General features: G+C 42.6%; 3 protein-coding genes and 1 pseudogene across 3 annotated transcripts; 1 reads left to right on the top strand and 3 right to left on the bottom strand.

The window, feature by feature from the left end:
• Positions 1 to 8,960: 8,960 nt before the first annotated feature.
• Positions 8,961 to 15,526, bottom strand: LOC120018133 (2-hydroxyacyl-CoA lyase 2-like). The gene is made up of 14 exons (XM_038961139.1): positions 15,063 to 15,526; positions 14,345 to 14,546; positions 14,054 to 14,181; positions 13,595 to 13,845; positions 13,403 to 13,502; positions 13,142 to 13,239; positions 12,922 to 13,058; positions 11,362 to 11,496; positions 11,135 to 11,249; positions 10,784 to 10,953; positions 10,516 to 10,586; positions 10,330 to 10,401; positions 10,129 to 10,234; positions 8,961 to 9,992 (listed from the first exon to the last, which is right to left on the bottom strand). The coding sequence occupies exons 1-14, from the start codon at positions 15,168 to 15,170 to the stop codon at positions 9,814 to 9,816; spliced, it is 1,872 nt and encodes a 623-aa protein (XP_038817067.1). The 5' UTR covers positions 15,171 to 15,526; the 3' UTR covers positions 8,961 to 9,813.
• A 5,749-nt stretch (positions 15,527 to 21,275) lies between these two features.
• On the bottom strand, positions 21,276 to 26,821 carry LOC120018509 (annotated as a pseudogene).
• Positions 26,822 to 26,900: 79 nt separating this feature from the next.
• Positions 26,901 to 47,067, top strand: LOC120018508 (beta-galactosidase-1-like protein 2). The gene is made up of 18 exons (XM_038961736.1): positions 26,901 to 27,077; positions 27,173 to 27,241; positions 27,339 to 27,434; positions 27,965 to 28,073; positions 28,322 to 28,414; positions 28,577 to 28,658; positions 29,144 to 29,226; positions 31,015 to 31,090; positions 34,561 to 34,704; positions 35,325 to 35,405; positions 39,660 to 39,766; positions 44,095 to 44,241; positions 44,376 to 44,447; positions 45,071 to 45,149; positions 45,321 to 45,408; positions 45,824 to 45,938; positions 46,120 to 46,236; positions 46,502 to 47,067. The coding sequence occupies exons 1-18, from the start codon at positions 26,914 to 26,916 to the stop codon at positions 46,586 to 46,588; spliced, it is 1,809 nt and encodes a 602-aa protein (XP_038817664.1). The 5' UTR covers positions 26,901 to 26,913; the 3' UTR covers positions 46,589 to 47,067.
• A 4,012-nt stretch (positions 47,068 to 51,079) lies between these two features.
• On the bottom strand, positions 51,080 to 59,346 carry LOC120018877 (galactosylgalactosylxylosylprotein 3-beta-glucuronosyltransferase 1-like). The gene is made up of 4 exons (XM_038962098.1): positions 59,223 to 59,346; positions 56,995 to 57,506; positions 52,355 to 52,651; positions 51,080 to 51,166 (listed from the first exon to the last, which is right to left on the bottom strand). The coding sequence occupies exons 1-4, from the start codon at positions 59,332 to 59,334 to the stop codon at positions 51,080 to 51,082; spliced, it is 1,008 nt and encodes a 335-aa protein (XP_038818026.1). The 5' UTR covers positions 59,335 to 59,346.
• Positions 59,347 to 63,030: the final 3,684 nt, after the last annotated feature.

The raw sequence follows: 63,030 nt of genomic DNA, 5'->3' as shown, positions 1-63,030 counted from the left end.
TTTACATTCTTCAAAGTAGCCATCCTTTGCCTTGATGACAGCTTTGCACACATGGCATTCTCTCAACCAGCTTCATGAGGTAGTCACCTTGACTGCATCCACTTTTCCCAGCACCTTCTTCACCATCCTCGTGACTTCAAAAGAGTTTCCCAAATGAACATCCTTATCCAAAAAACGTACTCCAACAAGCAATGATTCATCAGACTCATTTTCCACAACAATTTGAGCCCTTTTTGTTCCATTCTTGGACTTCACTGTTGTCCACTCATCTTTCTCACTAACTGTACTTGATGGGCTTTCAGCCTCAAACAACACTTCTGCTTCCGCAATCTCCAAACACCCTCCCCACTGGCTCTTTTCTTCTTCTTCTTCTTAGATGGGCTTAAAACGGAGGTTGGCATCCAATGTTAATGGTGCATTACCACCACCAGCTGGATGGGTATTGAATAAGAAACAAAAAAAACATTGCGGCAAAGGAGGAAAACATCATACAAAATACAAATTTAAACACGTCAACTAACAAAACCCATCCCACTTCTTCAATCACAGTCCACTCCAAAATACATCCCTACACAGGCTCAGGGGTCAGTGATGGTGAAACATTCATCGACAGGATTTCTTGCATGGCCTCGGCTGTGAAATCACGAAGGGCCCAAAAAACGTTCAGCTGCATTCACAATGATTCCAATTTTCTTAGACTTCTTCTCCGTAGCATTTCACTATCCCTCGGTTGATCAGAAACATTCACTGGTTGTCGTGGTGGTTCTACTACCATTGTTCCTTCCAATCTTCACACCGCCTCCAGATAGAAGACACGCTGGACGCTCCTTACCCTTGCCACCTCATTCTCCTTCACCCTAACAGGGCACTCCAGGAATTCAGGCGCATTTTCACCTCTGTAAATGCAACATTTCACTTCATTCGGCATACTATACTCTTCCCTTCTGCACACACTTGACACATGACCAAATCTTTTACTTTTATGACACTGAAGGGGCTGGTGCGAGGGCTGGTGTGCACAAAAGCTCTTACAGGGTATCTCATGAATCCTAACTTTATATGAGAAGGGATAGACTCTTCATCAAATAACACTAGCATGGATGAAGTTAATTTATTTTCTCCATCTTCCATTCCTCTTGAGGTGAAAGACCTTAATGATAATCTATGACCTCATGCTGTTGCATTGATTGCTGAGCGCTTATGACATTTTAGATATGTTACTCTGTGTCACTGGTAGTCAATTAGAGAGGGAGACCATGCTAATTACTCACACTACTGATAAGACGTTTTGTTGCCCACCATAAACTTTTCCCGGACCTGCAATTGTGTGCATCTGTTATATTAAGCAAACCTAAGTTTACTACCACCACCCTGGAGACAGAGGCATGCAGGTTGCTGAGATTTTGTACTAGCACCATTCTGAAACTAGGAGACTGACCTATTTTGCACAGTATTCTTGGAGTAATTCATTGGGACAGGATCCATAAGAGAGCAAAAAGCATTTTCCTCTAATGGAAGAGGTTTCAGCTCTCTCATAGGCTCATAGCCACAGCCTGAGAAAGGGCACAGAAAATGTATGATGTAAATATAGGACGTTCAGTATTACTGTGTATGAGGATGACAAGAGGGGCTTCAACTGTTCCCAATGAGGAGACGTGTGTGTTAGTGAATGTGTTATCCAACAGCATGGTAGTCTCGGCTCCAGGTTTCTCTCACGTTGTTGGTGAAATCCTGTGGCAGAGCGTAAAAACATGGTTATCTGGTGCCTGTCTATCCTATCAGTCATCCTGAGAGAGCACACCTGGCTGGGGCTGTAACCAGCATGATAAACACCAACAGAACGACTATCAACTGGGTTTCAGGGAGGAGTCAAAATCATCAACCCTCTTGTGCTGTGAAAATGGATGGGAATCATTTTATGTTTTGACTTCAATAGCCTTTTAGCCTTTACCTTAGTGTCTCCAGCTCTATGCCCTACACTCATATGTATGACTGAGACAGACCTAAAAGGACACTTGAAAAGTACATGCTTGAAATCCTGATTCACAAGAGTATTATTGAAGCAGTTGCACAAAAACAACAATCTGTGTACATTGATGATTGCTCTTTGTGATGATGATTAGGCATACCATTTATGTAATGCATAAAAACAGGGATACTCAGGGTCACTGCCTGTTTTTCTCATGGTGTTCCTGCAAGTATGAACATGCAGCTGCAAGTCAAAAGTGCTGCAGGACCAGGTGGGTGTCAGAGGGAATCCTTGGAACGTTTACCCCAATAAAGTTGATGTTTAAAACGGTTAAGATAAGGGTTAATGGTGCTTTCAAGATAACTGGGAACTCGGGGGAAAAAACGAGATTGAATCATGACGTCAGTGATCTTCAGGTCGGAAAGTCGGAGCTCTAGAAAGATTTTCCGACTTGGAATTCTGAGTTTTATGATCGTTTTCCCAGTCAGAACTCGTTTTTTTTCTTCAGATTTCTCAGTTGTTTTGAACTCACTGAAGTCGGAAATTTCCCAAATACCAGATCCCAGTTGTTTTGAACACGGCATAAGGTTGGGTTAGATAAGGGTTATGATCGAAGCAAATTTTTTCCTGAGTTCGCAGTGGTTTTGAAAGCAGTGAAGTCGGAAGTCGGAGATTTCGGATTTCCCAGTTGTTCTGAACGCGGCATTAGGGTACGGAGAGACATACCAAGGATTCCGGATAGCACTAACCCTGTCAGAGGCAATACGTTTTCCTTTTGTCACAAAAAAAGTGGTTTGACAGCTTATTTTCCAGGAACTGTATTCTCTGAAAAAAGTAACATCTGAATGAGATTAACTTTGTAATAAGGTGATATTTTTGTATCAATGTGTGTGCAATCGAGTGTCTGTTCTTACAGTGCATCTATTGCAGATTGAGGGGGTGGATTCCTGCAATTTATTCTTCAAGTGCTCCTCGGACACAGCTATCCACCTTTCTTCAGGTCCTCGAAGGACTTCTGCAGACTGATGTCCCTACGACTGATGTTTCTCAACCATATCTTCGTACTGAATAATTGAAAACGTGTGTAAGGTTTAATCTTACATTTATTGAATTCACAGCAGAGGTGTGTTTGAACACACACTGACTGAGAACCTTATTTTAATATATTAATGAAGTGATTTGTATCTGTAGAAGCACATCTCTATGTGAAGCTTGTCTTACTTCATTTGTATGTTCTAATTTCTATTAGTATTCATTACAGTTTAATATCTGAGAAGCAGATTGTAGATGCTGCTTAGATGTTGCTTATGGGTTGTGTTTAGTAGGACTGGTTGACGTAATTTCTCTCTTTGTGTAATTACGGTCTTTATGTTTTCCATTTTATGGAAATATGACTGTTAATGTGCTCTCTCTCTCTTAACATTGAGCTCTGTAAGAACAGCTTCTGTCCTTTCCAGGAGCAGAAGAGGCCTCAGCAGTTTCTGGGAATCTACAACACCAGTTGTTTTTAAACCTCTTCTCTGGGACCCCCAGCCATTGTGTATATAGGACAGAGTTTAGTTTAAAGTTTATAGTGTTCTCAATCCTTGTTCTCTTAATCCTTTATACACTACACTGAAGTTTTAAGAAGTACTTTAGATGCTTGTGAGCCTGAGGACACCTACTTCTGCTTCCTGAACATCTTGCAGACCGCCTGAACTACATTTAGCATCATCTGCTGGATGCTGGTCAACTATACTGAACAAAAATGTAAACGCAACATTCAACAATTGTGTGGAAGACACATTTCAGTTGAAGGCATTCAGTCTACAACTGACTAGGTATCCCCCTTTCCCTAACACAACTAGCATGATGAGGCAGCATGGCTAGCTAATGAGCTACAGTATATTACATACAGTATATTACATCCCAGGGTATGCTACACAATCAATAGAAGCCATCATTTGTGATACTGGGTCCTTGCAAAGCAATTTATCGAGATGTAGAACACCATTAAGTTCCTCTTAAGTTATGATTGTTATAGATTCTAGTTTTGGAAACAGAAAACTGTATGGAGATCAAATGTTTCATAGATGAGAAAATTTGCAGAATGTCGGCCAAAATCTATCTCGCTCCATCTTCTCCCACTGCCGGCCACTGGGCTCATCAACCGGATGCTTCATATTCATGACGTCAGTGATCTTCAGGTCGGAAAAAGATCCGGTGAAATATCTGTCTCATTGTTCTAGCTGTGGTAATAGTGTACTTGTGGCCAACACACAATGGTGAGAGTCCACCATCTACTGGTAATTATGAGAATTGCATCCACAAGGAGTAGGCCAAAGGTTACCAAGACACAGGTCCTACTACTGTAAAAACATAACAGCATTCTGGACAAAAATACTAAAGAAATCTGCATTGAATCAGTCAATTCCATTAGTACTGCTTGAGGAAATATGAAAGCAGATCCAACCCAGAACACATAAAAAGCTGTTGCAAGCCCTGCTGTTAGCTCTAGCTCTGCAGGTGCTCCATAGAATTGGGAGGGGCACTGCTCACCATGGAAGTGTTCACAGGAGGCAACTCTCCCAGGAAAAGTAGAGAATAAGAAGGAGGTCTACAGGTGCAGTTTTGTGAGATATGGATTAACACTTCAAAGAGGAGAACATACAGCTGGAAAATAAAAGCAAAATAAGTTCAGAGCAATGAGAAGACCACTGTTGGCCAAATAATCATTCATCATACATCAGGCAGACCTATAACTGCTCTTCAATTTGTTTCGACCAATAGGACCAAAGTAAACAGTTAGGGTGTGATGATCCGAATTATATTATTAATATGTACTTGTAGACTATGAAAACTGAATCTAAAAGCAAACCATATCGTATTATCCAAAACAGTCAGAAAATTAACACAGTAGAACAATCCTTTAATGAGACTAGGTAGTATGGTAACGCAAGACTAGCATGTTTGTGACTATATAGCCAGAGACATATAGAGATCTGTATATACAGTAGCTCTGCCTACAGCCAACACAATCTTGACCTCAGAGTTGATAAAAGTTCAAGGTAAATGATAGAGGATAAGGAGGGCAGTGGAGTGGATAGTCACACACTTGTCACACACTTGTTGTAACGATGGTCAGTATCTCAGAATTAGACAATCAATATATCTGGTGTCAAAGGCACCACTGAATAGAGCCGGGGAAAAATCACTTTACATTTACATTCTTCTCTTTATTGCAATGCTAAAAATAACAACTGTCCCTATAATCCCACAGCGTTCTGATTCCAGAACTGATGACTAAGTGCATTGGGTCATCATTGAAAGAGAAAAGAGACATACAAGTATCACTGTGCTTACGTATAAGATCAAATATTATATAATCAAACGTAATCAAATACAAAATGCCAGTGCGACAGATTCTCAGACCCAGATTCAGGGCCGGTGTCTTCCAATCCCTTTACTTACAACGACCAAAACATTATGAATAGTACATAGTGATTCAATCCAAAGCAAAACAGAAAATATTCTAATATTCAAATTTTTCTCAAAACATTCAATTTAAAAAAAAATGTATTTCACCTTTATTTAACCAGGTAAGCCAGTTGAGAACAAGTTCTCATTTACAACTGCGACCTGGCCAAGATAAAGCAAAGTAGTGCGACAAAAAACAATCACACAGAGTTACACATGGAATAAACAAACATACAGTCAATAACACAATAGAAAGTCTATATACAGTGTGTACAAATGAAGTAAGATTAGGGAGGTAAGGCAATAAATACACCGTAGTGGCGAAATAATTACAATTTCGCAAATAAACACTGGAGTAATAGATGTGCAGAAAAGGAATGAGCAAGTAGAGATACTGAGGTGCAAAGGAGAAAAAAAAATATTTATAAATAAAATAAATAACAATACAGGGATGAGGTAGTTGGATCGGCTATTTACAGATGGGCTATGTACAGGTGCAACAATCTGTAAGCTGCTCTGATAGCTGATGCTTAAAGTTAGTGAGGGAGATATGAGTCTCCAGCTTCAGTGATTTTTGCAATTCGTTCCAGTCATTGGCAGCAGAGAACTGGAAGGAAAGGCGGCCAAACGAGGAATTGGCTTTGGAGGTGACCAGTGAAATATACCTGCTGGAGCATGTGCTATGGGTGGGTGCTGCTATGGTGACCAGTGAGCTGAGATAAGGCGGGGCTTTACCTAGCAAAGACTTGTAGATGACATGGAGCCAGTGAGTTTGGCGACGAATATGAACCGAAGACCAGCCAACGAGAGCATACAGGTCACAGTGGTGGGTAGTATATGGGGCTTGGTGACAAAACAGATGTCACGGTGATAGCCTACATCAAATTTGCTGTGTAGAGTGTTGGAGGCTATTTTGTAAATGACATGGCCGAAGTCAAGGAACGGTAGGATATACAGTTTTACGAGGGTATGTTTGGCAGCATGAGTGAAGGATGCTTTGTTGTGAAATAGGAAGCCGATTCTAGATTTAATTTTGGATTGGATTTGCTTAATATGAGTCTGGAAGGAGAGTTTACAGTCTAACCAGACACCTAGGTATTTGTAGTTGTCCACATATTCTAAGTCAGAACCGTCCAGAGTAGTGATGCCAGGTGGGCGGGCAGGTGCGGGCAGCGATCAGCTGAAAAGCATGCATTTAGTTTTACTAGCGTTTAAGAGCAGTTGGAGGCCACGGAAGGAGAGTTGTATGGCATTAGAGCTCATCTGGAGGTTAGTTAACACAGTGTCCAAAGGGCCAGAAGTATACAGAATGGTGTCGTCTGCGTAGAGGTGGATCAGAGAATCACCAGCCGCAAGAACGACATCATTGATGTATACAGAGAAAATAGTCGGCCTGAGAATTGAACCCTGTGGCACTGCCAGAGGTCCGGACAACAGACCCTCCGATTTGACACACTGAACTCTATCTGAGAAGTAGTTGGTGAACCAGGCGAGGCAGTCATTTCAGAATCCAAGACTGTTGAGTCTGCCGATAAGAATGTGGTGATTGACAGAGTCGAAAGCCTTGGCCAGGTTGATGAATACGGCCGCACAGTTTTGTCTTTTGAGGATGGCGATTATGATATCGTTTAGGACCTTGAGCGTGGCTGAGGTGCACCCATGACCAGCTCGGAAACCAGATTGCATAGCAGAGAAGGTACGGTGGGATTCGAAATGGTCGGTGATATGTTTGTTAACTTGGCTTTCGGAGACCTTAGAAAGGCAGGGTAGGATAGATATAGGTCTGTAACAGTTTGGGTCTAGAGTGTCTCTCCCTTTGAAGAGGGGGATGACTGCGGCAGCTTTCCAATCTTTGGGGATCTCAGACGATACGAAAAAGAGGTTGAACAGGCTAGTAATAGGGGTTGCAACAATTGCAGCAGATCATTTTAGAAAGAGAGGGTCCAGATTGTCTAGCCCAGCTGATTTGTAGGGGTCCAGATTTTGCAGCTCTTTCAGAACATTTACATTTAAGTCATTTAGCAGACGCTCTTATCCAGAGGGACTTACAAATTGGAAAGTTCATACATATTCATCCTGGTCCCCCCGTGGGAATTGAACCCTGGTCCCCCCGTGGGAATTGAACCCACAACCCTGGCGTTGCAAGCGCCATGCTCTACCAACTGAGCCACACGGGACCCTCAGAACATCAGCTATCTGGATTTGGGTGAAGGAGAAATGGGGGAGGCTTGGGCAAGTTGCTGTGGGGGGTGCAGAGCTGTTGACCGGGGTAGGGGTAGCCAGGTGGAAAGCAAGGCCAGCCATAGAAAAATGCTTATTGAAATTCTCGATAATCGTGGACTCATCAGTGGTGACAGTGTTTCCTAGCCTCAGTGCAGTGGGCAGCTGAGAGGAGGTGCTCTTATTCTCAATGGACTTTAGTGTCCCAGAACTTTTTGGAGTTTGTGCTACAGGATGCACATTTCTGTTTGAAAAAGCTAGCCTTTGCTTTCCTAACTGCCTGTGTATATTGGTTCCTAACTTCCCGTAAAAGTTGCATATCGCGGGGGCTATTCGATGCTAATGCCGTACGCCACAGGATGTTTTTGTGCTGGTCAAGGGCAGTCAGGTCTGGAGTGAACCAAGGGCTATATCTGTTCCTGGTTCAAATGTTTTGAAAGGGGCATGCTTATGTAAGATGGTGAGGAAAGCACTTTAAAGAATAACCAGGCATCCTCTACTGACGGAATATGGTCAATATCTTTCCAGGATACCCGGGCCAGGTCGATTAGAAAGGCCTGCTCGCTGAAGTGTTTTAGAGAGCGTTTGACTGTGATGAGGGGTGGTCGTTTGACCGCGGACCCATTACAGATGCAGGCAATGAGGCAGTGGTCACTGAGATCCTGGTTGAAGACAGCAGAGGTGTATTTAGAGGGCAGGTTGGTCAGGATGATATCTATGAGGGTGCCTGAGTTATACCTGGTAGGTTCCAATAATTTGGGTGAGATTGAGGGCATCTAGCGTAGATTGTAGGATGGCCGGGGTGTTAAGCATATCCCAGTTTAGGTCACCTAACAGTACAAACTCTGAAGATAAATGGGGGACAATTAATTCACATGATGTCCAGGGCACAGCTGGGGGCTGAGGGGAGGGGTCTGTAACAAGCAGCAACAGTGAGAGACTTTTTTCTGGAAAGATGGATTTTTGAAAGTAGAAGCTCGAACTGTTTGGGCAGACCTGGATAGCATGACAGAACTCTGCAGGCTGTCTGTGCAGTAGATTGCAACTCCACCCCCTTTGGCAGTTCTATCTCGGTGGAAAATGTTATAGTTGGGGATGGAAATTTCAGAATTTTTGGTGGCCTTCCTAAGCCAGGATTCAGACACGGCTAGGACATCAGGGTTGGCGGAGTGTGTTAAAGCAGTGATTTTTCTTTTTTAGGGAGGAGGCTTCTGATGTTAACATGCATGAAATCAAGGCAAATGTAAGGTGGACTTCAATTTGCATGATAATGCAGAATTCCTTAAAATATAAATAGAATATATGAAATAGTATGAGCAGTGTAATAAAATGTTATAATTTATTCAAGATAATGACCACTACCCAAATGGTAAAATATGATAACATCTTCCAGTTTAAATTCCTTCCTTCCTTTAAAAAAAAAAAAAAAGGGCACTCCTACTGCATATAATTAACTTTTGAATCAACATCTTGTATTTGTGTATCCATTCTGTTGATTGATGTATTTGTGGAGTCTTACAGTATATTCAAGAATTAAAGGCATACAATCATCAATTCTATACCATTTAAATTAAAAACAACTACAGTATTACAATTGTATTTATTACCTTGATGTTAACCCTACAAATCCTCCTGCGGCTTGTAGCTTAGTGTATGATGCATTTTCATAAATATTTTTAAAATTGAACTAGGCAAGTCAGTTAAGAACAAATTCTTATTTACAATTACAGCCTAGGAACAGTGGGTTAACTGCCTTACTCAGGGGAAGAACAGATTTTTACCTTGTCAGCTCGGGGATTCGATCTAGCAACCTTTCGGTTACTGGCCCAACACTCTAACCACTAGGCTACCTGCCACCAAATATCCCTTTTTTAAATATCACTTTTTCAAAATAAATGACAAGTTTCAAGGTAGAGTTCAGTAAATCAATAGGCTATCCGAAGTCAATATACATTCATTGGTTAAAAGTGTATATAGCAAGGATCAAAAGGCTGATAAAAGATTGAGAAGAATGAGTTCCTGAATTGTTGAGGTTCCCAGAAGTCACACTTTTCTTCACCAGCAAAATGCAACAGTTGTACTGTTCAACAGCATGTGAACAGATTTGGGTTTCTAGGCAAGGTGGGAAGGTTTTACCCAGAGGTTGTGGTCTGTCTGTCTGAGCTACTCTACACAGAGATGGAACCCTCTCTGAAGTTGGTCTTCCCTATGAGAACATTGAGTAGTGTGGCTCTCCCCTCTCGGGTCTCCTTCTGTGCCTCTTTTATGATGTCATCCAGCTTGTCCTCGTCCTCACGACCAATGAGGGTGCCCTTGCCTCCGTAACCATCTGCAACTATGTGGTAATCTAGGGAAGGGGAGAACAGAGACAGCATGACATGACATCCAAAGACATGACATGGGCTAACAGAGACCTTGCATATGTGAGTATAGGCACTAGAGATCCCCAGTATGGTGGCACAGTAGGCCAACATATAAAAGACCTGTGAAGGCCAGGCCACAGGCCACGTTGCTGCCCAGGATGGGAACCTGCTCCCTGGAGATCTGGTTCCAACAGGCATCGTTCCCCACCAGAGCAATTACTGGCGTCTGGGAGAGAGAGGGACAAAGCAGATAAACTGGTCTGAATGCATGATTAGTTAGTTGATAAGTTGGTCTGAATGGTGAATTGGTTATTACTGTACCTTGTGTCTGGTAAAAGTGTCAAATTCTGCAACACTGTATCCCAGGGAACCATCGCCATAGATAATCCACACCTCAATGAGAAACTTAAGTCAGCTAAAAATGGTGTTTCACAACATGAACAAACCGAAAAACCTAAACCCCTATAAAACAGTGACGGATAAGGCCTGCTTGGTATTCTACTGTACCTCTGACTCAGGCCGACACAGCTTGGCTCCCAGAGCAAACCCTCCTCCAACACCAAGGGTTCCAAATGCTCCTGTTAGAATGACCAACAACATCAGGTAATCATCCATTAAGATATCAAGAATGTCCCGTTTTCAAATTAAATAAACAAGTCCTATTTGTTTTATTGTACATGTTAATACCCCTCTTACTCAAGTGACCACAATCCTATAACACATTTCCAAAAATATTGTCTATTTGTATTTAACACTGTCCACTGAGGATCTTGACCTGGATCCAGCCAGCGGAGTGGGCCCCTTGGTCTCATGATGTAGGCAGCACTGCCCACAAAGTCGCCCCCATCCGCCACTATGATGCTGTCGTCAGCCATCAACTCATCCACATGGTGTAGGACACTCAGGGGGTTCAGGTGGCGGTCCGTCTTCTCATCAGCCTTCCCCCTGCACAGAAAACACACAGAGCAAAACACACTTTCACAGGGAACTAACACAACCTGTACTGTCTGTGTTTGGTGCACTAGATGTACTGATTAATTTGCATGAAGGTTATTGGTTATGTATAAAAAGAAAAAACACAAAAAACAGTTGGCTTTCTGCCCAACTGGCTGAATAAATTGTGTACCGATTAGCCTTCTCTTTGGTGACGTCTCCTGCTTTGAGCCTCTGTGGCCAGTCCTCGGGACATTTGTGGCCCATGAGGCCTTTGGAGAGACGGAGTAGGAAGGAGCCTACATCTCCTAAAAGACACAGACATTTTAGTCTCCACAAGATCAAATAGCCAAACAGGAAGTGGCAGCGTTTTGTGAAAGCAAATAAGATTGATTGGACAATTCAGACAACAGTACCAACCCTGAACGGCCACATTGGGCTTCCAGAACATGTCAGAGTTCTTCAGAAGTTGAGTCTTATCTCTGTTGACGGCAATGATCTTGCTGCGCCTGTTCAGCACTCTGCCGTAGCTTAATCGGAAGTCACATACAGTTCCTGCAACACATACCACCATTGTGAGACAGCCTCAAAAACAACAGAAATTGATGAAGTGATTGTGGGGGCTGTCTTGTTAAACTTCAGTGCAGCTATTGACATTATTGATCATAGTCTGCTGCTGGAAAAACATATGTGTTATGGCTTTACACCCCCAGCTATAATGTGGCTAAAGAGTTACTTGTCTAACAGAACACAGAGGGTGTTCTTTAATGGAAGCCTCTCAAATATAATTGTTAGAATCAGGAATAGGGTAGCTGTTTAGGCCCCTTGCTTTTTTACATTTTTACTAACGACATGCCACTGACTGAGTAAAGCCAGATTGTCTATGTATGCGGATGACTCAACACGTCAGCTACTAAAGCGACTGAAACACTCAACAAAGAGCTGCAGTTAGTTTCAGAGTGGGTGGCAAGGAATAAGTTAGCCCTAAATATTTCTAAAACTAAAATCATTGTATTTGGAACAAAACACTCACTAAAACCTAAACCTCAACAAAATGTTGTAATAAACAAATGTGGAAATTGAACAAGTTGAGATGACTAAACTGCTTGGAGTAACCCTGGATTGCAAACTGTCATGGTCAAAACATATTGATGCAGTAGTAGTGAAGATTGGGAGAAGTCTGTTTATAATAAAGCGATGCTCTGCCTTCTTAACAACACTATCAACAAGGCAGGTCCTACAGGCCCTAGTTTTGTCGCACCTTGACTGCTGTTCAGTCGTGTGGTCAGGTGCCACAAAAAAGGACTTAGGAAAATTGCAATTGGCTCAGAACAGGGCAGCACTGCTGGCCCTTGGATGTACACAGAGAGCTAATATTAATAATATGCATGTCAATCTCTCCTGGCAGAAAGTGGAGGAGAGATTGACTTCATCACTACTTTTATTTATGAGAGGTATTGACATGTTGAATGCACCGAGCTGTCTGTCTAAACTACTGGCACACAGCTCGGACACCCATGCATACCCCACCAGAGGTCTATTCACAGTCCCCAAGTCCAGAACAGACTATGGGAGGCACACAGTACTACATAGAGCCATGACTACATGGAACTCTATTCCACATCAAGTAACTGACACAAGTAGTAAAATTTTATTTAAAAAACAGATAAAAAAATATAAAAAAACACTTTATGGAACAGCGGGGACTGTGAAGCAACACAAACATTGGCACAGACACATGCATACACACAATAACATACGCACTATAAATACACATGGATTTAGTTCTGTAGATATGTGGTAGTGGTGGAGTAGGGGCCTGAGGGCACACAGTGTGTTGTGAAATCTGTTAATGTATTGTTTTAAAAATTGTATAAACTGCCTTAATTTTGCTGAACACCAGGAAGAGTAATGGGGATCCATAATAAATACAAACAACTGTATGGAGACAAGATTTACAGATGGCAGTTTGTGTCTCACCTGCTAGCAGCACAAGGTCTGCGTCCTTTAGGGCATATTTCCTGTTCTGTCTGATGTGCAAGGGACTGTTCCTACCCAGCATGCCACGGGACATTCCCCCCAGGAAGCAAGGGATGCCCAGGGACTCCAGGGCTACCCTGTAACAGGACAACTATATGAATTGGCATTGAATGGACCAAAAGTCTGATGATGTGTAATATAAATGTGGTTGTTGAAATACCTGATGTCATCTGCAGGTGTTGGAGGTAGTGTTGCCTGGCTCCCCAGTAGGATAACAGGCTTCTTGGCTCTGCTCACCAGCTCTATACACTTTTGTACCTGATGTCAAATCACTAGAGATTGAGCCACAAGGGTTACATAAAAACATGCCTTCATGTCTATTTGGAAATCTGTAACTGCCTAGTACGAACTGACTGGTTCTACCAAATGAAGCCTTTCTCACTGTTGTTAGAGAATGACTGAGGGTTAGAGTTAGTCTTGCCTGATCATCTGTGGCCTGAGGGATGTGCACAGGGAGAGGTGAAACATCTCTGGTTTCCCAGGCCCCAGCAAACAAGTTCTTTAGGTGATTGTGGAGGTACCTTATGGAAGAACATATACAGTATCTGTTACTTTCACAAATCACTAGGGATGTGTGAAAGCATGGTCAAGCACAATCCTGCTGATTACTTACCAAGTGACAACTTTCCCCATTATTCCCTTGGGAGAGTTTTTCACTCCGAACTCTTTGGACACCAGGTGGAAGGGGTAGAGTGTGTCAATGGGGAACTCTATGAACACAGGTCCTGGAGTTCCAGACTGGGCAATGGCCAGGGCCTTCCTCATCGTGGGGACGATCTCCCTCACACTCCTCACCGAGGCGCAGAACTTACACAGCGGCTTGAACAGGGACATCTGGTCAATGTCCTGCAGCGCTCCTCTACCCTGCACAACAGTTCACCAAGAGGTCAAACCTCCACAATGGATAGGGAGAATCAATATATATTGTGCTCACCCACAGTCACACAACTGTACAGTGCAAGATTATGGTCATTGTTGAGTCTAACTTGCTATTGCAGCGTAGCCTTAGTGTTAACTTTAGAACTAGGGTACCCCCATGCTGCTACACCAGTAAAAGGCCTCAGACTCTCACCTGAAGTAGTGTTCCAGCAGCGCCCCCTATGAGAAGCAGTGGAGACTCGGCCATCTGAGCGTTCTTCACTGCTGTGACTGTGTTAGTCAGGCCTGGGCCAGCAGTCACTGCAGCTACACCTACAGTGCCTGTTGGAGGGAGAATCACTGACAGTGTCAATGCTACAGTATGAACACATGAGTAGACTACAGTGTCCTAAGCAAGTTAAACAAGGTCCGAACGGTTCAGATGGACAACTGTAATGCAAGGTATTTAGGATATTATAGTAGGTAATGTACGGTACTAGTTTACCTGAGAGCCTAGCTACAGCATCAGCTGCAAAGACGGCAGTAGCCTCATGCCTGGTGTCCACGATGCGGATGCCCAGCTTCTCGCAGGCCACCAAGATGGGCGAGATGTGCCCCCCCACCAGGGTGAAGACAAACTTAACCCCATGGGCACGCAGAACCTCTGCCACACTCTCCCCACCATGGCGAGGGCTCTGAGTCTCAGTCTGGGGGAAGAATTAGAGGACTCAGGTAAAGGACTGAACAGGCAGATCTCAAATCAGGGTCAAGGACAGTGTATAATTTAATTTAAATAACTGCAAAGTTCTGTTGTAAACTAGAAAATGCTTATTGGTTATCTATATATCACTATCTTGTATTTAGCAATGAACTGCATATTGTCCTTGTAGACCTAATGCTCCTTATGTAGCCTATTGTACAACTTCTGAAGAACCTGCACTGTGTCGTCATGGCCTTTGTGTTAGATAGCCACAAGGCAGTTCAAAGTTCTCTCACATACAGTAGGGTTACCTTTCACCTACTAGATGAGTATCTGAGTCTTATGTAGGTTCACTTAGGCTAGGTGAAGAAGCAAGTGAGTAAAATAACACTGTAGTAAGGTATGAACAAGTTGTTTTGCTTCTGAGAATACCAGGCTGCATGTGAGTTTCACAGTTGAGACAGCAAGTGAGCAGGCTGACACCAAATTAGAATGAAACATTGTTTACACAGAAGTGACTTACCTTATGAAACAACTGATACAGTAAACCAAGTTTATACGCTACAAATACTAGTCCTCCGAAGGTAAAACCAACAGAGCACCCCAGCGCGGTGGCAATCTCCATTTCCATGCGAAATGTGTCAAAATACTGAAGCGAGTCCTAAAATAAAGCAGTATCCGTTTTGTGGATCGAATAGCTCTCCAGTTTAGGCTGCTGTTCATTCAATGCACAACCTAGTAGCAGTACAATTTATAAACAGGCATTTCAAATGCACAATTTACTAGGCTACTGTGCAAGAAACGCGTGGAAAACCAGACTCCACCCGTTCGTGCAATGAAACTAACCATCGAATTTCAAATTGAAATGACCGATGATCGCTATTGCTCAACGTTGTAACAAAGTTCCGCAAATGTCGCAAAATGACAATTCACGGGCAATAACGCAGTGGTCCGCAACTACCGGAATCGTGAATAAGAACAGCGCGGAAGACCCGAAGCGAGAGGGATAACTGGGCCCGGAATCTGACCTCTCCAGCAGGTGGCGTTTTATATATTTTTTCGCTCACCAAGCGAGTTTTTGTATGTAGGTCAATGAGTGTCGAATTTCGTTGTCAAAAAATTGCATGGCTTATTTGATCGAATATACATTCCGTAGTAATATGGTTGTTAATAGTGTACTAATATAAGTAGGACACGTGACATCCCGGCAACTTTGAGAAAAAACACTTTATATCGGAGTTGTGCCAGGTCATAGCTAGTTACCACAGCCGCAAAGTCATGAAGCACGCCCATTTCAACAATGTATCTTCTAAAAATGTGATTTTAAACTTATCCCTAATCTTACATTAAACCCAAACACCCCCCCCCCCCCAAAAGAAAATCATGCATTTTTTACGATATAACCATTTTGACAACAATGTAGATTAAACAAGTAAGAAAAATGAAATGGTAACACAATAAAATAACAAGACTATATAGGAGTACCATACTGAGTCAATGTGCAGGGGCATGAGGTAGTTGAGGTAATTGAGATAATATGTGCATGTAAACTCAAAAAAGAAAGAAACGTCCTCTCACTGTCAACTGTGTTTATTTTCAGCAAACTTAACATGTGTACATTTTTGTATGAACAAGACAAGATTCAACTACTGAGACATAAACTGAACAAGTTCCACAGACATGTGACTAACATAAATTGAATAATGTGTCCCTGAACAAAGGAGGGTCAAAATCAAAAGTAACAGTCAGTATCTGGTGTGGCCACCAGCTGCATTAAGTACTGAAGTGCATCTCCTCCTCATGGACTGCACCAGATTTGCCAATTCTTGCTGTGAGATGTTACCCCACTCTTCCACCAAGGCACCTGCAAATTCCCAGACATTTCTAGGGGGAATGGCCCTAGCCACCACCCTCCAATCCAACAGGTCCCAGGCGTGCTCAATGGGATTGAGATCCGGGCTCTTCGCTGGCCATGGCAGAACACTGCCATTCCTGTCTTGCAGGAAATCACGCACAGAATGAGCAGTATGGCTGGTGGCATTGTCATGCTGGAGGGTCATGTCAGGATGAGGCTGCAGGAAGGGTACCACATGAGGGAGGAAGATGTCTTCCCTGTAACGCACAGCGTTGAGATTGCCTGCAATGACAACAAGCTCAGTCCGGTGATGCTGTGACACACCACCCCAGACCATGACGGACCCTCCACCTCCAAATCGATCCCGCTCCAGGGTACAGGCCTCGGTGTAATGCTCATTCCATTCAACGATAAACGCGAATCCGACCATCACCGCTGGTGAGACAAAACCGCTACTCGTCAGTAAAGAGCACTTTTCCAGGTCCTGTCTGGTCCAGTGACGGTGGGTTTGTGCCCATAGGCGACGTTGTTGCCGGTGATGTCTGGTGAGGACCTGCCTTACAACCGGCCTACAAGCCCTCAGTCCAGCCTCTCTCAGCCTATATCCCGGACAGCCTGAGCGTTCCTGGTGTAACTCAGGCAGTTGTTGTTACCATCCTGTACCTGTCCCGCAGGTGTGATGTTCAGATGTACTGATCCTGTGCAGGTGTTGTTACACGTGGTCTGCCACTGCGAGGACGATCAGCTGTCTGTCCTGTCTCCCTGTAGCGCTGTCTTAGGCGTCTCACAGTACGGACATTGCAATTTATTTCCCTGGCCTCATCTGCAGTCCTCATGCCTCCTTGCAGCATGCCTAAGGCACGTTCACGCAGATGAGCAGGGACCCCGGGCATCCTTCTTTTGGTGTTTTCAGAGTCAGTAGAAAGGCCTCTTTTGTGTCCTATGTTTTTATAACTGTGACCTTAATTGCCTACCATCTGTAAGCTGTTAGTGTCTTAATGACCGTTCCACAGGTGCATGTTAATTAATTGTTTATGGTTCATTGAACAAGCATGGGAAACAGTGTTTAAACTCTTTACAATCTGTGAAGTTATTTGGATTTTTACGAATTATCTTTGAAAGACAGGGTCCTGAAAAAGGGCTGTTTCTTTTTTTTTGCTGATTTTAGGTAGGGGTAACAGTGACTAGGCAATCAGGATAGATAATCAACAGAGGTCAATATAATATAATCTGTGATAAGAAATATTTAATTCAATGATATCCCCCCCCCAAAAAACCCACAGGAAGGGGCGTGCCAGGTTGTTCTTCTCCTTCTGTAAACTACATTCTTATCTGTAATAATCTTATAATAAATAGCATGATTAATAACATGCATTAATAACTAGTGCTTTACCATTCAAGATGAGCATAAGATGCGCTACAAACGATATTGTGTTCATGTAAATATAATAAATACCTTTTTAGTCAACCTAACAGCTAAATGATGTGTAACAGTACCCAAGACACAAATATTTGTGAATTCAAGTGGTTTGTTTATTTATCTATATTTCAATTTAGATGGACAATAACACTGCCTATCCGGACAACTAGTGAGGCACTGAAACTGGAATGTTTCACACACCTGCATTTGACCTTGAGGACCTTTGAACTTTGTTGTCCTTTATCTCTTCCATCTCACCTTTCTTTGTTGTAATAGTCTGCCACTAAATGTCTTGTTTTTCAACGTATGTATCTTTCCTTATGACTGTGTTCTGGGCTACATATAAATACATGTCTATTATCACATTCAGTGGTAGACCCATCCCATAACACAAAAACAACATTACATACATACAGTGTGTTAGGGTAATCATAGCTTTGTATTTTACCATGTTATTACTATATTATAAAAACTTGCTGTGTCATTGTTTTATTTAAAATATTGATAATTTCAAAGCAGAACACAAAATGGATGTTTGTATACATCAATTGTTTTTCCATGATCAGAATTTTCAACAAAAACAAATTTATAATCATCTTTATGTTTCTCGAACACGATGATCTAAAAGAATGAAAACAAAGAAAACACAGATCCATTAAACAAACTATTCTAGCCTGTATATGTATCAGTGTCTTGATTTGAGGATAAACTGTACAAATAAAGGCTGATAAACAATTTAGAAGAATACATGGCACTGTAAACATGAGAACAACTTCTGAAAACACCTCAGAAGACTAGAACGCTATATCTCTTGGAATTTATAGGAGATTTTTTCAGTTGTACCTGATTATTTCCACTTTTAAGCCAAGGTCCAGGGAGGTAAAGGGTTTGCTGGGGAACGACGGACCTGTGGCGTCCAAGATTCTGCCCGTTGATAAAGACCACTCCTTTACTCCAACCCTGTGGCTGGAAACACTGTAATCAGTGACTTGACACTGAGAGTTAAGAGTTTCTCTAAGAACGTATTTTATCACTACTGTATGTGTGTCTGATGAGTGATGGGCCTACTACAATATACAGTACACCAATAAACCAGAGATAGGTCTACTATACGAATAAACCAGCAGGGATACAATATGGACAGGTGGTGCTCTCTCTCATAACCACAAAGCCTGTTGAGCTACTTTACACAGAGGCAGTCTGATAAAATCAAATCAAATCACATTTTATTGGTCACATACACATGGTTAGCAGATGTTAATGTGAGTGTAGCGAAATGCTTGTGTCTCTGGGATGAAGGTGTCTCTGGGATGACCGTCCACATACAGCCTGCCCTGGAAGAAACCTGGGAAGGAAGGCTTTTGGGGGACAGAGTTCCACTGGCTTGTTGCACTCAATCTGAAACATGGGAGGAGATTCCCCATTTAAATAAGATGGGGCAGAGCTACAATATGAGTCATCTAAACTTTAAAGGTCCAATGCAGCCCTTTTCATCTCAATATCAAATAATTTCTGGGTAACAATTAAGTACCTTACTGTGATTACTTTCAATAAAAAAAGTAACAAAAATGGTTTCTTAGCAAAGGGCTATTTCTCAAACAACAATTTTGCTAGGACTGTCTGGGAGTGGTCTGAGTGAGGAGGGGAAAACTGAAAATTAGCTGTTATTGGCAGAGGTTTGGAACTCTTTCTTATTGGTCTATTAACTCATTTACCATATGGTGATATCACCATGTAAGGCCAAAACTCCATTCCACCAAAACAGGCTGAAATTTCAGGAGGTATTTTCAAACAGCTCTTACACTAAAAGGGTATTATGTTAATTTTCACAATTTCGCAGTAGTATTCCGACCTCATAGTGTGGAAATATATATAAAACACAGGAATATCACGTTTATGAATGCATTGGGCCTTTAAGACAACCTGATATGCCAGTTAAACATGCATTGACAACAGATGACAAACTGTAAGAGCCAGAATGGAAGTTATTGTTGTATAAACTAAATGATCAGGACAAACCTCTTTAGGAAGTTTGGCTTCATATCCAAACAGTAGATTGTAAAGCCCTTTAGAGGCACGTGGTTCAATACAATGTCTCCCACCAGACCAAGATGTCACGATCGTCAAAGGGAGAGAGAGAGGACCAAGGCGCAGCGCGTGAAAAATACATCTTCTCTTTATTATCAGAAGGAACACGAAACAAAACAACAAACAGACGACCGTGAAGCTATAAATCTAGATAGTGCTGACACAAACACTACACATAGACACAGACAATTACCCACAAAAACCTAGTGCCTATGGCTGTCTTAAATATGGCTCCCAATCAGAGACAATTAATGACATCTGTCTCTGATTGAGAACCCTTCAGGCAACCATAGACACAGCTAGACTTCTATACTAAACATAAACCCAACTACTCTAATAAACCCCCTAACCTTACAACCACCCTAGACACTACAAAAACACATACATTCACCATGTCACACCCTGACCTAACTAAAATAATAAATGAAAACAAAGATAACTAAGGCCAGGGTGTGACACAAGAACAGGGTGATATGTGACTAAAGATTAAGAGCTGAATGAGCGAGTATCAATACAATACAATTATTCCAAGACCTCATGGATACTGTCGCTATTTGTTGAGCATTCAGGTCTATCCACTTTAACGACTATAAACTGATGTCACAGCAATAAAGGATTACAAACAAAGGTCTACAGTGCCTTCAATGTATGCTTTCTGCCATGGAATTCGGATTGTTAAAGTGGTAGCAACTAAGAATATAATACCTTTTCACTGATCATCCAGGGCTTTACCATAATTCACTCTTCCACAGTTCTCCATAAGTAAACTAAATGTTCTCTCCCCCTTCAATTGAAAATACATAAAACATGTGGAAACCACTAATTGAAGCACTGCAGTCAACAATGCATAGGACACAGAGACAATAGAGGAAACATGGCTTTCAGTTGGACTGCAGAGAGTAATTGATCATGTCCAATCTTCCGCTGTGCTATAGGTTAAGCAGCATGGACTTGTTTTCCAATAACAGGCAGGTGCAAAGTTAGTGATTGTGATTCCTCTTTGTCAGAACAACATTTGTCTGAAAACTTTCTGTTGGAATAATCCTAGCACCTTAGTGACAAACGCATTTATCAGCATCACCAGAAGCTTTCACCTCTAACATGGTGTTGAATATGAACTAGCCAGTTTTGAAAGCAGCTCAGCAGCACCCCTATAGCCTGAATCTAAACACAAAGTATCACTATACCTTTCCCCATCAGGCAGTGTAATCTCCACGATTTTATAGTCCAAAACTCCAACAAAGTGTCTGTCTACAAACACCTAGAAGACAGGCCAACTTTATTAGTACAAATTATGTATTGTCATACAGTGTGCACCATTTACTGTAGTAAAGTCATGCCATGTCGCTGTGTCTGTCTGTACTCACCAGGGCTCAGTCTCTAAAATTTGTCTTGGAGTTCAGAAGGCCTCTGCTGCTGATGGTGGTCTCATATTGAGTGTAGCCATAGAACTGACCATTGTTATTGTTCTCAATGTTGACAGGCCCCTCTGACTTCAAGGGCTTGATGATGAAACAATGTCAATGTGGTGCATTCAATTAAATAATGACCATTATGGAATCAACATCAACCCTTGAGTATTGCCAACTTGCCAAGCAGGCCAGGTCACAACAGACAGTATGCTACTTGACCCCTAACTCACCTTGTCAGTAAACTGCAGGCTCTCCCACAGTGACAGATGCTTCTGAATGATGACAGGCTCATACTCTCTCGGCCTGGAGAGAGGGAGCCTCAGGAAGCTTCTCATCTGAGACACACAGATACACTCCAAGCTAGACAATTTAACAAATTAAATATGGGGCCTGTTATTTTCCAAAACGCAAATAGTATTGTATGTGGATGTTTGAAAGAGAAAGCTTACTGTGAAACTGGCTGAATAAATTCCTCAAGAGCTGATACTTGGTGGTGTAATCTCCAGCCTCGGATAACAAAGCATTATAATCTAAAAAAAAAAAAGATTCAGATTCAGATGACAACATTTTTCTGGTCAAGAAAATGTACATTTGGGAAATGTCAGTTCAAGGGATACATAAAACTGGCTGAATAGCTTCCGACTTGAGGTTTGTAGGTGCCAAGGTTCACCACAGCTCCATTCATGAAGCCAAAGCTGGTTCCACCATGGAACATATAGAGGTTGATGGATACACCTGGCTCCAGTATCTGTGACACCACAGCCAACATGTCTACCAGAGGAGACAGACTGAATCAATACTAGACGGTCGCCACATACAGTCCTTTGCATGATGGATGGATGGTCCACTGTGGGCTCAGTTGGTGGAGCATGGCACTTGCAATACTAGGATTGTGGGTTCAATTCCCACGGGGCAACAGTACAAATGAAAATGTGTGCACTCACTACTATTTTATTTAACTAGGCAAGTAAGTTAATAACAAATTCTTATTTACAACGACAGCCCAGGAACAGTGAGTTAACTGCCTTGTTCAGGGGCAGAACAACAGATTTTTACCTTGTCAGCTCAGGGATTTGATCTAGCAACCTTTCAGTTACTGGCCCAATGCTCTAACCACTAGGCTACCTGCCACCCCAGTCACTCTGGACGAGAGTGTCTGCTAAATGACTAAAATGTAAATAATAGATTAACTTTAAGCGTTGATATAACTAGGGGTTATATGACATGATTTTCATCTCGTTTGTAATGTATTGATTTGGAGGGAAACATACCCTCTGCTGGAAACACATGGTGAGATTCACTCCAGACATCGAACCACCCAAACCAGTACTCCATTAGAAGCAGAGGTTTCTGGGGCTACAGTAAGGGCAAAGTCACACTTAGTCTTTGGACCACTATGTTTTCACAGATGCAAGACAAAATAGAAGAAAATACACTCATTGGCACTATACCTGCATGTACGCTAAATATTGTATGGTTCCGTTTGCCAGTCTTTGAAGGTTTACCGTCTTGGGAACTTAAGAGAGGAGGGGCTAAGAAAAAAAACGTAGCCCCTCCCGGTTGTCTAATGTCAGCAGGAGTTCATTGATCCCTCTGGATAGAGGAATAGAGCTGGCCAAAGGAGATAAAGTTTCACTATACATTTAGAGGTCACTGCAAAAGTCTATACTGGGCATATAATATTATGCAGATAGTGAGAAACAGTACAGTATCACATTACCTCCTTCATAAAAGGCATGTATCGTTCATCCTTTGCATATGAGCCGTACTCATTCTCCACTTGAACTGCAATGATGGGGCCTCCCTCTTCAAACTACGAACCTCTCTGCGAACAGATATCAGGACTTGATAGCTTGGATAATAAGGTCACTTATTTACGTACTTGTAGAGGCTTAATTATTGGGATGAGTTTGTTAAGGAAAGGTTTCTCTGCTTCTATGAAGACAGAGTAGATTGTTCTCAACTTCATGTTTTTGTCACAGAACAGCCAGCCGAAAGGAAAAAAACGTTATAAGGAGGTCTCATTGAACATTCAACATGTTGGCTTGGGTAAAATTGGACTAACCCCTGCTACAAAGTTAAAGGCTTAAAGTAATGGAAACAACCTGCGCAGCACTCCTAAGTCCCACTCAGCACAGATGTAGGGTCCTGGATGCAAAATCACCAAGAGCCCCAACTCTGCTGCTAGGCTGATTTATGGTGCATTTGGAAAGTATTCAGACCCCTTGACTTATTCTAAAATTGATTAAATGAAATGTTTTCCTCATCAATCTACACACAATACCCAATAATGACGAAGCAAAAACAGGTTTTTAGAAATGTTAGCAAATGTATTAAAAATAAAAACTGAAATACCTTATTTACAGAAGTATTCAGACCCTTTGCTATGAGTCTTTGAGCTCAGGTGCATCCTGTTTCTATTGATCATCCTTGAGATGTTTCTACAACTTGATTGGACATGATTTGGAAAGGCACACACCTATCTACACAGTGCATGGCGGCGCAAAAACCAAGTCATGAAGTCGAAGGAACTGTACATAGAACTCAGAGACAGGATTGTGTTGAGGCACAGATCTAGGGAAGGGTACCAAAACATTTCTGCAGCATTGAAGGTCCCCAAGAACACATTGGCCTCCATCAATTTTTAAATGTAAGAAGTTTAGAACCACCAAGACTCATCCTAGAGCTCATCCAAACTGAGCAATCGGGAGAGAAGGGCCTTGGTCAGGGAGGTGACTAAGAACCCGATGGTCACTCTGACAGAGCTCCAGAGTTCCTCTGCGGAGATGGGAGAACCTTCCAGAAGGACAACCATCTCTGCAGTTCTCCACCAATCAGGCCTTTATAATGGAGTGGCCAGACGGAAGCCACTCCTCAGTAAAAGGCACATGATAGCCAGGTTGGAGTTTTCCAAAAGGCACCTAAAGGACTCTCAAACCATGAGAAACAAGATGCTCTGGTCTGATGAAACCAAGATTTAACTCTTTGGCCTAAATGCCAAGCGTCACATCTGAAGGAAACCTGGCACCATCACTACAGTGAAGCATGGTGGTGGCAGCATCATGCTGTAGTGATGTTTTTCAGCGGCAGGGACTGGGAGACTAGTCAGGATTGAGGGAAAGATGAACAGACCAAAGTACAGAGATATCCTTGATGAAAACCTGCTCCAGAGCGCTCAGGCGAAGGTTCACCTTCCAACAGGACAACAACCCTAAGCACACAGCCAAGACAACACAGGAGTGGCTTCGTCACAAGTCTCTGAATGTCATTGATTGGCCCAGCCAGAGCCCGGACTTGAACCCGATCGAACATCTCTGGAGAGACCTGAAAATAGCTGTGCAGTGACGCTCCCCATCCAACCTGACAGAGCTTGAGAGGATCTGCAGAAAATAATGGGAGACCCTCTTTGGAGGGATGAAAGAAAGAGTGATAAAAAGTGAAAGCTGCCATTGCTGCACTGCTATCACAAATGTTCCAACTCTAGGGACATAGACCAAGAAAATCACTTTGAGACATCATCACCCTAAGTGAGCCCGACAAAAACGCGGGCTCATGGACTATATTTGAGCAATATAAATATCTTGGAACTATAATTTACGTTCTCACTTTCTGTTTCCAAGCCTGGGACAATCAGCTATCCATGCAAATAAAAACCAACTGCATAAAATAGTACAGCTGTCTAGCAAAATCAGTGGTTAATCTCAAGGACATGCAAGCGCTGTTCTTGGAGAGTAGTGAGGGCAGGAGCGAGAATTGCCACCGACCTGACACCCACTCAACCAGGAGAACCAGCTCCTACTATCAGGCCGCCGATATTGAGTCCATCTTTACAAAACCGCCAGAGCCCAGAAACCATTCATTCCCACCAGCATAAGTCAATTGAATAAATAACTGCTCAACCCCTCCATCTCCACCCCTCCTAAAATGTTTGAACTGAATTACGGACTGTATCCACATGTGTTGCCTGTTGTAGTTATTGCTGGGATTTATGTATTTATGCACCTATTGGTGTTCCTGTGCTGTTGTTTGTTGAGATGCAAGACACATTTCCCGAAAGGGGCACACAATAAAAAAAAAGATTTATTATAGACCGTATAACATAGTAAAGTATTACGGTTGAAGCTGACAAACGACGTCAGAAATAATAACGTCATCTGTCGGATAGTTGGGCTGGGCAAGACCGTGGTGGCTACAGTCCAGCGTGTGTTATGCGTGTGTGTGAGGGAGAGTCAGATAATTACATATGTAAAAAGATATATGTTTTTTCCCCCATTACAATCTAGTGTAAACAGTAGGCTGGAGCGCCATGTGGTAATTCCATTCTTCGCAAATTCGCCTGACCTGTCTTTTTACTGATTTTGGTTGTAAGGACAAAACGTATTAGTGTTGCCTCCCAGTCGGTTGCCTACAATATACAACTATCCGTTTCATAATGGCTATTGAAAGCGAGCAATATCCTACGTCTACCAAAACGCACCTTCAGCGTACAAAGTAAAGGCTATAGCATAATGAAAATCGAATTATGATAGCCTAATGAGAAACAGTGTGGGCTCTAACAATCAGACTTTCCACTTGCATTAGGATTGGAGTTTTGTGTAATTCCGGTGAATATTGACATTTTAATTCAATGTGATCTATAGCGCTCACCTGTATTTTCCCCTAGAGTGAATCGCCTGTACTACAGTATTATTAGCCTATTCAGAAGTCTGTTCTTCCGGTGATGTGTTGTCTAACGCGGGGTCTTTGAAGGCGTGGGCTGTCAAAGCCGTTGTTGCGACGTTGGATCGTTATTCGTATTTAAAAAAAAAAAAGAATACATCCATGGTCGCCAGGCTGTCTCTCATACGACGGTATGCCATTCTCGGTTTTATTATCGTTGGATATATTATCTTTCAATTCACACGGTAAGACTTTATGGGCGGGTCTCGAGTGTTTGCAAAGTTTTGTCCTGTTTGTTGTTTTGTCATGGACCTGCAAATGCATCAATATGCAACCAGTATTCCAAACTGGTTATTTAAGTAAAAAATATTATAGGCAATGCTATTAAAGACAATTCATAATGAGAACATTTGATCAGATTGTTATTATTATTACACAGAAGAAGTAGGCCTATACCAGAGGTGAAAAAAAGAATATGCTATCAATAGTCTAATTAATTCAAAGCCATTCCATATCCTCCATTTAACCTATCATGAACTTTTACCTGACCCACCTGCCCTGGACCTTAACCTTGTGTAGACACTTCGCTTTTATTTTGCCGATTCTTATGGCACAGTGCAGTACTCATTCCACAGCATCGACAGTGTGAGCAATTGACTATGTAAATCTCCCGCATATTCAAATATAGATTTGCATTCTGGTCAGACAAGAAGAGTAGCATGCTTGTAGCGTATTTCATTATTCTTCGCTGTGCTGAAAGCTTTGTTGATTTAACTAAAACTGTTGGGTATGTCTTGTATGCTTGTGACAAGTGTTATAAATACTTAGCTACTCACCTTAGATGCCATTGTCAAGTTCCTATAATTCCTATCTAGTCTAACTTTCTGGATTGACCAGCAGTTTGTCTTTCTCTTCCAGCCAACACCCAGATGTGGAGAGAATGAGCCAGAAAGAGGGACTGAGGGCCAACTCCTCTCAGTTCACTCTGGAGGGAGAGCCCTTTCGCATCCTGGGGGGCTCTATCCACTATTTCCGCGTCCCCAGAGCCTACTGGGAGGACCGCCTGCTGAAGATGAGGGCGTGTGGGGTCAACACTCTCACCACGTAGGGACACACAGAACACCTCATGTCCTCTTATACCACCACTCACTGCAGCTCTACTATGGAGGGATACTGAGAATGACTGCTTTATCTTTCAGATATGTGCCATGGAACCTGCATGAGCCAGAGAGAAGGGTTTTCAACTTCCAGGACCAATTGGATTTAAAGTAAGCAAGACTTCCACTTTTTTATATGATTTTGTGATGAAAATGTTTGATAGAGCTGTTGAGCTTTGTCTCTGTGCTTTTCTCTTGTGTCTCTCAGGGCGTACATCAGCCTAGCAGCAGAGTTGGGGCTCTGGGTGATTCTGCGGCCAGGACCCTACATCTGTGCTGAGTGGGACTTAGGAGGGCTGCCCAGGTTAGATGTTCCCACGTTTTAACATTTTAGCCCAGGTTGGTTTAAGCTCCCTGAATGTATAGGTCCCCTTATACGACGTCTCATCCATTTTTCCTCATTAATTATTGTGATGCTCATTTCCAGTGTGGTGCTATTTCTCTCAGGTCTCTGGACAGACAGTCCCACATTCCTTATTAGTAATGTGGCTAAATAGAATCATAGATCTAAGAGGAAAACCAGATATTGCTCACACACACAGAGAATGAAAATAGTTATTTGCTGAGCTTTTCCCCCTGAATGAGAGTCATTTGATTGACTCTGATCATCATCTAAATGGATTGAGGAAGGGTAATTGGTCCAGAAAGATATCATTATGTACTACTAGGTTAACCAGGTTATAGATATTTGGAAATCCATTAAACTCACACTGCGTTATGAAGCAATCAATGCACTCATTATTCATTACTGCCATCAGTGCAACCAGTATTGAAATGTAACTGCATACATTATTGATAACATTAGAGAGTTGTTATGTATTGCTTTCTTCCTAGTTGGTTGCTGCGGGATCCAGACATGAAGTTGAGAACAACCTACCCAGGTTTCACAGAAGCAGTTGACTCCTTCTTTGATCAACTCATTCCAAGAGTTGCACCGTATCAGGTTAATCTTTTCTCACTACTCTTCTATTAAGTGCACTTGGGTTTCCAGTTTTCCGGTTCAATTGTGTGTGACAACGATGTCACCGCATAGATATGGTCGTTGATAAGGGCTATCACAATACTAAAATATTCTTAAAATGTGAAGCTTGATGTTTTATCAATGCAAAAGGCTTTGAAAATATATTCTTGTGACTTATTCTGGAATCAATTGAAAGCTCGCTCTTATTTGATTTATTATTTTAAACTCAGTACTCCAAGGGGGGCCCAATTATAGCAGTTCAAGTGGAGAACAAGTATGGCTCTTATGCAAAAGACATAGAATATATGCCATACATAAAGGAGGTAAGACAATGCAGTGAGCCTATTTTATTACACACACACGCATACACATAAATACACACCGTGCATCACTTTATCTTGACTTCACTACAACTACTTGCATTTTCAATAGTAGAATATCAACTTGGACATATGAGCATGATTGAGATGAGATCCTTGTTCTAGGCATTATTATCCAGGGGGATCGAGGAGCTGCTCCTGACCTCAGACAACCAGGATGGGTGGAACCTCGGGGGTGTGAATGGAGGTATTGTACTGACTGGACATACAGACAGACAGCTGCACTATAGTGGAGCCTCTGGCCCATCTGACTGCAGTCTCTGCCTGAACTGTAGTTGGTATTCTCCCATAACACAAGAGCTCTGTCTGTGCCAAGGACCGGTGTGTGTGTTAGGCAGCTGCTGTTAGGCTTCATTTAGAACTGCTCCTTGACTAATTCCCTTTCCACTTGAAGCCTAAACACAAAGGAGACAGACGAGCCTGTGCTGTTTAGATGGATACAGATTAAGCTAGGGAGAAAACATGACAAAAATATGATCTGTTAAAATGCAAAGCAGTTTCTTAAGCATGAGGTCACTGTAGTATCCCACTGGGCACACACTGGTTGAATCAACGTTGTTGCCACGTCATTTCAATGAAATGTGCCCAGTGGGATACTGTCATGGTGTATTTTATTTGTGTTTGTTGTGTATTTACTGTATGTACTGTTGAGTTTTTGTTTTCCGTCAATAGTTCTAGAAACCATCAATTTTCAGAAACTGAGCCCAGAGGGATTTAAGTATCTGGATGCAATTCAAGTGAGTGAATGTATTGAGGTGTGTTCAGATGATTGTCTACTAATATTTATCATTAGATTTATCCAGCTCCTACATTGTAATTGATCAGTTACTCAGTTTCATCTGACACCTGTTGATAAAACAGAGGATATTAGCTATTTAGTCTTAATCTGTGAAATAAGTTGCTTTGAACCACAGTCTTTGGATGCCTATAGTCTTGGCCGAGTTTTTCAGAAGTTATCTGATTGGATTTCGGCAATCAGATAGGATTAAATGCAAAAATGCTTTTTGAGAAATGTTTGCTAATTTATGGAAAAAAACTGAAATACCACATTTACATAAGTATTCAGACCCTTTACTCAGTACTTTGTTGAAGCACCTTTGGCAGTGATTACAGCCTCAAGTCTTCTTGCATATGACGCTACAAGCTTGGCACACCTGTATTTGGGGAGTTTCTCCCATTATTCTCTGCAGCTCCTCTCAAGCTCTGTCAGGTTGGATGGGGAGCGTCTCTGCACAGCTATTTTTAGGACTCTCCAGATATGTTAGATCGGGTTCATGTTTGGGCTGTGGCTGGCCCACTCAAGGACATTCAGAGACTTGTCCCAAAGCCACTCCTACGTTGTCTTTGCTGTGTGCTTTGGGTTGTTGTCCTGCTGGATGGTGAACCTTCGCCCCAGTCTGAGGTCCTGAGTGCTCTGGAGCAAGTTTTCATCAAGAATCTTTGTACTTTGCTCCGTTCATCTTTACCTCGATGCTGACTAGTCTCCCAGTCCCTGCCGCTGAAAAATATCCCCACAGCATGATGCTGCCACCACCATGCTTCACCATAGGGATTTTTCCTCCAGACGTGATGCTTGGCATTCAGGCCAAAGAGTTCAATCTAGGGTTCATCAGACCAGAGAATCTTGAGAGTCCTTTAAGTGCCTTTTGGCAAACTCCAAGCGGGCTGTAATGTGCCTTTTACTGAGCAGTGGCTTCCATCTGGCCACTCTACCATAAAGGCCTGATTGGTGGAGTGCTGCAGAGATGGTTGTCCTTCTGGAAAGTTCACCGATCTCCACAGAGGAACTCTGGAGCTCTGTCAGAGTGACTATTGGGTTCTTGGTCACCTCCTTGACCAAGGCCCTTCTCCCTGGTTACTCAGTTTGGCCGGGCGGCCAGCTCTAGGAAGAGTCTTGGTGGTACCAAACTTCTTCTATTTACGAATGGGGACCTTCAATGCTGCAGAAATATTTTGGTACCCTTCCCCAGATCTGTGCCTCGACACAATCCTGTCTCGGAGTTCTACTGACAGCTACTTCGACCTCATGGCTTGGTTTTTGCTCTGACATGCACTATCAACTGTGGGACCTTATATAGACAGGTATGTGCTTTTCCAAATCATGTCCAGTCAATTGAATTTACCACAGGTGGACTCCAATCAAATTGTAGAAACATCTCAAGAATGATCAATGGAAACATGATGAGCTCAATTTCGAGTCTCATAGCAAAGGGTCTGAATATAAATAAGGTTTTCCTTTTTTTTATTTTTAATAAATGTGCAAAAATGTCAAAAACCTGTTTTCACTTCGTCATCGTGGGGTATTGTGTGTAGATTGATGGGGAAAACAAATAATTTGATCCATTTTAGAATAAGACTGTAACGTAACAAAATGTGGAAAAAGTGAAGAGGTCTGAATACTTTCTGAATGCACTGTACATTTTTTAAAACTGGGCCCTGATGTTCATGGAGTAAATACTGTGTCTACAAGGAGTAACATATATTTTGTTTATTTCTACCTCTCTGTTGAACATTCCCTTTCCTAATTCCTCTAGCCCCAGAAGCCCAAGATGGTGATGGAGTATTGGTCTGGGTGGTTTGACCTCTGGGGTGACCTTCACCATGTTTTTGCTGCTGAGGGTAAGTCATATTTCCTCAAGCAGCAGGACCTTTGCCACACCGCATGAGTCCCACTTAATAGATTGGTCACATGGTGCTTAGCATATGGTCAGTTCTCCTTTGTGATATGTTTCTGTCAGAAATGAATATGCTTTCCATGTGTGCTTATTTCCAAGCCAAGCGTCATAAACTTTTATTCCCCCTAAAATTGTATTTTGAACCATGTAGTCAATTTCAACTGAACCAAGCTGTGATTTGTATACTGTTTTATAATGTGTTATGCTTTTATACTGGCCTTCAGTGTCTAGAACCTTCAAAATAAATGGAAAGAGCAAAGTCCCTATGGTCACCCTACATGTGTATATACACTCAATTCCATGCGGTGCATACATGTGTGAATAATTTTCTCTCAGCAGGGAACAGTACACTATGTGAAAGGGCTACTGACTAACCGTTTAATACACACACACACACACGCCTTCCGCATAACACTGTAGCCACTGCTTGCGTTGGGATATTTTGGTCATGATGGTGATTAAAAAAAACTCACTTTTCACAATTTCAGTGCATCACTGCAGTAAAAGCTTGTCAGTTGTCATACAGCTTGGCACTCAGTTGTGGATGTGTATTAATGTCATGTAGATTCTCCAGATTGTCCTTCTTATGTTGAACAACAGCCACTGATGACTCGGGTCCCCAGGCCTGGTTTTGTCCTGTCATTGTCAGCAGCATCCACGTCTATCTCGCACACACAAGATCAAAATCAAATCAAATTGTATTTGTCACATGCGCCGAATACAACAGGTATAGTAGACCTTACCGTGAAATGGTTACTTACAAGCCCTTAACCAACAATGCAGTTCAAGAAATAGAGTTATGAAAATATTTACTAAATAAACTAAAGTAAAAAATAAAATAGAAAGTAATACAATAAAATAACAATAATGATTCTATAGATGGGGTGCCGGTACCGAGTCAATGTGCGAAGGCACAGGTTAATTGAGGTAATTTGTACATGTAGGTAGGGGTAAAGTGACTATGCATAGATAATAAACAGCAAGTAGCAGCAGTGTCAATGTGAACAGTCCGGGTGGCCATTTGATTAATTGTTCAGCAGTCTTATGCCTTGGGGGTAGAAGCTATTAAGGAGCCTTTTGGACCTAGACTTGGCACTCCGGTACCGCTTGCCGTGCGGTAGCAGAGAGAACAGTTTATGACTTGGGTGACTTGCTAATCAAGGCATGCTCTGTCACTCCATGCTTGTTATTCATTATCCGGCTGCCCTTGATTTAAATCAGTAAAGTCAGCTCAATTTGAATGTCTAATTAAACATTTGACTATGTTCTAAACTCAGCAAAAAAGAAACATCCTCTCACTGTCAACTGGGTTTATTTTCAGCAAACTTAACATGTGTAAATATTTTTATGAACATAACAAGATTCAACAACAGAGACATAAACTGAACAAGTTCCACAGACATGTGACTAACAGAAATTGAATAATGTGTCCCTGAACAAAAGGGGGGGGGGTCAAAATCAAAAGTAACAGTCAGTATCTGGTGTGGCCACCAGCTGCATTAAGTACTGAAGTGCATCTCCTCCTCATGGACTGCACCAGATTTGCCAGTAATTGCTGTGAGATGTTACCCCACTCTTCCACCAAGGCACCTGCAAGTTCCCAGACAATTCTGGGGGGAATGGCCCTAGCCCTCACCCTCCGATCCAACAGGTCCCAGACATGCTCAATGGGATTGAGATCCGGGCTCTTCGCTGGCCATGGCAGAACACTGACACAGGAAATCACGCACAGAACGAGCAGTATGGCTGGTGGCATTGTCATGCTGGAGGGTCATGTCAGGATGAGCCTGCAGGAAGGGTACCACATGAGGGAGGAGGATGTCTTCCCTGTAATGCACAGCGTTGAGATTGCCTGCAATGACAACAAGCTCAGTCCGATGATGCTGTGAGACACCGCCCCAGACCATGACGGACCTTCCACCTCCAAATCGATCCCGCTCCAGAGTACAGGCCTCGGTGTAACGCTCATTCCTTTCGACGATAAACGCGAATCCAACCATCACCCCTGGTGAGACAAAACCGCGACTCGTCAGTGAAGAGCACTTTTTGCCAGTCCTGTCTGGTCCAGCGACGGTGGGTTTGTGCCCATAGGCGACGTTGTTGCCGGTGAGGACCTGCCTTACAACAGGCCTACAAGCCCTCAGTCCAGCCTCTCTCAGCCTATTGCAGACAGTCTGGGCACTGATGGAATGATTGTGCGTTCCTGGTGTAACTCGGGCAGTTGTTGTTGCCATCCTGTACCTGTCCCGCAGGTGTGATTTTCGGATATACTGATTCTGTGCAGGTGTTGTTACACGTGGTCTGCCACTGCGAGGATGATCAGCTGTCTGTCCTGTAGCGCTGTCTCACAGTACAGACATTGCAATTTATTGCCCTAGCCACATCTGCAGTCCTCATGCCTCCTTGCAGCATGCCTAAGGCACGTTCACGCAGATGAGCAGGGACCCTGGGCATCTTTCTTTTGGTGTTTTTCAGAGTCAGTAGAAAGGCCTCTTTAGTGTCCTAAGTTTTCATAACTGTGACTTTAATTGCCTACCGTCTTTAAGCTGTTAGTGTCTTAACGACCATTCCACAGGTGCATGTTAATTCATTGTTTATGGTTCATTGAACAAGCATGGGAAACAGTGTTTAAACCGTTTACAATGAAGATCTGTGAAGTTATTTGGATTTTTACGAATGATCTTTTAAAGACAGGGTCCTGAAAAAGGGACGTTTCTTTTTTTGCTGAGTTTATATCAGAAGTTCACAAACTTTTTCCCACGGTGCCCCCCTTCCAGAATTGGAGAACATTGGGGAACATCCCTACCCCCCAACAATGTCTGTGGTCTTAAAAAACGAAATAAAAAAATGTTAGCTGACATGGGCTAGTTGATCTGGACATTTCTGACAAGTTATAAATAGCTCTCTAAGGTATGCAATGACTAACATGACAAGAGGAACTGATGATGCACTACCCAATTTCGATATTTCACCTTGTGCATTCTACTATTACAACTTTCAAGAGTAAGTTTAATGCCAGACTGAGTTCCTTAATTGAAAAAAAAGGTTGGGAACCACTGTTCTATGCAATATGTTTAGCTAATCAGTATGTTGAGGCAGGAGATTTTGAATAGGGATCGGGTTGTTCCTATAATGACTTACAGTTAAATGTAATAAGGTGTGGCGGGGTTTAATCCATATTGCAATTGAACTGATTTTAAGGGCAATAGGGTGCTTGGAACGAGATCAATTGCTTGTCAAATGTTATCATACTTTTTGTTTTACTCTTGGGCTACATGCCACAGCTCTTGAATATAGAGGTAGAGTTTATAGCAATGGATATGATACAGCTATTACGTGCACCAGGTCTCGTAGTTCTACTATGTCTCTGTACCCATCAGTAGTAAGTTCTCATTTGTCACCCTTCTTTGGCAGACATGGTTGCTATTGTGACGGAAATCCTGAAACAGGACGCATCAATCAATATTTACATGTTCCACGGAGGAACAAATTTTGGCTTCATGAACGGGGCCTTTGCAATTGCCACGCCCATGCCTAAGCCAATGGTAACAAGCTATGGTAAGTTCTATTTGGATCTTTGTTTTAAAATCAATATGTTCTCATAGTTTACCTTGTTATTTCTCTTTATTGAAACATACCTCTGATAAGGATCGTGCACCAGCCAGTTATACAGGCGGTGTTACAGTAATGCACCGTCATTGTACTGTTAGTAAAGGCCAGTAGATGGTGCTGTCACTCCTCAACAGTGCTTGACCTCAGGCTGCATTTTAGCACTCACTGCATAATTAATTCATCAGCTAATAAAATGCATGGGAAATATAAAAGAAAGACTGCATGATGGGTTTTATATCCTGTTTGGGACTGTTGACATTGTAACGACCTCGCTACTCAGAGGAGAATGACATTGATGTCAAACACAGTAACAGTGGCACATTGGCACCTGCTCTTTGACCTTCAAGTTTATCAGTAGTCTGTATTTGCATTTTATTTTCTCCACTGCCTCTTGCCTCCATCCAAACTCCTGCAGCCGTATCTGTCAAGATAACCACAAAATATGTCTCCTGCTGGCTGAGATGTTTGAAAGGAGCAGAGTGAAACTCATCGGACACGGGAGGAGGTATCCCCGCCTCTTGCTCCTCGTGCCTCTTGCTGTTCTGATAGTAGCATTATCTTTTCAGATTACGATGCTCCGTTATCTGAGGCAGGGGATTACACCACCAAGTACACTCTTCTGAGGAATGTATTGAGCCGCTACCACAGTGAGTGTCGCCGTGAGGGGCTCTTTGTATCGTTCTCCAAAGTCACTTAGTAAGGCCCTATGGGGAACATTGAGTCTGTCTTGCCCAATCAGAGATGAGTGTGTGAGATTGATGCTGGGTATGGTGAGCTACAGGAGCGTTTCTATAACTCCCCTCCCCCCTCCTGGGTGCATGTTTTTGTTTTTTGCCCTAGCACTACAAAGCTGATTCAAATAACCAACTTATCATCAAGCGGGGAGGAGGGCAGGGACACACACCCAGGAACGAGTTTGAGGTACCCTGGACTACAGTACAGCAGGGATAGGAGGGGACATCAGATTAACAGTTTAGGGACATGCCCCACCTCCCACCCCTCAAACATACAGTCAGAGCAATCTTACATTTATCCAGCCTCCCGGTAAACTAAGATCTTCAGGGCTATCTTAACATGTTTCATCCTTACGTTGTGCAGTATGTTGAACAATGAGCATTGGCCTGGATGAGAGTGGTCACTAAAGCGTACGTCTATGTTCTATTCAGCACCACGTATACATGACCTAATTCTGTATTTAGATCCAACTTGATATATGCTATTGTTTGGCTCTCAGCTCATATGAGTTTCATGAGTCAACCATACCCTGTGTAAGTAAGTAGCCTTGCACAAGCCTTGGCTTTTGCAAGCCGGAATGGTTTATAGGAGCAGGAGCCTATCTCCTGTTTCTATAGAATGAGGCACCTTAATGTACAGTACAAGTACACCCCCTGGACAGGACGCTAGTCTATCACAGGGCTTTTGGCTCAGCTCATATGAGTTTTGTGAGTAATGCGTACCCATAGTCACAAACTAAAACATTATCTCTAATAATTGACCATAAATAGAACGAAAATACTGTCAATTGAATATCTAACACTTGGTTTAATAACAATATTAAATAAATAGTATTGTTCTTCAAAATGAACAATAGATGCTGTAGTGGTTAAAAGCCAAGTTAATATGATTTGATTATGCATGTGGCAGGCAGTCCAACGTGCACAACATTCTTTAAATTGAGTTCAAATATCAATCCACTGTAGAATCCAATGACATTAAAGTTTCAAGTTTATAAACTGCAGCTGATGATAACTTTGTCAGGCAGCTCACACAATATCAAACAGCAAAAGTGTGAAATGCCAATTTGCTCTATAGAAATACTTGGCTTTTAAACTCAGAATGCCATTTCAGGACTAGGTGATTTTTGCCACCCATTAGCCCCTTTTAGTGGCCCAGATGTTGAACATAGTGGTAGGGGAGCACTTTCCACCAATAACCTTAAGTGGCTGCAGGTTTCTCAGAGTGCTTCAACACCTTAAAGAGGGCTGGAGGACATCTCTTACAGAGCACCAACATTCAGCTCCAACAGTTGGAAAAGGGAGAATGGGTATGATTGTGTGTGTGACATGTACTACCAGCTGGATGCTGCTACTGCTGTCAAGCTCAGATGTTTTCCCAGTAATTATCTTAAAAACTTGGATTATTTCCTGAGTCACAGATGTTTTCCACTTCTGTATTGATCTGGAGTTGTCATTTGTCACATACCACTGTATGCAGAGGTCAAAATGATCATATGAAATGATTATGTTGTGACAAAAATAAATAGATTTAATTATCTTGTAATCAATCATTTATATTATTATCTAGCAATGACACAGTCTGAATAAACAGTTCATTTTCAATAAATAACTCCAGCTAGTAGTTAGGTTTGTTAAAATAGAGCCCTAACACAATATAGCGCTATATATACATAGGTTCAGGGGTTTGTCAGAAATATTTGTGCTATTTTCACTATTACAATTATTGGCGCACTTGCTGGCGTTCACTGGGTTTTGATGAATAAACACGGCCCCTCACTGGCCAATCAGAACGTGCTCCTTGGCGAAATATCAAGTTGTGTATTTACGGTCTTTTATGTATTGCCTTGGAATCATCTCCAATTCCAACGTTAGTCTGTCATAGTTTGTTAAATGGCTTACAGAAACGAAATAACAAAATGTAGAACCAAATACATTAACTTGAACCCATTTGCAGTCCACGTTGTGTAGTAATTGCGTGGCTTCAATAGCATTCACACTGATATAGGAGCTCGGCCTACACTTCATTATTGACAAGGCCTCAAAAGAGAACGAATAATTCAATTCAAATTCTAAACAAAACTTGTTTCAAATAGGTTATGTCACACTTACAGGCACCATAATTTCTCCACATGGGCATAGAATATTAAAACAACGCAGACTATGGAGGGTTTTACACACATCCAAACTTTTTACAGTAGCTGGACAAAGATCCAATATAAAAAGAAAGGGAGAATGTCCACTCACTGTTATACTGCTCCCAAATAGGCCTGTGTTTTATGAACATAAATCAGAACCATTTTACAGATCACATTCACACATCTCCAGATGTTACTATCAAGGCACAAGGCGAGACCCAAATGCAGACACAGGAGGCAGATGGTTGGAGTCTTACAATGTTTATTAATCCAAAGGGGTAGGCAAGAGAATGGTTGTGGACAGGCAAAAAGGTCAAAACCAGATCAGAGTCAAGGAGGTACAGAGTGGCAGACAGGCTTGTGGCCAAGGCAGGCAGAATGGTGAGGCAGGCAGGTACAAAGTCCAGAAACAGGCAAGGGTCAAAACCGGGAGGACTAGAAAAGGGAGAATGCAAAAAGCAGGAGACCGGGAAAACAGAGAGACAGGAAACACAGGGATAAATACACTGGGGAAAATAAGCGACACCTGGAGGACAGGTGAAACAGATCAGGGTGTGACAGTTACATTGCATGCACGGATGTTGTAACAATACAACCAGCAAGGTGAATCATTCTAATAAAATTTGTTGTAATACAATTCAATGAAAAACAAGCACGTAAAAAAACAAACAGACATGCAATAAATGTAAAATGTAATGATGTCATAAAAAGATTCGCATTGCTGTTGAAACAGCCTTCGTTATAGTATGCCTAATGGAGGGTTTGAGTTTTGAACATATGAAACGGGGAAAAAACTATTGTTAAAGGTTACAGATAACTTCTGATTATGATGTTCACTGGTATTCACCTGAGGTTCTCATCTCTTGTTTCATGATGGGAATGAAAAGTAGCCTACATCATGGAGGGGGTTTTACGCACGTCCAAAATGGGACCTGTATGGCTAAAATAATGTGGGCCTGCCTACAATGCATAGATACAAAGGGAATGTCAGCTCACTGTTTTACTCCCCTCAAACGTTATATTTTAATAAAGGTTTGGCGATTAAGATTTATTTCCAAACGGTCTCAGGAGCCAAAAATGTTATGGACAGTCTTGACTTGGATTTGGCAGGGGAGGAAAGCCCTTAATTGAGAGGAGGGGAGGCTATGCTAGATTTTTAACCAAATAAAACAAAATGGGAGAAAACATTTAGTTTTTTATGTTTCTAAATACGAAGTACGCAGGCACCAAAAGCACATTAGGCTACTCTTGGTCCATGCGCATATGGGCAGTGTGCTGGATAGGCTGCGTTTCCACTGCCAAAATTCATGCCGTAACCAACTGCGTTACCAATAAAACCAGCTTTTGGTTGGTCTTAAATATCCCTACCAGCCCTGCCTGAAATTAGCACTTTGGATCTGTCACGCCCTGACCGTAGAGAGCTTTTTATGTCTCTATTTTGGTTTGGTCAGGGTGTGATTTGGATGGGCATTCTATGTTCTTTTTTCTATGATTTGTATTTCTGTGTGTTTGGCCGGGTGTGGTTCTCAATCTGAGGCAGCTGTCTATCGTTGTCTCTCATTGAGAACCATACTTAGGTTGCCTTTTTCCACCTGTCTGGGTGGGTAGTTGTCTATGTGGAGTTGCATGTCAGCACTCGTTCTAGTTAGCTTCACGTTCGTTTTTGTTACTTTGTTCAGTTGTCTTCCTTTATTAAAAAGAAGAATGTATTCATATCACGCTGCGCCTTAGTTTCCTCAATACGACGAACGTGACAGGATCATGTTCTGATATAAGACTGGTAAATTGCCGAACGTGGCGTTAGGGCTTGATAATGCCAGTAAGCCAGTTTCTACATGACAAAATTGCAAACAAACGTGCGTTTGACACTAGCGCTGAAAATAGAGCCCTTAGAGTGTATTGATGTTCCTACAAACCCTCTGCTCATGTTGGTAAACTCAAAAGTACAGTTTATATCCACCAAGAGTTTATATCCACCAAGACCCACTCCCCCGCATGTTCTATATCTGACTATGTCTGTGTGTCTCAGGTGAGAAGCTTCCTGAGGTTCCCTCCCTCCAGGCCAGGAGAGTGTATGAGCCTGTCATCATTCAGAAGCATCTGTCACTGTGGGAGAGCCTGCAGTTTACTGAGAAGGTGAGCAGCTAGGGCCCAAGTAGCATGCTGTCTGCTGTAACCTGGTCTGGACTGCTTGGTTGTATACAGTTGCACTAGACTTGGTTGTATACAATATCACAAGAATTGGTTGTATATGTATCACTAGAATTAGATGTACACTGTATCACTAGATGAGACCTCCTTACATGCTCTCTTCATTGTATATTTTCTGGGCAAATGTAGCAGTGTGTCTGGTACTTGCGTAAACCATTAATTATTCACTAGCCATTGCTGTAATTTGCTCCCTTATGAGACGACAATTACTTTCCCACCATCTAAATCCAGACAATTGTAGAAAGAATGTATTTCATAATTATGGTAATTGGCTGTCTAAAAATGGACCTTGACCTTTATATTATACAGTGCTTTGGAAAGTATTCAGACCCCTTGACTTTTTCCACATTTTTTTATGTTACAGCCTTATTCTAAAAGGTATTAAATTGTTTTTTCCCCTCATCAATCTACACACAATACCCCATAATGACAAAAATAGTTTTTTTGAAATGTTTGCTAATTTATTAAAAATAAAAAACAGAAATATCACATTTACATACATATTCATACCCTTTACTCATGTCACGATCGTCATAATAACTGGACCAAAGCGCAGCGTGATCTGGGTTCCACATCTTTATTTCTATGTGAACCTCAAAGCAAAACATAACAATAAACGAACAAAACGAAATGTGAAGCTACAATAATGCTCACAGGCAACTATACATAGTCAAGATCCCACAAAGCACAATGGGGAAATGGCTGCCTAAATTTGATCCCCAATCAGAGACAACGATAAACAGCTGCCTCTGATTGGGAACCATACCAGGCCAACATAAACCATTAATCACCTAGATTAATATAACCTACCATAGTCACTGTCACGCCCCAACCAACATAGAGAATAAACAGCTCTCTATGGTCAGGGCGTGACAACTCAGTACTTTGTTGAAGCACCATTGGCAGCGATTACAGTATTGAGTATTCTTGGGTATGTCTACAAGCTTGGGTATGTCTACAAGCTTGGCACACCTGTATTTGGGGAGTTTCTCTCATTCTTCTCTGCAGATACTCTCAAGCTCTGTCAGGTTGGATCGGGAGATATGCTGTACAGCTATTTTCAGGTCTCTCCAGAGATGTTCGATCAGTTACAAGTCCAGGCTCTGACTGGGCCATTCAAGAACATTCAGAGACTTGTCCCGAAGCCACTCCTGCGTTGTCTTGGCTGTGTGCTTAGGGTCATTGTCCTGTTGGAAGGTGAACCTTCGCCCCCAGTCTGAGTTCCTGAGTGCTCTGAAACAGGTTTTCATCAAGAATCTCTCTGTACTTTGCTCCGTTCATCTTTCCCTCAATCCTGACCAGTCTCCCAGTCCCTGCCACTAAAAAACATCCCCACAGCATGATGTTGCCACCACCATGCTTCACCGTAAGGATTGGCCAGGTTTTCTGCAGACGTGACGCTTGGAATTCAGGCCAAAGAGTTCAATCTTGGTTAAATCAGACCAGAGAATCTTGTTTCTCATGGTCTGAGAGTGTTTAGGTGCCTTTTGGCAAACTCCAAGCGGGCTGTCATGTGCCTTTTACTGAGCAGTGGCTTCCGTCTAGCCACTCTACCATAAAGGCCTGACTGGTGGAGTGCTGCAGAGATGGTTTTGGGTTCTTGGTCACCTCCCTGACCAAGGCCCTTCTCCCCCGATTACTCAGTTTGGCCGGGCGGCCAGCTCTAGGAAGAGTCTTGGTGGTACCAAACTTCTTCTATTTACGAATGGGGCCCTTCAATGCTGCAGAAATATTTTGGTACCCTTTCCCAGATCTGTGCCTCGACACAATCCTGTCTCCGAGCTCTACGGACAATTCCTTCGACCTCCTGGCTTTGTTTTTGCACTGACATGCACTGTCAACTGCGGAACCTTATATAGACAAGTATGTGCCTTTCCAAATCATGTCCAATCAATTGAATTTACCACAGGTGGACTCCAATCAAGTTGTAGAAACAGCTCAAGGATGATCAATGGAAACAGGATGCACCTGAGCTAAATTTTGAGTCTCATAGCAAAGGGTCTGAATACTTATGTAAATAAGGTATTTAAGTTTTTTATTTGTAATACATTTGCAAAAATGTTTTTAAAAAACTGTTCGCTTTGTCGTTATTGGGTATTGTGTGTAGATTGTTGAGGACAAAAAACATTGAATCCATTTTAGAATAAGGCTGTAACGTAACAAAATGTGGAAAAGTCAAGGTGTCTGAATACTTTCCGAAAACACTGTATATACACTGCCACTGTATTCATACCCCTTGACTTATTTCCCATTTTGTTGTGTTAGCCTGAATTCAAATGGATTAAATAGATTTTTTTCCCTCACCCATCTACACACTTATTTTTTAATACATTTTTGCACATTTAATGAAAATTCTATACAGAAATATCACATTTTCATAAGTATTCACACCCCTGAGTCAATACTTTGTGGAAGCACCTTTGGCGGTGTTAACAGCTTTGAGTTGTCTTACGTATGTCTGTATCAGCTTTGCACATCTGGATTTGGGGATTTTCTCCCATTCTTCCTTACAGATTTTTTCAAACTCTTAAGTTAGATAGAGAGCGCAGTGAATAACAATCTACAAGTCTTTCCACAGATTTTCAATGGGATTCAAGTCTGGGCTTTGGCTGGGCCACTCAAGGACTATCACATTCTTGTTCTGAAGCCATTCCAGCATTGCTTTGGCTGTGTGCTTGGGGTCATTGTCATGTTGGAAGTAAATCTTTGCCTCCCAGTCTAAGGTTGTTTACAGTCTGAAGCAGGTTTTCATCAAGGATGTGCCTGTGTTTGGCTCCATTCATTGTTCCCTCTATCCTTACCAGTCTCCCAGTAACTGCCGCTGAAAAACATCCTCGTAGAATGATGCTGCCACCACCATGCTTCACGGTAGGGATGGTGTTAGACAGGTGATGAGCTATGCCTGGTTTTCTCCAGACATAGTGTTTGCATTCAGGCCAGTTTGCGCTGTTCTGTGAAGGGAGTAGTACACAGCGTTGTACGAGATCTTCAGTTTCTTGGCAATTTCTCGCATGGAATAGCCTTCATTTCTCAGAACAAGAATAGACCGACGAGTTTCAGAAGAAAGTGCTTTGTTTCTGGACATTTTGAGCCTGTAATCGAACCCACAAATGCTGATGCTCCAGATACTCAACTAGTCTAAAGAAGGCCAGTTTTATTGCTTCTTTAATCAGAACAACAGTTTTCAGCTGTGCTAACATAATTGGAAAATGGTTTTCTCATGATCAATTAGCCTTTTAAAATGATAAACTTGGATTAGCTAACACAACGTGCCATTGGTACACAGGAGTGATGGTTGCTGATAATGGGCCTCTGTATGACTATGTAGATATTCCATAAACAATCTGCCGTTTCCAGCTACAATAGTAATTTATAACGTTAACAATGTCTACACTGTATTTCTGATTTCTGATTTTTTTTTTTAATAAATTGTATCCCCTTTTCTCCCCAGTTTTCGTGGTATCCAATCGCTAGTAATTACTATCTTGTCTCATCGCTACAACTCCCGTACGGGCTCGGGAGAGACGAAGGTCGAAAGCCACGCGTCCTCCGAAGCACAACCCAACCAAGCCGCACTGCTTCTTAACACAGCGCGCCTCCAACCCGGAAGCCAGCCGCACCAATGTGTCGGAGGAAACACCGTGCACCTGGCCCCCTTGGTTAGCGCGCACTGCGCCCGGCCCGCCACAGGAGTCGCTGGAGCGCGATGAGACAAGGATATCCCTACCGGCCAAACCCTCCCTAACCCGGACGACGCTAGCCCAATTGTGCGTCGCCCCACGGACCTCCCGGTCGCGGCCGGCTGCGACAGAGCCTGGGCGCGAACCCAGAGACTCTGGTGGCGCAGCTAGCACTGCGATGCAGTGCTCTAGACCACTGCGCCACCCGGGAGGCCATTTCTGATCAATTTGATGTTGTTTTAATGGACAACAATATGCTTTTCTTTCAAAAACAAGGAAATTTCTAAGTGACACCAAACTTTTGAATGGTAGTGTATGTAAATTAGATATTTCTGTATTTCATTTTCAATACATTTTCAAACATTTCAAAAAACATGTTTTCACTTTGTCGTTATGAGGTATTGTGTACAGATGGGTGAGAAAAAATATATTTAATCCATTTTGAATTCAGGCTGTAAGACAACAAAATGTGGAATAAATCAAGGGGTATGAATACTTTCTAATGTCACTATCATATAATATATAATCGTGTCAGATTAGATAGAATGTTGTTCTTGTTTTGTCCTGGTGTAGCCCTTGAAGTCAGAGAAACCAGTCAACATGGAGAACCTTCCTGTCAACAATAACAATGGTCAGTCCAACGGCTACACTCTGTATGAGACCATAATCCACAGCGGAGGCCTTCTGAACTCCATGAACAATGTTAGAGACAGAGCCCTGGTGAGTACAGACAGACACAGCTACATGGCATTATATCATAATTATTTCATGATATTAGCAAACGTCAAGTACCCTATGATGTACACCCTATGTCAGTAGATTATTTGTACTAATACATTTCTCTTGTCTTCTAGGTGTTTGTGGACAAACTCTATGTTGGAGTTCTGGACTATAAGACGCTGGAGTGTGCTCTGCCTGATGGAAAGGTATAGTGATAGTGTGTGTTTTGGGCAGCAGGTAGCCTAGTGGAGAGAGTGTTGTGCCAGTAACCGAAAGGTCGCTGGTTTGGATATCCGAGTTGACAAGGTGAAAAATCTCTCGATGTGCCCTTGAGCAAGGCACTTAACCCTAATTTGCTCAAGGGGCGCCGTACTACTATGGCTGACTGTAAAACAACACATTTCACTGCAGCTATCCGGTGTATGTGACAATAACACATATTTTTTAAAGGTGTTTCAGGCTATATGTGTGCTGCTGAGCTGCTTTCAAAACTGGCTAGTTAATATTCAACACCATGTTAGAGGTGAAAGCTTCTGGTGATGCTGATAAATGCGTTTGTCACTAAGGTGCTAGGATTATTCCAACAGAAAGTTTTCAGACAAATGTTGTTCTGACAAAGAAGAATCACAATCACTAACTTTTCTCCCGCCTGTTAATGGAAAACAAGTCCATGCTGCTTTTCTATCACACAGCAGCAGATTGGATTTATCTGCAGTCCAACTGAAAGCAACATGTTTCCTCTATTGTCTTTATTTAGTCTGCTTTGCATTGTGCACTGTAGATAACACCTCCAATTGTTTCCACATCTTTTATGTACTTTTCATTGAAGGGGGAGAGAACATTGAGTTTACTCGTGGAGAACTCTGGGAGACTGAACTATGGTAAACTCCTAGATGAACAGCGTAAAGGTAATTCAATAGTTTAACCTACTGTATCTGGGTCAGTGATAGCCTTGTGGTTGTATAACTAGACACATCTATTAGTAAATCCTTTCAGAATAGGTGCTCAAAAGCAGCTAATTAACCACTGAATGTAGAAAATCAAAGACAGCCTTATTTCAGCCTTGGCTTATTTTTCAGGTCTTGTCGGAGACATTGAGTTGAACAATACCCCGCTACGAGACTTTATCATTCATAGTCTGGATATGAAGCCTGGCTTTGTAAATAGGTTTGTACTGATCATGTACATCTTTCAATTTCCGTCTTCATGTTTATTTGTTCTGTTCTGAGTCTCTGTCATTGCTCGTGCCTAGCTCTGATTCTGTTGAGTTGATTATCTTCTTGGTTCTCACTGAGCGTAGAATTACAATGCCAGATTGCAGAAATAACAGCTTTTTCATGTGGTTTCCCAATACCATGTTAAAACCACATTATAATCAACTGGGAAATTAGCGCCGTCTTGAAAATGCCTGCTCACTGAGAACAACACTACATCCAAAGATCAGAAGTGGAATTTAACCATTTACATATCCATGACTGAAGCCATGCCATTGTACACTCTCGCAAATGATCTTGTTACATGAATAAATATGACGAGAAATTGTATTAGTGTTATAGTAGGGTGATCTCGTCCCATGTTTCAGACTGAGTGCATCAGGCCAGTGGAACTCTGTTTTCCAGAAGCCTTCCTTCCCAGGGTTTTTCCACGGCAAGCTGTATGTGGGTGGCCATCCCAGAGACACCTTCATCAGACTGCCTGTGAGTAAAGCAGCCCAAAAGGCTCTATGGTTATGGAAGACAGCACCACCTGTCCATACTGTTTATTGATGCATAGTGTAGTAGGCCTATCTCTGGTTTATTCATAGCTAGTGTATTAGGCATCACACACTCTGAACTCTGATTTTCAAGTCACTGATTACAGTGTTTTTTTTATCCACAGGGTTGGAGTAAAGGAGTGGTCTTTATCAACGGGCAGAATCTTGGACGCCACTGGTTCATGGGGCCCCAGCAAACCCTCTACCTCCCCGCCCCCTGGCTTAACCGAGGAAACAATCAGGTACTGATGCCGTAACTGTTACTGAAAAATCTCCCTCACCCTCCACAGGAGTTCCCTCAGATGCCTCTGTTAGGAACATCACAGGTCAACAATTTTGATATACAGCTATAGCAGCTGGGCCACCCAGTGGGTTTGATGATATTGAACTTGGCAGTGCTTTGCAGGAATAGTCCTCAGACGACTTCCCTTTCCTCTGAACATGTTGTCTCCACACCTCGGCACCCTACTGCTGTGTTTCAGAGCCTTTTGTTTTTCTTGATCTCAGGTTGTTGTCTTTGAGGAGCAGGAAGCTGATGGTAAAATCCAATTTGCCAGCGAGCCTGACCTTGGAATGGCTGTTGACGTACAGTGAGGATGGCCTGGTAGAATGGAGGTATGGTTAGGAGTTCCATCCTCTCACATTTCCACACTCTGCCTGCCATCAGGGACCTAGCTGGATAGCTACTCAGAATCGATGCACATCACTGCACATGGCATTTATTTCCTGTTGGGAAGCCCCAGCCTCTGAATGATCCAGACTAATTAAGCATCCTACTGGATCTTGCAAGCGTAACTGTGCCTTCATTATATTCGATGGGCCACGGCAATATCTGTTTTGTACTTGTTGTTTGTGTATTACCTTTTCATACTGTATGTCTATTGTGAGAATTTTGTCAGAGGATACAAATTTGGAGATTTCAGGTATTTTAATGTATACATGTTTGTCTGGATTTAAGGACACGTACTTTCACTATGTCATTGTATTTCATTTGATTGGACAGCAAATACATAGATTGTGCTTTTGAGATGAACCAGTGACATGTGATGATGAATTAAACTGAACGATCAATGCAGTGGAGACTCTCAAATACAAAGACATTTGCGAAGTACTTCACTTTTCAGTTGTTTATTTGTCTTGATAAATGTCATATGGTATCTCTGAGATGGAGTCATGAGGAGAAATGAACAACCTTTAGAGTTACATGCAGAAGAAGTGATTCACACAAGGATCGAAGATGACTGTAGATCAAAGTAGGTATAGGAAGGGGGAGTGTGATTTGCCCAAAGAAAGCATTTAGGGCCTAGTACAGTATGAGCCATCACCTTTGTTACATTATGTATGTACCACAACGAAGCTAAACACTGGATAAGGCTGTTCCATTACATTACAAAGCCATTTCTGACTGTCAGAACAGTATCGCTCGTTGATCCAACTGTGAGAGTGTGAGAAAGCCAGAGATGTAAGGAGAAGTTTGAGTTTTGTACCGTCAGAGTACTACACTTAACTTATGATTCTATAAGTGATTAGAACAGTGTAGGAGCAAGCTCCATTAAATGTCCAAGAGATGAAATTGCACTTCCATTATGTATAACTTTTAGTGTGTCTGGGTTCATCTCTGCAGGGCTCTCTAGACAGGCCCTAAAATTTTTCCTAAAATCACATGAATGAACACAATCAATTCTAAGAAAGGTCATTAAAAATGAAGGCTATTGATAGCGATTGAAGTCAGAGCAATACAGAATTGATGGAAAATAATGAAATGTTGTGTCTCAGTTTGTTGGTGTTGCCCGCAGACCTAAATGTGACCTCAGAAGAGCTTGTCTGTGTGTGGTTTCTGAACCTCAATGGCTGAGAGGCACCGATGAGAAAAGAAGGGGGTGGGGGCAAACATGGACAAAGAAATGCTCAATTATAATTCAATTTGACAAGAGGACATTCATACTTCAAATAAATACATAAATAAATATATTTCTATTGATTTTCGCATAAATATACAGACTTTACTTGACATTTTGGAGAATGGAAACAGATCAGAAGACATTGATTCTTGCCTAATGAAGTTAATAGTACTGCTGTGCAATCCAAAGCCTAAAGATGAGGTCAACATGAACATTAACAGCCACACATGTTGTTTGATCGCAAAACATTTGGTTTGAATTCCTCAATTAAATAATACTATTTAATAGAAATGATCAGAAATGACATGCTGGTGTATCCATTTGAATAGCAGTACCTGATGAGGGAGCATATTTTTGGGGGAGCTGTATCCGATGGGGGAACAGTACCTGATGGGAAAACTGTATCTGATCTAATACTGCCTTGGATAATTGAATAGGCCATAACTATCCTGTCATTAATCTCCCTTTTTCATAGTTTGCCATTACTGTCTTCACCTACATTTGAGGGATTACTGAAGGATACATTAAGAAATTGAAGCAGACATGAAACCTTAATACTGCAAAGGTATAGCTGAGCATGACACCAATTCACTTGTGCTTGTCATTACGTTTTGCCTGCTATATCCAAGAATTGTCACAAAGCGTGTCGCAAAACTAACTTCAACCCGTATATGGTACAGTTTTGTCAGGGCAAGAAACTAGGACTGAGCATGCATGCATAGAATGATGTTGCAGACTGGGGTTCTAGCATGGGGTATCTTGCTAGTAGTTGTCCAAAGCAGAGGATCTTCTTCTAGTTTTCATGGAGTATTTGATTTGCCTTTTTACTCGCTTACAGTTCATAGACCCATTAATGAATGATGGTTGTTTCTTGGAAACATTTTAGCATGATTGTCTGTCTACCGCTGATGAAACTGAGGTTAAGTATACAGTAACATTTCTACACTGCAGTGGGCTTATAGATTATTAGCTGTGATACGAGCGCAAATATCTAACTTATGTAGGCAATACACACTGTGAACGTAGATGCTTTTGCACATTTTACTGTATATCTCGACTGTCAGTGCCTTTAGCTTAGATAACTTCAATTGCTTTCTGTTGTCCTACTCTACTAGTTAGCTACTGTGGTTATATAAACCAGCATACTATATGGCCATCTGCCAAACTGCTCATCATTGGGTAATGATAATACTGTAACATATGCACAAAGTTGGGTTAAACCTAACGTGGTAATGTGCTGTTATACTGTCCATGGCATGTGATTGAAAAACAGGAGTGAACATGTGCTATGCCAGTTGTCATACATTGAGGTGTTCTTTTGCAATGCCTAAGTCAATTCTTAGTTTTTATTTTACATTTATATAAATTCAGTTGTTACATTTTATCTGAGAGGACCTTACTATGAGTCCTCTAATTGTTCCTGTGTTAAATTAGTATGTACACGTGTTTCCACTTAGGAACACAGTCACTAGTGCTTTTAAGTGCTAAGTTAAGTTTTAGGACTTTGACCTGTAATATTGTGTCTCCCAAGAGTTAGGAGCCCATCTTGATGTCAGTTATTTCAAGTGAATAGCTTCAGTGCACACTGAATTACATGTCTGAGAATGACACTGAAAATTGATGGTTCCCCAGCTTTAGCTTTCAAAATGGAGGCAAGAGTCAGTCAGTAGTTTTGAACTAGCAAGAAAATGCATGTAAACACAAAAAACTAGCAAATTAAATAAAAGCAGACATAGTTTTAGTTATACAAAAAGGACATTCCTTCCCTTTTTGAACTTTCAGTGTTTGCTGAAAGTAGAATTGATCTTCTGAGAGATGACTTGTTCGGATTCTCCATGATTGTTCTGTCTGAAGACGTGGAGGCCATTGCAGTACATGTCTATTAAAGGTCTCTTACAGACCCTACTAAGATCTCAGGATCTCATGCCCTGCCCTGAAGATCCATGTCTATAGAGGGAAAGACAATGGATATCTCATTAGCCTGTTCAGGCCAGTAACGCTTCATCTCATTGGCTGCCTAACTCCCTCCCTCCCTGCAATGTTTGTGTTGTGCTGTCTCGTGTTAGGACACTACAGACGCAGTATGGTGCCATGCAGGTTCAGAGAGCATTGATCTCCCATTGATCCTTAATCGCTCAGCTCTCACCGTCTGCTTCATGTTGGTGCTGCTGGCAACATTTAACCTGATAAATATTGCCATCTTGTACTAATCTGTGCTTTAATATGATGCATTTGTAATCCCAATATTAAAAGTGTTTAGTTTCAGTCAAGGGGATTAGGATTTGGCCCCCGAGGCAGTCTTTTCTGAAATGATTAAGACATGAACACTGTTTGCACTGGGAGATGGCCTCTTTTTCTTCTCAGGGTCCATATTAGACAACCACCTGGAACAGAGAGCAGGGACTCACTGAGAAATTGCACACATTCATAATGAAGTCAATTTGCAGTACAGATCAATATAGTTGTAATAACTCTTTTAGCCCCAAAATGTGGGTGTCTGTAAAAGCAATGGATCATTTAAACAATATCCCAAAATGTGGGTGTCTGTAAAAACAATGGATCATTTAAACAATATCCCAAAATGTGGGTGTCTGTAAAAGCAATGGATCATTTAAACAATATCCCAAAATGTGGGTGTCTGTAAAAGCAATGGATCATTTAAACAATATCCCAAAATGTGGGTGTCTGTAAAAGCAATGGATCATTTAAACAATATCCCAAAATGTGGGTGTCTGTAAAAGCAATGGATCATTTAAACAATATCCCAAAATGTGGGTGTCTGTAAAAGCAATGGATCATTTAAACAATATCCCAAAATGTGGGTGTCTGTAAAAGCAATGGATCATTTAAACAATATCCCAAAATGTGGGTGTCTGTAAAAGCAATGGATCATTTAAACAATATCCCAAAATGTGGGTGTCTGTAAAAGCAATGGATCATTTAAACAATATCCCAAAATGTGGGTGTCTGTAAAAGCAATGGATCATTTAAACAATATCCCAAAATGTGGGTGTCTGTAAAAGCAATGGATCATTTAAACAATATCCCAAAATGTGCTTATCATTGGTATACCATTTCCCTGTTCGCCAAAGGTCATACAAATATTTGTATATAAATTAGTAAAATAAGTCTGAGATGTGAATAATTTAATAATTTCTCTTTACCATCGCCCGAGGAGACAACGTCAAATCTCCACATTGGGGTCTGTAAATCCTTTCTTTCCCTCATTTACAAGGACAGGTTTTTCCGTCCTAGTGTGCCAAACGAGAATCTGTAGAGAAATATCAGAGAGTAGAATCAGCATCAGGCAGCACTCTCAGGATCGAACACACACCCATCCACTCCTCCTCTCTCCTCTCCTCTCTGCATGGGCGGTGGTGATGTTCTTCTGAGCATCTACTCCTAGATATAGCAACAAGAGCAGTACAGATGGTACAATAGGAAACCTATCTATAAGAATGTACTCTGGCGTGTCAGCTCGACCTTGCTCAACATTATATGATAGTGAATAGAGAGTGCTCCTGTAGTGGAAAAATAAAAACTTGCTCTTCTTTTTTGCTCTTTGTAAGTGATGCAGCTCGGTTATTTTGGGTGCGTCACATACCGGGAACTATAGCCCCAATCAAGCTTTTGGAGTGGGATGATTTGGCTCTGGAGACCGGACTCACATCCAGGAGAGTGATGGTGGAAATGAAACAACGTATAGAGCTAATTTTCTTCCCCTCAGTCTCTGAGCAGCCCTACCTTTCATCTCCTCCACCTCAGTAATGAATTATGCATGAGGCGTGTTTGAGCTGCCTCCACCAGGAGCCAACTCCCACTTTACCCAGGTGTAGATGAGGTTAATAGTCACACTTGCGTCTGAAGAGGTAGATTATAAGGAGGAGAGTTGCCGGAGCACGACTCATCCCCCATCCCTCGCCCTGTGCTCATCTGGGCTGAATGCATGCTAGGATGCCCCCCCCCCCCCCTGCTCTTTTCATCTACTCCCCTCCAGGAGTCCTGAATATAATCAGGCTGAATATCCCATAATGTGAGTGTGAGTGGTGGTGGGCTAAGGCCCCTGGGTGACTCCTCTCTGCCCAGGGAGAGGCTTAGCGGCTGGGGCTAGGGCCAGGGCCAGGCAGGGAACAGCAAGGCCGGAGATGAAGTGGGCATGAAACACCACACAGTGCCCTGAAGCCGTTTACAATCACACCCACTATGTGAGGGGAGCCTGCCAGTTACCTAATCGATCCGCTGACATTTTTAGCACCTGGTTATATATGAAGTTGTTTTGAAGAGAGTGAACTTGCCACTGCCTCTGCACTAAAGTTGGATCCACCAGAGGATCATCAGAGTATGGATTTCACATTTGCCTGACATTATATAAAATACCAACAGGTAAAATTATTATTTTCTGGTGTAAAATGACAGAGTATAACATGCAAAAATAAAGCATCTATTTTGCTCTATCTACCTTAGTGCAATTAGATGCTTTGGGCTCCAGGTCGTTGAGTGTGACCAGCTCCCGGAGCAGGCTGCTCTCCTGGTAGCCTCCCTTCACTCCCCGCAGCTTGAAGTAGGCCTGGGGCTTGAAGAGGATGAGGCGCAGGTTGATGGCGAAGCCCGCCATGTCGATGGCAAAGGGCCGGTGAGGGTCAAATACAGTCTTCCAGCCGTACACCTTGCCTGCTGCGTTGACCTTGGGCGACTCGTAGCGCAGACCACCAACAAAGGCCACAGGCCATACAGATACCTTCCTTGTTGACCTCATCTGGATAGAGAAGAAGAGAGGACAGAGAGAGTTAAGCATCTTTGCACTGTTTGTATTTTTAATGAACAGGATCAGTGTATCAGTGTCTATATGAGATGTGCCAACAAGGCAAGATACATACAATTACAGGAAACAATAGTTTTAATTCCAAACAATGATACAAATCGAGCCAGAAAATCTGAGAGCTATGGTGTGTATGTTGCATGTATCACAGAAGCCTTACAGGGCCACCGTGCTGGACCCAGCCTAAGAAGAGTAAACGTGGACAGAGCTAAGTGGGTTTGAGGACCAGGGCCATTATACAGAGTGGATTGGGAGAAGAAGAGCAGGTTGGTTGAGGAGATGCTTGAAAGGTGCCGAGCCTCTTCCGTTCCTCAGAGGCTCAGGTTTGTCCTTTAATCTTCCAGTATCAAACGATCTCCCGGCCGCCCGCTCTTTGTCGACTGTATTTCTGCACCACTAGCAGCGAAAGAGAGCCGCCCAAATCATGAAAGGAAGTGTTCTAATGAGGAGGGCTGAACTGTTGAGTAATTTACTCAATGCAGAAGCAATAATAAAGGTGCTGGTGTACTGTTGTGGAAGTGCTTTTTAAATGAGGTGTTTAGCAGGGAGAGGAGATGAGTGTGTGTGTGTGTGTGCTGAGTGGGACAACACTCTGGAAACGGGGCTCGCTCTGTGTGTGTCCCAGTATTCTAGCCGTATCTGATGATAACCCACCAGCCGAGGGGATCAGAGAGGAGACATGTGTGTGAGAACAGGATGGAGGAGGCCCGGGTTTATGAGTGCAGTTTGGAAACACATCTGGGCCACCGAGACCAGGACTTTTCCAGGCTAGCCACACAAATAACATTTTGTATGATAGGGTGTTAGGGATGACATCACCCTCTCCCAAGGGTCACGTGATTTTTGTACATAAGAAAACTGACCTTTATCACAAGCTTAGATCATGCGTCTTTCCTACGAGTGAAATAGCTGTTTTCCTCAATGGTTTGGTTCTGGAATGGAAGTGGCTCAAGCATCGTCAAGGGGGTTGCCCCTCTCCCTCCATGCTACAATGTGAAAATGAATGTTTCCAATGCTGCCACTGACGGGAATCATTGCTAAAACAGTACCCCGTCTCTCCTCTGTTTAGAGCTGAGCAAGTGAAAATGCTGCCCAATTTTCGTGGACTTGAAGTGTTTGTGCTAAGCTCTCTCTCTCTCTCTCTCTCTCTCTCTCTCTCTCTCTCTCTCTCTCTCTCTCTCTCTCTCTCTCTCTCACTCTCACTCTCACTCTCACTCTCTCTCTCACTCTCTCTCTAAAATCCCAAACTCTCTCTCTCTAAAATCCCAAACTCTCTCTCTCTAAAATCCCAAACTCTCTCTCTCTAAAATCCCAAACTCTCTCTCTCTAAAATCCCAAACTCTCCAGGTGTATTAATCAATCTGAAGCAGAGGAGATGGGGATCTGTACTGGTTCACAGAGGCTCTAAAGTGAGTTGTCATCAGAACAGGCTGATACTGCTATCGTGTGATTATACTGCTATAGGTTGATTATCTGTCCTTAATACATGGAATTGGTGGCTTAGTCCATAGAGAACACAGAAGAAAATGGTTAGTTCAACTCCTAAACTGTGGCCCATTTTCATCAGTACACCACATGATACCTAAACCAGAAGCAATATCATTCTATTGACCTTTTATATCAAATACTTATTTTATCATTTTAAAAAGTATTCAATTCAGGTGATATTCTATTCTAAGTGATCTGGTTCACAATGTTGAATGTGGATGCTGAAGGAGAATAGAGAAGGATAGATATGATAAAAATAGAGAGGCAGACGCTGCCTGTAAATACTCCTTGTGGCTTTGGAAAGGCAACATAAGCATTTTTATGAAAGCTTAATAATTAATGCACCCCTTTACAGTGACGAAGTTTAACTATGGCAGATGCATATTTCATGAGCTACACTACATGACCAAAAGTATGTGGACACCTGCTCATCGAACATCTCATTCCAAAATCATGGGCATTATTATGGAGTTGGTCCCCCCTTTGCTGATATTACAGCCTCCACTCTTCTGGGAAGGCTTTCCAATAGATGTTGGAACATTGCTGTGGGGACTTGCTTCCATTCAGCCACAAGAGCATTAGTGAGGTCGGGCACTGATGTTGGGCGATTAGGCCTGGCTCGCAGTCTGCTTTCCAATTCATCCCAAAGGTGTTCGATGGGGTTGAGGTCAGGGCTCTGTGAAAAACAGCCCCAGACCATTATTCCTCCTCCACCAAACTTTACCGTTGGCACTATACATTGGGGCAGGTAGCGTTCTCCTGGCACCCACTAAACCCAGATTTGTCTGTCGGACTGCCAGATGGTGGATCATGATTCATCACTCCAGAGAATGAGTTTCCACTGCTCCAGAGTCCAATGGCGGCGAGCTTTACACCACTCCAGCCTGTGTTCTTGGCATCGCGCATGGTGATCTTAGGCTTGTGTGCGGCTGCTCGGCCATGGAAAACCATTTCATGAAGCTCCAGACGAACAGTTATTGTGCTGATGTTGCTTCCAGAGGCAGTTTGGAACTTGGTAGTGAGTGTTGCAACCGAGGACAGACGATTTTTCGCTCTACGCGCTTCAGCACTCAGTGGTCCCATTCTGTGAGCTTGTGTGGCCTACCACTTCGTGGCTGAGCCGTTGTTGCTCCTAGACATTTCCACTTCACAATAACAGCAATTACAGTTGATCGGGCAGCTCTAGCAGGGCAGAAATTTGACACGCTGACTTGTTGGAAAGGTGGCATCCCATAACGGTGCCACGTTTAATGTCACTGAGCTCTTCAGTAAGGCCATTCCACTCCCAATGTTTGTCTATGGAGATTGCATGACGGTGTGCTCAATTTTATGCACCTGTCAGCAACGGGTGTGGCTGAAATAGCCAAATCCACTAATTTGAAGGGGTGTCCACATACTTTTGTGTATATATACAATATTTTACTTTTAACAATTTACAGCAGAGTCTCTACCCATGTCTCTCGACATGGAATGTTTCCCATGGTTTGGTCTGGACTTAAAACGGGGTGTAGAGAAACACAATTTTGCTTCTGCTCTGGGTGAGAGAATCTGCTTAATGTGATGTAATGGAGCAACAACAGAAGGTTAGGTTGGCCATTACAGTTCCTTTCTGTAGGTATTTGATTCAGCCGTTGTTTTTGTAACCTGTCGTATTATCGTATTACTGACAACTCTGGGCAAGAGTTCATGACATTACACTCTTAGAAAAAAGGGTTCCAAAAGGGTTCTTCAGCTGTCAGCATAAGATAACCCTTTTTGGTTCAACGTAGAACACTTTTTGGTTCCAGGCAGAACTATTTTGGGTTCCATGGAAAACCCTCTGGGGAAAGGGCTCTATGTGTAACCCAACAAGGTTCTACCTGGAATCAAAAGGGTTCTTTCTGGAACCAAAAAGGGTTCTTCAAAGGGTTCTCCTATGGGGACAGCAGAAGAACCCTTTTAGGTTCTGGATAGCATCTATTTTATATGAGTGTATGAATGATTTAATTTGTACCAGTTTTCATATTTCAAATGTCAGGTCAAGCTGAACAAGCTGGCATCTTTCCATTCAGGTTAATTCAAGTCCAGATCACAACAACATGGCATATCCAACTGCAATCTCTTAGATGGATGTCTACTTTCAACCTCTTTACATGTAGCTGTTATAGCCATCCCCTCCATGACTTACACCTGTTAGCAGGTCGATGAGAATGGTCTGATATTTACTGCTCTGTCAGTTGGGTCGGAGTGGTTTCTCACTGACTCTCTCTATCGGTCAGCCCAGAGGCAGCTAGCTCAAGCTCAGCCCTATAGGTTGTTACTCTCCCCTATAAAGAGCGCTGGTGCTGGGTGTAAGTGATGGAAGGATTCTAGGGAGAGGGAGAGCACTCTGCCTGATTTCCAGGGAAAGGTAATAACGGACCCATCGATACGGATCGCACCATTTACAACCTGCCCCCTTCACACTAACAAGACCTAAGGCTAATGCCTCATGGCCTAACAGCATCCATTCAAGCCAATCTGTCTTGAGTCAAAATGGATGGCCTGAATCACTGATTACTAAGTTCAAACTTATCCTCGGACCACTGTTGTTGGCAATGGGAATCAAAATATTTCAGGTAATAACCACAATATATTACTACTGTACTAGGAGTAGGAGTAGCCACCATTCATGTTAAAATAAATAATACAACAGAAATATGTACGTTATGTGCCGTAAACTCCCCACTACCATTATATTCAGTGACACTAAAGTGAATCTAGTGGACCATATGTGGCCATGAGATGCCAGTGCGCCCCAGGCCTGTACTGACCTCCTCAAACAGCTCCAGGCTATAGGTGTTGTCGTCATCAGCGAAGTAGACAATGCCCGCCTGGCTGCTGTTGGAGTTGAAGGTCTCTCTGAGCCAGCGCAGTGCCAGGTTCCTCTGCATGGTGCCCCGGGGTATCCTGGGATCCCGCGTGTCCGCACGCAGCTTATAGTTCCTGGGAGTCTCCACGTTCAGGTGGGTGTAGTTGAGACCCGTTTCCTTGAGCATGCGTGTAACGAGCGGGGTCCTCCTCTGAGAGTCCTCCACCAGGATCCAGTGCAGGTTGGCCACGTGGAGGAAGGTGTTGGCCAGCCGCGTCAGCTCTGCCTTCTGGACTGGGCGGCTGTAGGTGGGGGTGATTATGTGGATGGTGGGCAGCCCGTCGGACCATGGCGGCGGCCGCGTGTACACGTACTCCGTCCTCACCACCTCCACTATGTCCTTATCAGAGGAGCAGTACTCCTTAGAGTCGCTGGCCTGGCCCGCCTCCCTCCGCCCTCTGTCGGCTCCGTCATCTGCAGGGGAACAGGAAGACATGTAAGGCATTAGCACGCCCCGGGAGCGGGGTCGCCCGCTGTATAATCTCAGGTGACACAATGCAAGAGGCAAGTACCTGCGAGTCGGTGTCGATGGACTGCAAGCCTCTCTGGTATGATAAAGATCTCTTTTACTAGGTGGTGACAGGCTGCAAAAAGCGAAAGCAGGCAGCGTGAGGTGAGCGGACATCATGGCTACAGTATGGTTAGGGCAGCGGCTCCCCTGGCTGCCCCTACTCATTCAGCTGGAACAGCCGTGGCAGGGACAGGGTCTATTCCAGGAGTGGAGCTATGATTATGCGGCCCCTATAGCCCTCTATGTTGGATAGAATATCATTATTGGATCATTAACATAGTTCATTTCTCCCCACATTGTTCCATAGCTAATGGCAATCTTTATCGGTGCTCAGTTAGAGCGGAGGATCCTCTTTCAGACATAAAAATTGTATTTCTGCGTCACACAGCAGATTAACACAATCTGCTGATGGCCAGATGTTCTGCGGTGGCTGACAGAAAGCAATCTGGCAACCCCCTGCTCCTTTTAAGACCAAACAAAGAGAAGGCTGCAGATGATTTGTGGAAACCTGCCTATATTACCTTGATGGCAAATGGAAAGAGACAAAGAACGCTATTGATTTACTGTCACCTTAAAGGCCCAGTGCTGTCAAAAATAAAATGTTTCTGCGTTTTATATATATATATATATTGCCACACTGAGGTTGGTATAATACTGTGACATTGTGAAAATTATGCTAATGCTGTTTTAGTGTAAGAGCTGTTTGAAAAGACCAGAATTTTTGGCCTACCTGGCGACATCACCCGGCGGTATAAGTTAATAGACCAATAACAAACAGTTTCAAACCTCTCTGCCAAAAACGGCTAGCTTCAGGTTACATATCCCTCCCATTAGTTTCATCCAATTAGGCTTCTCACTCAGACCACTCCCACAGTCCTAGTAAAATTCTTGCTTGAGATATTGCTATTGTTGTTTCTTTTTGACCTTTTTAATTTAAAAAAGTAATAGTAAGGTACTTCATTGTTACCCAGAAATGATTTGATATTGAGATAAAAACAGCTGCATTGGAACTTTTGAATATGGTTCTGTTCACCAGACAGAGTACTGTACTCACACTGTTGGTTTATTATGGTCACTTAGGGTCACATTTATGGGGGGGGGGTTCATAATGTGAGAGTGTGGTAACATCTCAGGCTTGTGTACAGTATGTGGAAGCCGCACATATTGACTCAGGAGATTCAATAAAGCCTGCCTGGAAGCTATTAGGGAACAGTGATTATTATTTCAGATGCTGATTAAAGGGCATTAGAAATTAATTTAGTCTCCTTTTGATTTGAAAAGTCTGCTACAGTTTAACTGCTAAATAGATAAGCTGAATGACTGCTGAAGACCATAGCACCAAGCACAAGCTGCAGATGGGGCTGTGTGAATCAAAGGACACTTACCAAGAAGTGCGTTTTTGATAGCCTTAACTGACAAATGACCTATGTTACAGTCTGATAATGCACACCACCACATAGGGATCTGTAACAGACTCTGTGGAAGGCATGTGTTGTACTGTATGTACTGTACCATGATGTTCTGTAACTGGGCATGTGACCTGATTGGATTGGATGAATTAGCTATTGAATATTTCTACACCATTCAACAGAGGACCTATGAGAAAGTGGAGGATGTACCCTTGCGGATGGCGAGCAGCGGAGCGATTGCGCTTTGGTGCCAAACGGTGATGAGCAGAGTCCACGGTAACACTATCAACACGATGGCAAGAATGTCTCTTCTCTTCGGCATCTCCAGGATTGGTTTTATGTCTCGTCATTACCTGCCAGGAGAGAGGAGGAGCGACAAACATGTCAGCAACAAAGGCCTCTAGCTAAATTATCCACTCTGAATTTTATTTCAAAATGACAAGATGTGGTGGGTTGGCTGAGAGAGCCACTGACTTTTTCTACCCTGAGGAAGGTGACAGTCTTTTAGCACAGCGATATAATACCACGTCAATTCTGTTTATCTTCCCGGCGTATAAATACTCCATTTATACACATGCTGTCAGGCAGAAGGCTTAATTTCCAAAGTGTGAATGCATCTGACACATAAACATAAGCCCCATAAAAGCCTTCCACTGATAAAGAAATGGGTCAAGAAGAGTTTTAAGCAGTTTTTTTCTGCCTCAGTGGAGAGCAGGCAGAGGGAAGTCCTCAGAGGAAATTGCCATTGTTGTGCTGCCTGAGTTTCTAGAACTGTATACAGACAGGCACTATGTGGAACAAATCATTTTGCCCATTTTGAATATGCACATTTCATTGCTTTGGAATATCAGTGATTCGACTGATGGATCAATGTGTTTGTGCTGTGGAAGGCATCCGTGCTGTGAGACTACTATGGTATCATGCACTCATTAAAGCCTATCATAAGCTGATCTATGGCCATATTACAATGGCTGAATGTATTGTGCTAAACATGTTGATGAGTATGGTAAATGACTATGATTCCTCACCCACGGTTAGAACTGCATCACGGCACCATCAATGGTGCAGCTGGAGGAGCCAGGCCCACACAGCGCAGCAGCAGCACGTCTAGCAGAGTGGTGTGATCGTCCACGACATCTCAACCAGCCATGCCTCCTCCTCACACACCCAGGAAACACCACCCGGAGACCTGGATGGAAAACAACCGGTCAGGGCTTAGTCACCGCATTATATCATCAGTCAGTCACATTATAGGAAGACATGACATCAGTCACATTAGGATGCCATTCAGACCAAACCCTTCCAGAAACACAGCCCCATGTTTACCAGCACTCCAAAGATGACAACATCAACTCAGTGAGCTTCATTCTTGTGTCAACTCTAGGAGTCAATAACTGTACTCAAGTATCGGAAAAGGTTGCCTAGCAATCTACCTCAACTGCATGTGCATCCACAATGTAATGTCCCTGTCTCAACCATCACAGAACTACCATTCAAGAGCAGGAGCAGCGGAGGACTACAGTACAGAACTCCAATTAGGGCTAACGTCATTCCCCACTGGGAAAAAACTGGTTGAATCATCATTGTTTCCACGTCAGGGCTCCCCAACTAGAAGGCCCGGGCCCAGGTTTTAACCTCCCACTCTTCCTCCAAGTTTCCATAGAAAAAAGTTCCATTTTAATTGTTGGACATAAACACCTGTCAAAACACCAGGAAATCAACTCCATGTGATTTACATTTTGGAAATCTGTTTCCAAGTATTCCCAAGCATAATAGAGAGATATGTGATCGTATACAAATATAAGCAAGGTTTGAAAGAATTATGTTTTAGTCCAATATTATATCTGCTTGGGCTTCTTGCGGTCAATTTGCAGTCTGCAAATGATTTGTGTGATCATGTTACTGACCCCCAACCATCCACTCAAGAAATTAATCGGCCAGTGACTGAATCTAGTTGAGGATCCCTGATCTATGTGATGATGTTGAATCAACGTGGAAAACTTATGGGATTTGCAAAAAGCCATCAACGTCAAGGCATTTCTATTTTTTTCACCTAACTTTGAACCTAAATCCAATGAGAGGTAACAATTTTTGTTGATTTCACAGTGAATTCAGGTTAGTTGACAACTCAACCAAATGTGAATCAAAACTAGACGTTGAACGGACGTCTGTGCCCAGTGGGTCCTGTTTACAGAAGGAATCTGTGGCAGTGACATGTTGTTTTCATTTCTCCCTAAGATATGGATACTGGGAGAAGAGCATACAGCCACTTCTCTTGCCAAGATTCTGGTGCTGTGGATGGAGAATGGTGATGTTATGAAACAATTAGCATCCTATCTCGTCCAAAAGCATGGGAATGAATGAATGCCACAGTGAGCCAGGATGTCTGTGTATGCTGCAGCTCAGATATTGGTCGGCTGCAGACCGACTGGGTGTATAATTTTAGACACCTTGTGATGGAAGATCAAATGAACTGCAAAGATGTTTATTTTATCTTCTTCAGAGCGAACAACAGGGGCCCAGTCTTTTATTGAGGCATAGTATAAATGCAAATTGCCTCTGACCTGGTAATTCGGTAGGGAGTGTATTTGCTTGAAATGCACAAGATTTCTAAACAATCTCTCCTCACAACGACCAAGCTCGTCCAATTTACAGAATGTTTTCTGAGAATTCAGACCAAGCAGATGAAAGCATGACAATCAGGAACACTATTTTGAATGGACTGAGTGGAAGTGGAACAGATGGAGAATACTTCACTGTATTGACAAAAATATCCGTGCTTGCTTCTATCATCACTGCATCCATGCTCACAAAGCACAGTGATGTAGGTTACATGTTTCTCAATGGGAGTGCTGCAAGAAAACGTTCCCTTTCCTCAGCTCAACACATTGTGATGGATCAGAATAAGACAAACAACCTGGACATTGTACAGCACAACAATCTGTCAACATTTCAGTCTGTCTTTCCTTTCTCAGAGAGAACTAGATAACAGATGCATCCTGACAGCCTTCAGCTTCTCTCTACAGTGTTATGTTATAAATATTGATTGAAAAGGATAAACATGCTATGGTCTTAATCATCAAGAAATCATTAGAAAAACAAAGTCCAAATATTCCCAAATTCACATCTGCTGACATAAGAAAGCTGAAGACGCTGAAGTCTAATCTCTGTATGTCTCTCAATGCCCAATGTCTGAGCTCAATACCAGGTAGACTAGGTAGTAGTCCCAGCTCAATACCAGGTAGACTAGATGGTAGCCCCTACTCAATACCAGGTAGACTAGATTGTAGTCCCAGCACAATACCAGGTAGACTAGGTAGTAGTCCCAGCTCAATACCAGGTAGACTAGGTAGGTTCCTCTCTAGGTTTCTTCCTAGGTTTTGGCCTTTCTAGGGAGTTTTTCCTAGCCACCGTGCTTCTACACCTGCATTGCTTGCTGTTTTGGGGTTTTAGGCTGGGTTTCTGTACGGCACTTTGAGATATCAGCTGATGTAAGAAGGGCTATATAAATACATTTTATTTAGTTAGTAGTCCCAGCTCAATACCAGGTAGACTAGGTAGTAGTCCCAGCTCAATACCAGGTAGACTAGGTAGTAGTCCCAGCTCAATGACAGGTAGACTAGGAAGTAGTCCCAGCTCAATAGTTGGTAGACTAGGTAGTAGTCACAGCTCAATACCAGGTAGACTAGGTAGTAGTCCCAGCTCAATACCAGGTAGACTAGGTAGTAGTCCCAGCTCAATGTCAGGTAGACTAGGAAGTAGTCCCAGCTCAATAGTTGGTAGACTAGGTAGTAGTCACAGCTCAATACCAGGGACACTAGGTAGTAGTCCCAGCTTAATACCAGGCAGACTAGATAGTAGAACTGGGCAGAAGGTGCTGGTGTTTTTCTCTCCCCCCACTATGGTGAACAGTAGAAATGGCACTGCTTAACAAATGTGAAAATTAAGGAATACAAATGTGTGTTTGATCTGGAGACTGCTAAAATCAATGTCTGACAGTGGCGCTCGACAGCGTTTC

Source organism: Salvelinus namaycush, chromosome 23, assembly GCF_016432855.1.
Source record: "Salvelinus namaycush isolate Seneca chromosome 23, SaNama_1.0, whole genome shotgun sequence".
NCBI lineage: Eukaryota > Metazoa > Chordata > Actinopteri > Salmoniformes > Salmonidae > Salvelinus > Salvelinus namaycush.
Note: the sequence above shows the minus strand (reverse complement) of the source record. Positions and strands in the feature narration are given on the sequence as shown.

Bases quoted from the DNA above. Each gene is read 5' to 3' on its own strand.
- LOC120018877 (XM_038962098.1), bottom strand. From the start codon at position 59,334: ATGCCGAAGAGAAGAGACATTCTTGCCATCGTGTTGATAGTGTTACCG. The intron at 57,507-59,222 runs GTACATCCTCCA...GTTCCCCTGCAG, and splicing joins GCTGCTCGCCATCCGCAAGG to ATGACGGAGCCGACAGAGGG. The intron at 52,652-56,994 runs GTCAGTACAGGC...TTCTCTATCCAG, and splicing joins GCCTGGAGCTGTTTGAGGAG to ATGAGGTCAACAAGGAAGGT.
- LOC120018508 (XM_038961736.1), top strand. From the start codon at position 26,914: ATGAGCCAGAAAGAGGGACTGAGGGCCAACTCCTCTCAGTTCACTCTG. The intron at 27,435-27,964 runs GTTAGATGTTCC...CTTTCTTCCTAG, and splicing joins GACTTAGGAGGGCTGCCCAG to TTGGTTGCTGCGGGATCCAG. The intron at 35,406-39,659 runs GTGAGTGTCGCC...TGTGTGTCTCAG, and splicing joins TGTATTGAGCCGCTACCACA to GTGAGAAGCTTCCTGAGGTT.
- LOC120018133 (XM_038961139.1), bottom strand. From the start codon at position 15,170: ATGGAAATGGAGATTGCCACCGCGCTGGGGTGCTCTGTTGGTTTTACC. The intron at 13,503-13,594 runs GTAAGTAATCAG...TTCTTCCATAAG, and splicing joins ATGGGGAAAGTTGTCACTTG to GTACCTCCACAATCACCTAA. The intron at 11,250-11,361 runs GTTGGTACTGTT...TGTGTCTTTTAG, and splicing joins GCCCAATGTGGCCGTTCAGG to GAGATGTAGGCTCCTTCCTA.